The sequence below is a fragment of the Nicotiana tabacum genome, chromosome 10 (assembly GCF_000715075.1).
Source record: "Nicotiana tabacum cultivar K326 chromosome 10, ASM71507v2, whole genome shotgun sequence".
In the NCBI taxonomy this organism is placed as follows: Eukaryota; Viridiplantae; Streptophyta; class Magnoliopsida; order Solanales; family Solanaceae; genus Nicotiana; species Nicotiana tabacum.
This window is the reverse complement of record NC_134089.1, coordinates 119,516,495-119,588,583: the sequence shown is the minus strand read 5'-3', so window position 1 is coordinate 119,588,583 and position 72,089 is coordinate 119,516,495.

Below are 72,089 nucleotides of genomic sequence, written 5' to 3'. Positions count from 1 at the left end.
ATTTTCTACTTTATGTACATATCCATTCCCCCCGCTGTATATTATACTCCCCTATTGTACATATTCATTCGGTTTTTCTATTTTCGCTAAAATTTTTTGTTTTTAGCTTCATAGTAGGCTCGTAGCCTTTTTGTTTTGTTTTGGTATTTGCAATAAGCCCTTGGTTTTCTTAATGCCACGGTTCTTTCCAAGGGTAAAGTGTTGTGCGAACCGGGTGGCTATTCCCAATGATAGATGGCGTGACAACCTTCTTAAGGGTTTGAGTCCGTTTTTGATTTTTCTTTTTTTGATTTTCAAGTTTTGCAGTCAAGCGTACCTCAGACAAAGCTTCACTTAGGCCTAACACATTTGCCTTTGATCCCATGGTCAAAGACATAATGTTGTGCTCAGGATGGTGAAAGTCATGGCCTTAAGATTCTTGTGTTGACCAAACAGTCATCATGTGGTCGTATTGGACCATTGTGCACTTGAATCGTAACTAAGGTCGTTGTGGGCCCTCCACTCGATATCTTTAGCAATCCTTGAGTGTGTGTGGTGAGAATTCGATTTGCGAGTCCAAGTCACAAGCCGATGGTCTAGAACTTGCCCCGAATGTTTGTTGAGGCGAAATCCTAGGTGAAATTTGGCTTGAGAAATGATTGTAGGCTCTCCTTAATCCAAAATGCTAAGATTGAACAATTCCATGACCTACCAATAAAATGATCCCTAGTTAACCCTTTTGAGCCTTGAACCTTCTTCTTTTAAGAACCAAAGCTATAAGCCTATACCCATTCTTAATGATACCCTCTCTTGGCACCCAAATCTTCCCTTGAGTAGATGGCAAATGTTTAAGTTTGGGGGGGGGGAGACAAGAAAGGAAATAATGTGGTAAAAGGTACAAAAGCAAAAGAAAAGAAAGGTAATGAACAAGAAAGAAAAGATAAGGCAAAAAGAAAGACCGAATTGAATAAGGTCAGAAAGGGGATTCAAAGAAAACAAAAGTGAAAAATGGTGTGGAAAAAGTAGAAAAAGGAGAAATGTGTTGAAATGCTAAGAAAGGGTGACAACGTGTCTCTCTAACCCCTTGAAAAAGAAGTGAATACTCAAATGAGTCAAGAAAGTGTGCCAAAATGAATCAAAAGAAGTGCTTAAGGGAAGATTGAACCCACTTGAACAAAAATATGTCCTACCCTTACCCAAAAGCCTTCACAATGACTCCACAAAAGCCCTACATGATTTTGATTTGAAAGGGAACCTACATTAGTAGATACTTACATAAGGGGCAAGCATATGGTACTTAGAGCCGGACTTGTGGCCTCTTCCTTGAGAGAGATGAGTGAAAATCCATCAACCTCGGTTTGTGTGTCAATACTCTAAAAGGTGAGGTTCACTTAGGGAGAGTTGAGGATGTGTGAGTTTGGGTTCCACAATGACCAAAGTAATTGAGAAAAGTTCTTTGATGAAATGTGTCAACTCTTGATGCTCTTGTGTCATACTTGATCCACAAGTTTTCAAAGTTTAAATGTGTTAATGATGCATTCGCATTGAGGGCAATTGTTAGTCCAAATTGATGCTTGTTGAGGATACTTTAGGATAAGCTGAAATTGCTTGGATGTTGCCTTTGAGGGGTGAGTCTTATTTTATTTGCTTGAGGACAAGCAAAGGTTTAAGTTTGGGGGAGTTGATAAGTAGGATTTTAACATGTTTTATACCCCTACTTGCCTGCGCTTTGAGTGTAATTTGCTACAAAATAGTCCCAAAATGCTTACAGATTGCGCTTGATTGCAGGTTTGAGCTATAAAGTGACAAATCGTCAAAGATCGGCTCAAATCGGAGTGAAACCTGCTCAAGTGTCAAAGATCATTAAAGTAAGGACATTCAGAACTTGGTGCAGACCGCACCATCATGTCATGCGGCCGCACCATAAGAGTTCAGAGACTGTGAAACTACAAGTCAAACTCATGCGGCCGCATCCCACTTCATGCGGACCGCGTCTCACTCATGCGGCCACACAATCTTGCTATGTGGTCGTGTCTAAGAAGTTCAGAGAGTGTCATATTCCAGAAGCAAACCACGCGGCCGCATCCCACTTCATGCGGCCCACGTCCCTCTCCATGCGGCCGCACTCTATGGTCACGTGGTCCACGTCAGTGAAGTTCAGAGAAGCTGCCAAAACCATTCATGCGACCGCACAACGACTTTGTGCGGTCCGCGCCAGTCTTCATGCAGCCCATTCCAACTTTGTGCGGTCCGCACTAACCCCGTAGGGGCATTTTTGTCCAGTTTTTTCAGTCCACTATAAATAGAACATTTTACCATTTTTAGGTCAAGTTTGGTACATCTGATAGCTGCTGCACTCGTGAGACTTATGTTTTGGCTTATTTTGGGCATTTATAGCTTGGTTTCATCATAGATTATTATAGTTTGACATTCGTAATTAATTAATATGGTTGTTTCATCTTCTATTTCTTCAGTTTCTTCTTTAATTATGTCTAGCTAAACCCATTAGCTAGGGTTGTGGCTCAACCCTAGTATGGGTAATTAATGAGTGTTGCTTCTTAATGATAGATTGATATTGGGTGTTTGTTATTTGGGTTAATTTTATGGTTTAATTAAGGATTGATGGTTGCAAACATTGATTCTTGCTTAGTGGGTATTGACTCTTCTTGAGAAAAAGAGTCTATGACCCCAAAATTGACCCAACAAAGAATTGGGGTGGACCCATGAGAAATGGTAGTCCCAATTAACGGGTTAAACCTCGAGAGAGTAATCACCCTACTTGAACCCAAGTTGCTTGGTCTAATTTGCCTACCCAATTGGTCTCAAGAGAGTCAATTGAGCAAATTCGCTCTCCCTACCGAGAGGTGTGAGAGTGGGTACAATTATGCAACGGTTATAACATCGATCCCAAATATGTCAATCTATTATCAGTAGTCTCTACCCGTTAGTTAACCACCTAAGTGATGCCACGACCCTAGTGCCTTTCTCTATATTAATCACAACATAGAACATATCCCTTCAGCATAAATTAGCTTAAACTTGTAGTTGATAATAGTAGTTATTAAACAAAAACCCCAAAAAATGTTAGAAGTACATGCATTCCTAGTCTGAACAAATATACAACTCCATTCCAAGCTCCCTGTGGAAATTGACCCCGATACCACTATTCGGGTAAAAGTCTTAGCGCCCGCTCTTCCTACCGTTGTGTGAGGTTGAGATTGCTGCGACCACTGCGCCCTTCCGATATTATTACCCCTAAATTTGGCAAAGGCGTATTTACGGTAAAACCAGTCGATCAACAGTGTAGTCGACGGTTCCGTGCCTTTCCCTCTTGAGTTGTCCGCTCAAGGGTACCAGTCTAATACCCCATTGAAACCCTATTCTATTTAATTGTGCATGCATCACTGTCAAAACCTAGCCGAGTCAGTTATGTTGTCCACATAATGACTCTTTAAGATAGCCTTGTCCAACGTCCAATGGGTTTGCTTGGAACCTAAATAGACATTACCACGTTCTGTGCAATTATTTGGAGAACTAAATGCTGCTTATGCCAATTATTGGTATTTAATAGTCGAGTCTGGTGGGGGTAAGGGCCTAACCCTTTTGTCTTGTAGAAACATGAGGCACGAGGTCCCCAACTTCGGTATGGTTAGCACACCCTCACTCTTGTTGGATTGGTGGAGGAGTCTTCCATCAAATGACCAAATCAACAAGTGGAAAGAGAGGGCCGCCAAAGCTAGTGAAAAGTTGGAATATCTGGAGTACAGTCTGCTGGAATTGGAAGGGAAAGTGAGGAAGAGAGTCACCGACTACCAGAACGCTGAAAGAAACGAAGGAGAACACATGGCAAAGGTATTTCTACTGGTGAACCTACACGAGCTGGAGGATTTGATTAACGAGAGCATTCAACCTGAGGAAGGTCCTTCTGGGGCCAAATAGATAGGAGTTTTCTTTTACTTTATGAAATGTAATAAGGCCAATGGCCACTAGTGACATTTTATTCCTTGTTATTTAGTGTCATTTTAGGATTCGTCTTCTTTTTATCAATAAAATGAGGCATTTAGCATTCTAAGTTCTCCAAATCAATTTGTCGCTAGGCCTACCTCGGGCACAACGAGGCTCCCAAATTAGGACATGGTTTATTTTCTCGCACTATGTGTTTAAATATCGCAACATCTTTTCCTTAAAATCCGCACTAACTTGCTACCTTTTTGTTTTTACTTTTGTTTTATTCCCCTCCCCAAAGGTTAGTTCGTGCACTCTGGCATCATTATCATACTCCACAAGATCCAAGGGCCCTCCACCCACGCCTCCTCCTAGTCCCGTCAGAAACAGGAACAAGGGAAAAATGGAAGATTTGAGCAACATAAGAAAGGAAAACTCGGTTGAACGGGTAGAAATCACTTAGGGTACTCATGTCTCCAAAGAAGGTGCATCCGAACTCGAGCAGAAACTGCTAAAATATCAGGAGGAACTTGATCAAGTTCGGAATTTGGCAAGCTTGTCGTTTTCCCTCACCACCCCAGATGTCAACTTTCCTAGCACTCAAAACCCCACACCTCCACAAAACATCCCGAAACCACAAAACCATCCCGCTCCCCATCACCACTGTAACACTTGCCAAACTTTCATCAATACCCCGCTACTCATCCCAGAACCACTGAACTCCGCAAATGATCATCTCCACACTCACCATAACACCCCCATCTATGTGGAAACCATACCACACTCCATTCCACCCGTCTCAAGCACACCTGAGTCCGATGACAAAGACTCCTTTATCAGGAACCTAGCCGCATAACTCAAGAAGTTGACTAGCCGAGTTCAGGGTGTTGAAAGAAGCAAGGGAATCGAGGGATTGAACTACGAAGACCTCTGCATACAACCAGATGTCGAACTGACCGAGGGGTACAAACCTCCTAAGTTCGAAATGTTTGATGGTATAGGGGATCCCAGAGTCCATTTAAGTACATACTGCGACAAGCTGGTTGGAGTAGGGAAGGATGAAAAGATTCGCATGAAACTTTTTATGAGAAGTCTGAAAGGAGATGCTCTATCTTGGTACATTAGCCAAGACTCGAAGAAATGGTCGAATTGGGTAAGTATGGCGTCCGATTTCATGGACAGGTTCAGGTTCAACACAGAGAATGTGCCAGATGTGTTCTACATCCAGAACCTAAAGAAGAAACCTACGGAGACTTTCCGCGAGTATGCCACTCGTTGGAGATCAGAAGCTGCTAAGGTCAGACCGACTTTAGAAGAAGAACAAATGAACATGTTTTTCATTCGAGCTCAAGACCCACAGTACTATGAAAGGTTGATGCTGATTAAAAGCCAGAAATTTTCCGACATCATCAAGCTGGGGGAGAGGATCGAGGAAGGTATCAAAAGTGGCATGGTCACAAACCTTGAAGCTTTGCAGGCTACCAACAAGGCTCTACAGTCTGGTGGCACGTCCAAGAAGAGGGAAGTGAGTGCCGTGATGGTTGCACAAAGAACCAAATCCCCTATCAAATACCAAGCTTACCCGATGCCTCTACTCACACATCAACCTACCCCAAATTACCAAGCACTCTCGCCCTCTTACCATGCTCCACCACCTACTTACCAATCACCTCCACCACCCACATATCAACCTACTTCACCCAAATACTCCAAACTCGTACATGTCTACTAAGCCTACAACACCCAACAAGGCCACTATCAATTACCTCCCCCTCGCCAAAACTTTCCCAGACCCCGACAAAATTTTGACCGCAGACCTCCCAAACAGTATAGCGCCATTTCCGAACCAATTGACCAGCTGTATGAAAGGCTCAAAGCTGCTGGCTATCCACACCTATCCCTACCATAACCCCCGAAAACCCCTCCCAATGGGTCAACCCAAACAAAACTTGTGCATAGTATTCCGGCATGAAAGGGCATACCGTTGATGAATGTCGCTCTCTGAAGGATAAGATCCAAGCTTTGATTGACAACAAGATTATCGTGGCAAAAAATCCTGCTCTGAACGTCTGCAGCAACCCTCTACCAGACCACAAGGGTGGAGGCATTCACATGATTGAGATAGAGGATGATTGGGGCCCCAAAGGATCGATCGGATTAATCGAAGAAGGTGACGAGCCAAAGAAATCAATAGTCACCCTTAACTCGATTATGGTCCAGATTCAGCCTTCTGGGGACACTGAGGGTGAATATGTCTGTACCACTTGAGGTTGAAGCACCACCCCCTGCAAAGGCGCTAATACCAATTGAGGTCGAGTTTGGGTCCCCAAAGGCACCTGCGCCATTTGAGGTTGCTGTGTTACCTTCCAAAGCAAGGGTGCCCATTTTGGTAGCAATGACAGCCATAACACCATTCCACACAAAGGCCATACCATGGGATTACATAGCTGAGGTAAAAAGGAAAGGGAAAACCAAGTTCAGAGAAGCAGTTGCAGCACAGGGCATGACAAGGACCGGTAGGGTTTATACTTCAGAACACTTGGCTGAGTCGAGTAAGCAGGCATCTGGATGGCCAGCCATCACTGAAGCTGGGCCCGATGATCTCTGGAGGAAGATACAAGCCAAAAAGTATTCATTCATTGATCAGTTGAACAAAATGCCAACCCAGATCTCTATCTTAGCTCTGCTTCAAAGCTCTGACACACATAAGAATGCCTTATTGAAGGTGCTGAGTGAGGCGTATGTACCAAGAAACATCACAGAAGGAGAAATGGCAAATATGGTGGGACAAGTATTGGAGAGTCACAAAATCACTTTTCATGAGTTGCCACTAGAAGGGCTGAGCCGCAACAAGGCGTTGCACATAACTGTGCAATGCGAGGATTATTTTATCACCAGGGTCCTGATCGATGGAGGGTTCAGCCTCAACATTTGTCCGCTAGTAACACTCAAAACATTAGGGAAAGGGCTGCATGAGATCAAAGACGGGGCCATTAACGTCAAAGCCTTCGACGGTTCCCAAAGGTCCACTATTGGGGAAATCAACATGTGTTTACAGATAGGGCCTACTTGATTTGATGTCGACTTTCAAGTAATAGACGTGCGGACATCTTACAACTTGCTCTTGGAACAACTATGGATTCATGCCACTAGAGCTGTAGCATCAACCCTACATCAGGCAGTGAAATTTGAGTGGAATCACCAAGAGGTGATCCTCCACGTGACAGTAGCAATCCCATATACGACCCAGACCATCCTAGCGATCAGAGGAAGTAGGAAGATAGGCATAGAAACCTATCACCACATCGAGTGAGTCAACGCCGTTGATAAGCATAAAAGGTGGGACAACAAAATCGAAAGCATATTGAACTGGTGCATATTGGCAAGAACCACCAAGGAATCGCTAAGCCTGTCAAGCTGAAGAAACATGGTACCACCTTCGGTCTGGGATATGAGTATACCTGGAAAGAGTTCAATGAATTGTCGCCGCCATGGCGTGGGCCTTATTATCCACTAAAGAATCTGATACCTTGCTTGGAGTAGATTTTCCAGCCAACTGATGTTATATATGGGTCAAAATAAGAGGAATCACTGGAAGCGATGAGGGATTTGTTTTTGGAAGAGGATGACATGGATTGCTGTGTCATTTTCGAGGAGGAGGGGGAGGAAGGCCCTTCCATACAAACTGTGAGACGAGGAGAGCGCCTTAACAATTAGTCCATCAGAACCACCACAGCCCGGAAAGCCTCGGGGTAGCAAGGCTGAACACGCATCATGCACTATTTTCATTTTTTACTAGTTGACTTTCCTTTTGCCTTTTAATTTTGCAATAAGATCTTCAATGTTCAAAACAATTATGGAATTTTTCAAAGCATTTCAATTTTCTTATGAATCTTACTCTTATTACTTTCTCTCATTTACTTTATTTACAGTATTACTATTACTTATCTTGACGAACCAACGACTGTGACATGTAACGAGACAACGCGACAAACGAACTCAGTGGAAGATGATATACCAGAAGAGGTTGTTAAAGAGGTTGAGAATTTTGAGAACAGACCTAAGTCCAACCTGGACGAGATCGAGATTGTTAACCTGGGAGATGCAGAAAATGTCAAAGAAACTCGGATCAACGTTCATTTGTCACCGACAGAAAAGGAAGAATACATAGATTTTCTAAAGGAATATGAGGACATATTCGCCTGGTTGTTTGATGACATGACTGGTTTGAGTACATCTATTGTGGCGCACAAGCTGCCAACTGATCCGACATGCCCACCGGTAAAGCAGAAGCTCAGGAAGTTCAAGCCTGACATGAGTTTGAAAATCAAGGAAGAACTCACCAAGCAAGTCAAAGCTAAGATTCTCAGAGTAGTAGAGTATCCAACATGGTTAGCCAACATCGTGCCAGTACCAAAGAAGGACAGGAAGGTCAGAATCTGTGTCGACTACCGGGACCTCAACCGGGCCAGTCCCAAAGACGACTTCCCCTTGTCAAACATACACATTCTAATTGACAACTGCGCTAAGCATGAGCTGCAGTCGTTTGTTGATTGTTTTGCTGGGTATCATCAGATCTGGATGGATGAAGAAGATGCTGAGAAAATGGCCTTCATTATGCGGCGGGGAATGTATTGTTACAAGATGATGCCGTTTGGGTTAAAGAATGTTGGGGCCACCTACATGAGGGCCATGACTACCATTTTCCATGATATGATACACAAGGAGATCGAGGTATATGTAGATGACATCATTTTCAAGTCTAAGAAAGCCACTGATCACATGGAAGATTTGAGGAAATTCTTCAATAAACTGCGAAGGTACAACCTAAAACTGAATCCCGCAAAGCGTGCATTCGGGGTTCCTGCTGGAAAGCTACTTAGGTTTATTGTGAGTTGCCGAGGAATATAACTGGATCCATCAAAGGTCAAAGCTATTCAAGAATTGCCACCGCCAAAGAACAAGAAGGACGTGATGAGTTTCTTGGGGGGACTTAACTACATCAGCCAGTTCATAGCACAATCTACGGTCATCTATGAGCCGATCTTTAAGATTTTAAAAAGGACGCCTCTACCAAATGGACTGATGATTGCCAAAAAGATTTTGACAGAATCAAGGAATACCTATCAACACCACCAGTCCTAGTTCCACCTGAGCCAGGTAGACCTTTATTACTCTACCTCGCAGTATTGGATGGAGCATTCGGTTGTGTTCTGGGGAAGCATGATGAAACAGGGAGGAAGGAGCAAGTCATCTATTACCTCAGTAAGAAGTTCACCCCGTATGAGGCCCGATATTCACTATTGGAGCGCACCTGTTGTGCTTTGACTTGGGTAGATCAAAGGTTGAGGCACTATTTCTATGCCTATACCATGTATCTCAAATCCAGAATGGATCCGTTGAAGTACATCTTTCAAAAGCCCATGCCCACTGGCAAGCTGGCCAAGTGGAAGATTCTGCTAAGTGAATTTGACATTGTCTATGTGACTCAGAAAACAGACAAGGGACAGGCATTGGCGGATCATCTTGCTGAAAATCCCGTGACGGAGAATACGAACCACTGGAAACGTATTTTTCTGACGAGGAGGTATCCTTCATAGGAGAAGACATTGTAGAATCCTATGATGGTTGGAGAATGTTTTTCGACGGAGCAACAAATTTTAAAGGAGTTGGCATAGGAGCAGTTCTAGTGTCAAAAACCGGTCAACATTATCCAGTGTTCTCCAAACTCAGATTCCCATGCACCAACAACATGGCCGAGTATGAAGCCTGTACCTTAGGGCTCAAGATGTCCATTGACATGAACATTTAGGAATTGCTAGTGATCGGGGATTCAGACTTGCTTATACATCAGGTCCGAGAAGAATGGGCAACTAAGAACTCCAAGATACTCCCGTATTTGCATCATGTACAGTAGTTGAGGAAGAGGTTCACAAAGACAGAGTTCTGGCATGTTCCCAGAGTCCAGAATGAGTTTGCCGATGCATTGGCTACCCTATTATCTATGATTCAGCATCCAGATAAGAACTTCATAGATCCTATTCCGGTGAAGATTCATGATCAGCCAGCTTACTGTGCTCATGTTGAGGAAGAAGCGGACGGAAAACCTTGGTTTCATGATATCAAGGAATACTTGGCAAAAGGAGAATACCTAGAGCTCGCAAATCCCACTCAGAAGTGCACACTTTGGAGGTTATCTAACAATTTCTTTCATAGCGGAGGAATCCTGTATAGAAGGACTCCTGATTTGGGATTATTAAGTTATGTCGGCGCAAGGGAAGCATCCAGGCTACTAGGGGAAATCCATGCTGAGACCTGCGGTCCACATATGAACGGTTTTGCCTTAGCCAAGAAGATACTCCGGGCTGGTTATTTTTTGATGACTATGGAAATGGACTGCATCCAGTATGTCCAAAAGTACCATCGATGTCAGATACATGCAGACATGATAAAGGTGCCCCAAATGAGCTTAATGCAACAAGCTCACCGTGGTTGTTCGCCGCTTGGGGAATGGATGTCATCGTACCTATCGAGCTCACCACATCAAACGGGAACAAGTTCATTCTAGTGGGAATTGATTATTTCACCAAATGGGTTAAAGCAACATCATACAAAGCAGTAACTAAGAATGTTGTGGCGGACTTTGTCCACGACCACATCATGTGTCGGTTCGAAATCCCAGAGTCAATCATTACTGATAATGGCTCTAACCTCAATAGTGATTTGATGAAATCCACGTGTGAAACTTTCAAATCAAACACAAGAATTCTACAACTTACAGACCTCAGATGAACGGAGCCGTAGAAGATGCCAACAAAAATATCAAGAAGATACTAAGAAAAATTATAGAGAAGCATAAGCAGTGGCATGAGAAGCTCTCATTTGCTTTATTGGGATACCGCACCACAATCCGCTCATCAACTGGGGCAACTCCCTACATGTTGGTATATGGTATAGAAGTAGTCATACCCGCTGAGGTAGAAATTCCTTCCTTAAGGATCATACAGGAAGCAGAGCTCGACGACGCAGAGGTGAAGAGTCGTTACGAGCAACTAGCTCTTATAGACGGAAAGAGAATGAATGCAGTTTGCCACGGTCAGCTCTATCAGAACAGAATGTCCAAAGCCTTCAACAAAAGAGTCAAGCCGAGACAATTCACACCCGGGCAGCTGGTGTTAAATAAAATTTTTCCGCATCAAGAGGAAGCCAAAGGGAAATTCTCTCCCAACTGGCAGGGTCCGTACATGGTTCACCGGGTTCGGACATGAGGAGCCCTCATACTTGTAGAAATGGATGGAGAAGTTTGGCCAAAGCCTATCAATTCAGATGTAGTCAAGCGATACTATGTGTAACCTCTATGCTTTCTTTTATGATGTAATTTGAACTACGCTTGACCTGATTCCCGTTTAAGAGGGGATATGTAGGCAGCCCTATGGGTTCGGTCATAATTCAATAAAATTTCCATTTCCCCCCGCTATTGGCAACTGGGGCAGAATTTTGTGGGGGACCCTCAAAATTTCGAAGTCGATTCCAGCAATTTATCATTAACAACCGTTAGGAACAGCTGCCCAGTAAACTGGGGCAGAATTTTGAGGAGGACCCTCAAAATTCTGAAGCAAGCGAAGTTGCAATGTCTTGAACTACGTCGCAGTCGTCGGTTCATCTAAAAAGAATTATTCTTAATTATGCACTTATATTATGCTTTAACTAAATCATGCATGTTCTTTACTAAAATTGCCATGTTTAGCAACGCTACCCCAATGATATGTACAGTATCACCAGATCAAAGCCGAGCAGGTCAAGCAAAGCCAGCAAGGATACGAACTAACTTTTCCCCCTCCACAAACTCACGATTTTTCTTTGGATACAGGCACTTGAGTTGCAAAATCTTAAAATGTACTATACGCTCACTCACAAAGTTTAGGAATACAACTCTCCAAACCGTTGCACTTGCTCGCAACTGCTATCCGCAAAATAGTGTCCTCAGTAGGCACAATATCCCCAGCAATCACGATACCGCAATAACTCTATTGCCATTTGCCATTTTTACTTCCTGTATAAGACTACCATTCTGCCTTCTGAGGTTAAGCTCTACCTCCATCTACATTCTCTACATTGCATAAGGCTACCATTCTGCCTTCTGAGTTTAAGCTCTACCTTCATCTGCATTCTTTGCATTGTATAAGGCTACCATTCTGCCTTCCGAGATTAAGCTCTACCTCCATCTGCATTGCATAAGGCTACCATTCTGCCTTCTGAAGTTAAGCTCTACCTCCATTTGCATTTTGCTGCATAGCATAAGGCTACCATTCTGCCTTCCGAGACTAAGCTCTGTATCCATTTGCATTTCCTGCATTGCATAAGGCTACCATTCTGCCTTCCGAGACTAAACTCTGTCTCCATCTGCATTTCTTGCATTGCATAAGGATACCATCCTACCTTCTGGGACTAAGCTCGGTCTCCACCTGAATTTCTTGCATTGCATAAGGCTACCATTCTGCCTTCTGAGACTAAGCTCCGCCTCCATCTGCATTTCTTGCATTGCATAGGGCTACCATTCTGCCTTCCGGGACTAAGCTCTGTCTCCACCTGCATTTTTTGCATTGCATGAGGCTACCACTCTACCTTTCGAGACTAAGCACTGTCTCCACCTGCGTGACTGAAATATCGCCACTTTATATATGTCTCGCATGGCTGAAAGATCGCCACCTTCATCTACATCTTGCACGGCTGAAATATCGCCACTTTTATTTTTCTTGCATGGCTAAAATATTGCCACTTTCTATTTACATCTTGCACGGCTGAAATATCACCACTTTTATTTTTCTTGCATGGCTTAAATATCGCCACTTTCTATTTACATCTTGCATCGGTTGAAATACCGCCACCTCGTTTACATTTTTGCATGGCTGAAATATCGCCACTTTCTATTTATATCTTGCATCGGCTGAATCACCGTCACCTCATTTACATTTTTGCATTGGCTAAAAGATCGCCTCCTTATGCATATCATGGGCTGAAAGATCGCCAAATTGTCCGAAGGCATCATTGTTCGGAGTCACCATTTTCATAGCCCGAGAACGCCATGCCATGGCCTGAGGACCCCATTTTATCTTTTGCATATCATTATTCAAAGTCATCATAGCTCGGAGGCATCATCCTCATAGTTCGAGAGCATCATTTCATGGCCCGCGAATCCTTTATTATACGCTTCATGGCCCAGGATGTCATGGTCTGAGGACGTCATCTTAACCGTCCAAAGACAACATTCATGGTCCAACGGGAACTTGCATCACGTTTAAAATTATGCACAATATATTTTCGTATTGCTCATTTGCAGGTAAACTGGCTAGCAATGGCCATCTCAGCAGGAGCGATCCCGCTCCAGTTCCCACAGCCCTACTAGACTATAATCATCCACCCCAACCCGAATATCTCGTCAGTTCTTGAAAAAAATCTCCGTTAGCATATTCCGCCAATGGATCCTGAACTACAAATGACCTGATTCCTATAAGACCAGGGATGTGTAGGCAGCTCAGGAACCAAAGCACGATCAAATTCTTCAAGCCGTTTCGTTCGGTCAAAATTGGCCATCATATCTTTACCCGACAACTCTTTCATCCTTCCCGGGTAAAGAGGGGCAGCTATTGATACCCAATTTTTCTCTGTATATTTTTCATATATACAAAATACTTTCAAAATAACATATGTATGCATATATAAGCATGCCCAAGTGTTTTAGTATTTTTCCCAATTTTTAAAAGATTTTTAAAACCAATTTATTGTCCATTTTAGCAGCACAAAATCAATAATTACTCCCAAAATCATTAATTTTGGTGAATAATTTATTTTATTCCCATATTTATACCAAAATATAATTAAGGTAATTTTTATATATTTTTACAAATTTATTTGGTATTTTTAAAGCTAAATTGCATATAATTGCAATTGTAGCATACTTTAAGATTTAATAGCATTTTTATAATCATAAAATTGGTTCAAGTATTTTTAAATTAATATTTATATATTATTTACTAATTCAGTACTTTTAATTTGTTTTCAAAATCATTTTTTACTATTTTTGTAAAATAAAAAGGAAAAACTGGCTGTGTAAATTTGACCCTCATTTCGTTTCAATTGTAGCCCCATTACATTTCAATTTTAACCTCCAATTGACCCAATCTTAACCCCCAATTGGACCAGCCCAATTTCAATTTCAACCCAACCCCTTAACCCGTTTATCCAACCCGCCCTGTCTTCCTTTTAATTCATGCCGTTGATCGTTTTGATCAACGACCACGATCACCCCTTACCATTTTTAATCCACCGACCCTACCCTAATCCCCTCATTTCCATCTCTCAGCCGCCTTTGAATATTCTCCTCTCTCAAACTCTCTCTAAGGTTCCCTGGAACCCTAGCCTCTCTCATCCTCTCCGACAACAACCTCACTGGAATCCACGGCTTCTCAGGCCATGGATGGCATGTACTCACCTCCCTCCACTCTCAAACGTTTGGGGTTCAAAGTTTTGAGGTCTGACCTCAATGGTGTCCATTCAGTTACTCTCAGATCCATGATTTTGAGACCTTTCCGGCCGTGCTCCGGCATATCCAAAGCATTTCGAGCCTGGTTCTAACCTCTACGACTCAAGATTGGACTTTTCTTCCAAGCCTTTCTCATTTCTAGGGTTTCTTTGAACACTTCTCAATTTAGCACTCTACTCTCTTCTGAAATCTTCTGGCTGTGTGTTTGCAATTTGGCTTTACTACTGCTCTTCTCTTCTTATTTCCCTGAAACTGGTATGTTCTAATTTAACTTTCGGCTTCATCCCTATGTGTTTGCTTTACAGTTTCAACAATCTTGTCTACTTTGCTGTTTATGCTCTATATTGAATATGTTGTTCTCTTTACATCTGTTGCTGTGTGAATTCCCTATACCCTTATTCCCTTCAATGTTTTGAGTTAAGGTTCAGGCATGGCAGTATCCAAATTGCTGCTCATGTCTGGACCTGATTCTTTAATGGATCCTAACTCCTAAACAATATGGCTACAGGCTGGTTAGGGGTGTGCCAGCACTCCTAGTTGCTGGATATGACCACCCCTCTATGCACTTGCACTCTCTCTTAGATTCTAGGTTCTGCCCCCTTCCTATGAGCCTTGATTTGGGACCTTGAGCTCCCTCTGAACTTGGACATTAGAGGGCCGGCCCTTCCACACTGCACTATAATCCAATTCTTCAATATATTTGGGCGTAAGCACTGCCCGGAGTCCACTTGAGACTCTTAGGGAACTTTGACACATCCCAAATAGGAGAAATGTTTTGGAATTTGATCTTTGAAGTTGGGTTACTTCATGCTTCAGACAAAAGTCTGAATCAGGCTCTCCTTGGTTGGGATTTTAGCTTTCTGATGTAATTTTAACTTTCTTTTCTTCATTCTGAGCTGTAATAATTTGTAATAACTCATGGGGACTTATAGTGAAAAGCGGAGGGGTACTCATGTATGCATAAGGGTAGATATCATGCTCATTAGGTCTTTATTTCTGCAAATCATGGCAAGTTCTGCATTTTGGCATCTTTGAAATCTTGTTTTAGGTTCTGCACTTCCACATTTTCATATAGAAATCCTGTTTTAGGTTCTGCACTTCTACATTTTCATATAGAAATCCTTTCTATAAACTTCTGCACTTTTGCATCTTAGAAATCCTGCCTATAAATTCTGCATTTATATCATATCAATAGCTTTTGCATTTCTGCATCTCATATAGAGAACATGACTATAGGATTCTGCATTTTGCCTATCATATAGAAAGCATACCTATAGGGTTTCTGAATATTGCATACGTATCCATCACTAGGCAAACGATATATATGCTTAAATAATAAAATCAGCGTTTTAGACGCCATGCCTATAGGATTTCTGCATTTTCATAAAGGTTAAAATCAGTCACCCTTAGAAGGAATGCCTATATGAATAAGCAACTAATCTGAATCTCTCAACTTGCTTATAAGTTTAAAATCAGTAATAGCATTGCTTAAACGCTTGTAGAACTTATGTTCCAGTTGTTAATAAATCTGCTTCTGAAATCAGTATCTTTCTCTCGTATTTGGATATCATGCCTATAGGTTTCACCTAAGCAAGCTATAAGGTAAATTAGCTAATTGAATCAGGCTTTGTTAATTCTAACCAGAAGGCAGGTCTGATTCTGGTTTCTTATCTGAAATGTGTAATAGACCAGTCTGCCTCCTTAACGTTTAAGTTTAATTCAGACCATAACCAGTATCTGCAAGACATGCTAAACAATCTGTCTTTAAGTGAGGAGGCATGTCTAAGCCTTTTAAATTGTTATGTGTTTCCCATATCTGCCTTATGTGTTTTTGTTTGTCGCCTTAGAATTTTATCCTTTTAAACCATACAAAGATCAAATCTCCCTTCCTTTTAGGACTAGTAGTCCCAAATACCTCCGGGACTAATAGGATTGGGGCGGGTACTAGCATGCAATAAGTAAACGAAATCATTATGCGTTTAATACCTCAACGAGGTGGGAAAGGGTAGATATGGATATGATGACCGGTGCGCTAATACCACATGTAACTCCCTCTTCTGAGGAGTGATTACCGGGTATTGCATTGATGTGATCCATATTATTTATAAACCTAGGACCCCCTTCCCTTTACTTGTTTATTTTATTACTTTCAAAATTTCAAAACTCCTTTTTTTCTCAAATTTCAGCTTCCTTGTTTCTTCAAACTTTAACTTATTTGCAATCACAATGTGACAACCCCTCATATTTGAAACCCTTGTTTGCTTATTGTATGTACTTAAGTCATTGTAGTATGGCCGAGAACCACATTAGTGGATCTTGAGGGGTGCCTAACACCTTCCCCTCGAGATAATTTCTAGCCCTTACCCAAACTCTGGTTTTTCTAAACAAATTCTTCCTAGTGACCTAATGCACTTAATCATTAGGTGCTGACTCTTCAAATCAGAAAACCCAATTCCCAAAAGGGAACGAGTTGTCCTCCCAAATGTCATAAACCCGATTTCGCAAGAAAGAGGGGGCGCGACACCTGCGCTGACTAGATTTTATGTGAATCCGAAGTTGTTTCTCCCATTTCTCCAATATTGCCCTACGGATCCGATGATAATATAGAAATTTCCCCAAGTATTCCTCACACTCTGCTACAAAATCCCAGTCTTCAGTCACATAACGAACCCCAAAATCCTTGAACACTGCATCTTAAATTCTTGAACCCAGTAGGGCCGTTGTTGAGAGTCACCCAGTTTGTCCTGGTCCTGAATATAACCAAAATCCAACACTCTGCTAACATATGAACATCCTCTTAAAGAAGCAACAAACTGAATTTTTTGCCTTGTAAATAACATCCACAAAAAGCATAAACTCTGAGTCTTCCCAAAACCTACATATGAACCGATAAGGCAAAATATAGCATACTTTTAACAAGTTCTCCGCTCGAATTATCTCTGATTATTTCTTTTCTTAGTCATATGTAATCCAACAATGCACCGATAACCAAAAACCTCACAAGCAAACAACCACGCGATCCAATCATAGAGGGTGGGTTCCCCCACTTAGCTTTAATCTACCATCACATAAATGTAGAGCCCACAAAGATTCCTCCTTCTCAATTACCATTATCTCGCACCTTCAACCTACCAAATTTCTCGTAGTCTTTTGTTAAACATTTCATGAACATTCCGAATTATCAGCCACAATCCCGTACTCAACCTTCTGCCGGGTAGTAAGTAGAATTCTTCGTAGAAAATTCATCAAATCACGCAACCGCCAACATGCTCACAGGAGATAGCCCACCTGTGGGATTCCCTACCGACATCTCCTGATGATGCTTCACAAGGTACAACTACCACAAAATTAGTAAACCCCTCATGAGCCCATGCTCGTCCACCAGCTGTAAAAGTCTGTCCCTTCCCCATCGACATCAACTGAAAGTCCAACATTATATTCCAAACTCGAAGTCATGTTGCATACCAACGATAATCAAGTTTTTTCACACCCCCTTCCTTTTAAGCAAACTCCTTTCTGCCATATTTAATATTCCTCAGTATAGTATCCACCATCCCAAATACAATCCATAGACCTAGTCACTTTTCCACCATAATTCCCAAATAGTCTAAATTTTCTTCAAACAAGTACCACAAAATCCACATGCTACTCTTCCACTCCCACTTTGGTTAAACCACCTTCTTTAAGTAACTTCTCGACCTATGCTTTTCACGCTTGACCTGCTTGCAATTCAACCACGGCAAGACATCTCCCACCATGTCCCTTCCTCATCCTTCACTACCCAAATGCTGCCTCAAATCAAAATCCACCTATATAGCACATGAATTAATAAATTGCCAACAACTCCAAGCCTCTTCGAAGAACATCTTTCTTGAGCTATTAGCATTAGAAGCACCGATTCGACTCTAAAACCACCATACACTGATATCTCTGACAACCGCTTCTCAAGCACCATTTCACAATACCCTACCCTAAAGGCAAATCGAGAAAACCATAACTTCGACGAGCTTTAATGCGTTCAAGCAAGGACGACTATACTACTTCACAAATGAGAATTCTACCATGCTAAAAAATATCATGTCTCCTAGATCCATCAACCAAATCCTGAACATCAACAGTCCGATTGCCTTTCCTCCATTGGAATTAAATGTCGAACCTCTAAACCATGTATTGAGAAATCCTCCTTTCGAGTCATTCAATGCCTCAACATATAAACAATCACCCTACCATTACACCAACAATGTGCAATAAAAATGCATGAACATTATAAAAATCTGTGCATAGCCTCAAAACCATAGTAAATACGAATACTGAGCTGAAACGATAGAACGCCCTTCCATAAGGCGATGATAATAGCCTGCCTGAATACGTATGGAAAAATTTCTGCACCACGTCTGCAGTGCCACTACAACTCCTCGATGCCCAATTTATAACAAGCGCATCATGTTCCATAAGATTGAGTAGGATGGAAATAAAGGCATAATCCTTAAAGGAATTAAATCGTGATGAGAAATAAAGAAGGGAAGTGCTCTTAACAACCATGTAGCCTCTCGAAGATAAGTACAGACGTTTCCGTACCGATCCAAAAGACTCTACCAGACTTTCTCATGACTCGTGAGACCTAATTGAACCTAGTGCTCTAATACCAAGCTGTCACGACCCAAAGTCCAGTAAAGGCCGTGATGGTGCCTAACACCACCGTCAGGCATGCCAACGGTGAATGATTAACTTAATTACTCATTTTAGTATTTGAAATCATAATTTTCATTAAGTAAATACTATGAAATATAATTTACAGGGTAAATGATAATATTTACACGAACTACAATAATGAACAACCGGTTAGAACCCCCAAAACCCGATGTCACAAGTGCATGAGCATATATTAATGAGTACAACAATAATACACCTTCTTTCTGGAATACAAATTAGACAGGAAAATATAAATAACTCTGATGGAGACTCTGCAGGCTGCGGATCGTAACATGAAATGCAACTCACGATAAAGTCCCCGCAATAGCCGTGCCTCTGCGCCCAAAAGACCACCAGACATATATGTACCTGCACAATAAGTGCGGCAAGTGTAGCATGAGTATGTAAATCAACACGTACCCAGTAAGTATCTAGCCTAACCCCAGAGAAGTAGCGACGAGGGGTCGACATCGACACTTACTAGTGGTCCAATAAGACAGATACAGTAAGAAGTAAACAGTTATAGGGCAGAGTAATAAACGAAATAAACAAGTGTAAATGCGTGGTACAATCCTCCTCTCAACCATAACCTCAAACTCTTGATAAACAGTTACCTCGCCAACCGGAGAATATATATATATATATAATGGACCTCACTAGATAGATTGTCGTAATTCAAATCAGAAAAATTCCCAGATGGAGACTTTGTATGCTGCGGATCGTATCAAGGAAGTGTAGTTCACCGTAAGGTCCCCCAACAGCCACACCTCTAGACCCCGAGGACCACTATAAACATATATGTATACCTGCACGATAAGTGCAACAAGTGCAGTATGACTACGTAAATCAACGCGTACCTAGTAAGTATCTAGCCTAACCCCAGAGAAGTAGTGACGAGGGGTCGACATTGACACTTACTAGTGGTCTGATAAGATAGATACAGTAAGAAGTAAACATATATGGGGCAGAGTAACAAACAGAATAAACTCGTGTAAATACGTAGTACAATCCCCCTCTCAACCAAAAACTTAAACTCTATTAACAGTTACCTCTTCAACCGAAGAATATATATATAATGGACCTCACTAGATAGATTGTCATAATTCAAATCAGGAAAATTACCAAATGCACTGGCCTCTTGACAAATATTACGCACGATTCCATAGGAGTATGTTTATAGAAATGCTGAGGCGTGCGGCCCGATCCCATCATAATATGGTACATAACCATAGATACATCTATTATATTGTCGAGGCGAACGGCCCGCTCCCATGAGAGTGTGATACATAATCCTGCCGAGGCGAACAACCCGATCCCATAAGAGTGTGCTCACTACCGAGGGTCGAACGACACAAACCATAGATGTATCTATTACAATGCCAAGGCGAACAAACTGATCCTATTAGAATAAAAACTTTGATGGTTCCTTGACTCCACTCATGAATAAACATGTGAGTTATGAACTATAAGGATGTTTTTTTTATGAAGACGCACAACGGGGGAGAAATTCTTAAGGAGAGTACAATTATTCTGTGGATAATCATGAAGCCCGTCAAATCTCTACAATAGCAAGTCTATCACTCTACGCAAGTCTAGTCTCAAGTCGTAATGCGAAATAAAGGAATTAAACAAGCAAAGATAACTCAAATAGTACAACTATAGCATGGGGTGGACCTAAGTTTACCCGGACATAATCAGGAATTCTAGCATACGCACGGATACTCATCACCTCATATGTGCGTAGCTCTCACAACATGTAACACATAAGAATATAACACATACGGGGTAAATTTCCCCTCACAGGGTTAGATAGGAGACTTACCTTGCTCTGAAGTTCCATAACCGGCTCCAAAGCATCTCTAACACCTCAAACTGATGCTCGTCAATTCAAAACTAGTCAAACAATGCTCAAACCAATAAGAATATACTCTAATAACCATAATTAATCAATTTATAACAATTCCCAACTCCACTCGAAAAATCAATAAAGTTAACCCTCGAGCCACGTGCTTGGATTCTGAAAATTATCAAAAATAATTATTATCCATAACTTATATATAATATATTTCGAAAATCATCTAACTTCATCCATGAATTGACCCTCAAATCAAGAATTTACCATCTCATAATTTTGGGGCTCAAAACGTCAATTTTTACAATTCAAACAAAAAATAATAACTAACGAAAACAATCATTAAAAAACATCAAAATAAATGTTATATATTTACCCCCTTATTGATACGAGAAAAACTCCATAAATATCACCTCAAACGGAGCTCTTGAACTCAAGATATGCTCAAAATACTAAAATGCTCGGTCTGTCCATTTAAAACACTGTCCAGGAGATGTTTGTTCTTCGCGTTCGTGGGGCACCTTCGTATTCGCGATGAGCAAATTTTTGTATTGACTAGTCAACCAAAATTTCCTTCTTCGCGTTCGTGGGACCTTCCTTGTGTTCTCAAAGAACAAAGTTAGTACCATAAACCAACAATCTTTCTCATAACTCTCTCACACGACCTCGAAATTCAGTGATTTTTGTTGCTATGGTTCCATAATTACGATACAGATTTAATGGTATAATTCAATCACAAATCAAAGGTCATTTGCACAATATGGTACACTTTATGTCCAAAGAAACGACATTGAAACATCAAATAAGAGCGCGATACAACCCAAACACATCTGAAACACACTCGAGGACCTCAGGACCCTATACAATTGCACAAACCAGTCCCAAAACATAACATGAACCTACTCAAGACCTCAAATCACACCAAATAACATCAAAATCATGAATCGACAATCAAATCCTTCTTTTAACTTTCAAAAATTCAAACTTCGACGAACGCATCTGAATCACACTTAAACATTTTGGAATGACGCCAAACTTTACGCACAAGTCATAAATCACAATACTAACCTATTCCAAGGCATAAAATTCCAAACGGACATCGTTAACACCAAAGTCCAGTTCAAATAAAACTTAGAAATTTCTATAACCTTCAAAATGTTAACTTTCCACAATAAGCGCCGAAATACTTCCGGGTCATCCGATGCTCAACCCGAACGCACGCCCAAGTCCGAAATTATCATATGAACCTATTGGAACCTTCAAATTACAATTTCGAGGTTGCTTACTCAAATGTCAGTCCTTGGTCAACTCTTCTAACTTAAAGCTTCTGAATTGAGAATTTTTCTTCCGAAACAACTCTGAACTTCCTGAAACTCGATTCCAACCACACGTACAAGTCATGATACATGAAGTGAAGCTACTCAAGGCCTCAAACTGCTGAACGATGTCTGACACTCAAAACGACCGGTCGGGTCGTTACATTAAGAAAAAAAGAATGTTTTTTTTTTCTTTCAACATAAGAATGGTTCCAGTGAAAACTACATTTTAAGAAGCACCCTTGATCTTTGGAAACATTTACCAATTTAGTGAATGATATTCAAATCAATGAAGAAACTGTGACAATTTAGAGTTGTTGAAGTGCAGAAAGGAAGCCTTGTTAATTGAATCAATAGTTTGACTAAAATGTGTGTACTACACAATGCATATATACACCAATCACTAATTTGTAGCTATCAACTGATTGCTAGCTATTGACAACCATTACTAAAAAACTACCAAAATGCGTCCACAAAAACCAAGCGAAATTGGTGGGAATCCAACAAAAATTGACCGATTTCCGATCGTTTTCAATTGGTCGATAAAATAATGGTCGCAAACGGGGAGCAACCAAACTCGATCGCTATTTTCTGACCGAAGTCGATCGGTAACTATCAACGTAGTTTGACCAAAATGTCGGACACAAATTAATTTTACCGACCGAACTCGGTCAATATTTTCTAATTATTTTTAGATTAATGTTCGAATTCAGTCGGGAATTTAATTATTCAATTTTTTAAATTATTCAGTTCCGATCGAAATCGGTCGGTATTGTTAAAATATATAATTATACATTTTATTTAAAATTGTTAATTCCTACCAAATTGATCGGTATTATTTAAATAATTAAAATTTAAAATCATAAATTCCGACCGAAGTTGGTCGGTAAATTTAATTTTATGGGAATTAATATGAACATTTTCGACCGAAGTCGGTCAGTTTTTTGGGTAATTTTTTGCCACTGCACCACCTTCCAACAACCAATCACCTACAATGGCAGCATTACATTGGTGCCATTCAACTAATAACAACAACAATAATAATAATAACAATAGCAGTAATAACAATAACAACAATAAGAACAACAACAAGAACAACAATAATAACATCTATCAAAACTATACTAACAAAACATTATCACCACCTCCATCTTCATCTCCACTAAACTATATTAACAAAATATCATACAACAACAACAACAACAACAACAACAACAACAACAACGACCCAGTAAAATCCCACAAAGTCGGGTCGGGGGAGGCTAGTGTGTACGCAGACCTTACCCCTACCCCGATAGGGTAGAGAGGCTGTTTTCGATAGACTCTCGGCTCATGATAACAAAAAATCATACCCAACAAAAAAACGTTTCACAAGTTAAAAGTTCAAACATCATTAAATGAGCGTTTTGTACTACATTATCTTCATCTCCACTACTATAGTGTTGATCGTCGGCATGGTTTGAAGGATTACTATCTGGGGAAGGCTGACGAGACCGGGGAATTGGGTAATCACCACTAGCAAGAAGATTGGCTAGATGACCTTGAAGGATATTAATTTGTTGGTCCCTCTTTTCTAGCTGAACCTGAAGGGTATCTAATTGTTTATCTCTCTTTTGTTCTCTAGCCTTTGTCTCTTCAAGCTTTGTTGTCAGCTTTGCAATTTTCTTCTCTATAGATGAGAGAGTCGACCTATCTATTACCTCACCCTAGGAGAAAGTCCGTATACCTTGCAATCCATCCATGTAGCGCTGAAATGATCTCTCTGGAAGGCCGTATGCTATCCCCTTTTTAGGACCACCAATAACATCCAACCATATCTTCTATGCTTCTTCGTCTGAAATGGGTGGTCCCTCGCCTTGCTCATTCGGTGGCATATTCTTAGTGTACTTCTCCACATTATCCTTGTAGCTACCCTTTATTTAGAAGATAGAAATTATTAATTATACACTATTATAAACTTTAATTTCAAGTTATAGTAGTTGTGAAACTTATATATGCAGTATCCGACCGGTCCTCGACCCATCTAAATGGATCTGTCGGTTCCTTCTTCTTCAGGATGTGAGTCTCCATGAAGATCTCATCATGAGTCATCTTCCTCCCATATATTTTTTTTCCTACAAATATAATAAAATATGTTAACTAAATTAAAATATATAAATATAGTTCGATAAAAATAGATGTAAATATTTTAAGGAATTACCAGTAGTCTCCTTGTAATCCACATGCTCCTTGCACCCACCACCCTTCTCAGATGCTCGGGCCTTCTTTCCATGTTCACTCCTCTTCTCGAATTACTCGGTGGTCCATTGCGTCAGCAGATCCTCCCATATATGCGGTAAGACCTATGAAGGCTTCTTGCTATTCTTTCGAGCAGAGCAGAAGGAATCATATAGTCTCTTACGGTATTTGATCAAAAAATTTGCACGAATTTCACTATTATGCCGGTCCTCCCAGGTACACTTAGTTTGCAAATTAAAACCTATGCTATATTAATATATGCTATCATATTCATGCTATATTAACATATGCTACATTAATATATGCTATATTCATATGTTTTTGTTGCTAAAACTTAAGTATAAATATAGCACTACATCTTATAGAACTATACTTAAGTTGTAGCAACAACGATATATGTATACATATTAATGCTATATTTACATATGCTATATTAATATATGCTATATTCATATGTTGTTGTTGATAAAACTTAAGTATTAATATAGCACTACATCTTATAGAACTATACTTAAGTTGTAGCAACAACAATATATATATATATATATATATATATATATATATATATATATATATACAAACTAATGCTATATTAACATATTGTGACGACCCAGCCAATCCTCTCATGAGTTACCACTATGTTTCCCCCATTTCTACTTCTCATTGCTTTGTTTATTGGTTCTATATGTGATTGGGTTGGTTGACTCGGGTTCGGAAAGGTTTTGAGAAGGTTTGAGACACTTAGTATCTTTTGAGGAAGCTTAAGTTGAAAAAGTCAATTAGATATTGACTTATGTATTAGAGGGATCGGATGTGATTTTCGATGGTTTAGATATCTTCGGGAGGTCATTTGGGACTTTGGAGCATGATCGGAATGTATTTTGGAGGTCCGGAGTAGATTTAGGCTTGAATTGGTAAAATTGGAATTTTGGCGTTTTCTGGTTGCTAGGTGAGATTTTGACATAGGGGTTGAAATAGAATTCCGGGAGCTGTAGTAATTCTGTTGGCTTATTTGGGATGTGTGTGCAAAATTTCAAGTCATTCGGATGTGGTTTGGTATACTTTTTGATTAAAAGCGTAATTCGGAAGATTTTGGAAACTTAGGCTTGAATCCGATGTGTTTTGGTTGATTCGATATTGTTTGAGGTGTTTTGAAGATTGGTACAAGTTTGGATGGTGGTATGTGACTTGTTTGTACTTTTGGTTGAGGTCCCGGGGGCCTCAAGTTGATTTCGGATGGTTGATAGAGAGTTTGGGAATTTGGTGAAGCTGCAGATTTTTCTATTCTGTTGTTTCCGCACCTGCGGATAGGGGGCCGCAGGCGCGATGCCGCAGATGCGGGAAACCAGTCGCAGAAGCGGAAGAGCCTAGGAAGTGAAAACCGCATAAGCGGTTCAAGGACCACAAAAGCGGTACCACAGAAGCAGTAAAAGGGGTCGCAGATGCGAAATGCCTGGGCCAAAAGGTATAAATTATTTCCTTCACAATTTTTGATATATTCCACCATTTCTAAGTCGGTTTTTAGAGTTTTTTGGGCGATTTGAAGAAGGATTTCTAGGGGATTTCATTGAGGTAAGGATTTTGGACCTAAAACCCGTTCCTAAGGTATTATTTCACGGATTAGAGCTGTAATTAATGGAATTTAAGGATAAAAATTAGGGAAAACTAGGGCTTCGTATTGGAGGCCTAGACTTGAGGATTTGAGGGACGATTTGTGGTCAAATTTTGGTACTTTTTGTTATGTATGAACTCGTGGGGAGATAAGGAATCGATGCGAATTTTATCAAATTCCGAGACGTGGGCCCGGGGGTCGGGCTTTGGTAATTTCGGGATTTATGCTATAAATTGATTATATTCGCTTGGGCATCATTCCCTTAGCATATTTTGATGTCGTGATTCTGATTTTGGATAGATTCGATGCGAGTGGAGGCCGATTTGAGAGGCAAAGGCATCACAGGCTAGAGTTCGGACTGAATTGAGGTGAGTAATAATTTTAAATATTGTCCTGAGTGTATGAAACACTGGATTGCACATCGTTGTGCAATATTGAGGTGACGCAAGCACTAGATGACGAGCATGGGGTCGTGCACTATTGGGGATTGTGACTTAGTCCATCCCGAATGATTGTTTTACCGCGTATTTGACTGAAAACTATTTGCTATCATCTTGTTTTGGGCTTCATGCCACCTATTTGAACCCTTAGGGGATTTTTACTAATATTTCTTCACTGTTTTGTCTTTATACTTGTACTCAGTCATGCTATATTCTACTTTTTTCATAACTCAGTCATGTTTACTCTGTTTTTTAAATATTAAATGGTATTTTCAATGATAAATTGGGTTGAGCATCATGTTTTACTGTTTCCCGAGTGACTTGTGAGATTCTGACTGAGTAAGGCCGAGGGCCTATGTTGTGAGGAAATACGGATTTATGATTATGAGGCAAGGCCTGAGATTTGTACGCCGTGAGGTGGCTTGATGATATGAGGCCGAGAGCCTATGTGATTATGCTAGGAGATGGCTTGATATTGTGCTTGGGTAGTAAGGGGCCTCTCCAGGAGTCTACACACCCTCAGTGAGCGTGTGTACCCATTGTGATGTGCGATAACTATTGTTCCATGTGTTGCCCGTGGGGCTGATTCTGTTGGTATTTTGCCCGATGGGCATTTCTCTATGTGTCTACCTTTTCTAATTGCCTGCCTTTTACTTGCTTAACTGTTTAAAAAGGCATTTTACGAAGCTTAAACTGAACTAAAGTGACTTTGCATATTTCACTGTTTTGTTACTTTTACTGTCTTTTACTGCTTCCTTATAGCCTGTGATGTGCCTTACGTGATTTCTTATTACTCAGTATGCATTTATTATTATTACTCACTGAGTTGGAGTACTCACTTTACTCCCTGCACTCCGTGTGCAGATTCAGGCGCTTCAGGTCCTGCTGGCGAGGGTTGAGAGCTTCCAACATATTTCGGAGTTCACGAGGTAGGTGCTTGGCTTTCGCAGCCCCGTGATTCTCCCCCTATCTCATTTATTTTCTCTTGTTAGTGATTCTGTAATAGCTGTATAGACTCTTCATACTTGTAGTATATTGATAAATGCTCATGACTGGTGATACCCCGATATCGGACTGTGTTGGTTTTAATTCCTCAAATTGTATTATTCACTACTTATTTGGGATTCTATCATGGTAAAGACTTAATACTTATCATTTTTAATTGCTTAAAATTGAAGTGGGAATGTGTCGGCTGGCCATGTCATTACGAGAGGCGCCATCATGACTGGGTCCGGGTTTAGGGTCATGACAAGTTGGTATCAGAGCCTAGGTTACATAGGTCTCACGAGTCACGAGAAGGTTTAGTAGAGTCTCACAGATCGGTACAGAGACATCTGTATTTATCCTCGAGAGGCTGCAGAACCTTTAGGAAAAAACTTTATATTCTTGAAATTCTTGTCGTGCGAAGTTGTTGATCCAATTACTAAACTTTTGTTATTCTATTCTCTCAAAGATGGTGAGGATACGTGCTACAGGTCAGGATGGATGACCATCAATACCACCAGCTGTGGCCACTAGAGGCCGAGGACGTGGTTGTGGTCGCGGTAGGGGAAGGGGTGTGGCCCGCACAACATCTAGGGCAGCAATTGCAGATCCACCAGCCATCCCATTTCAAGATTAGATTCTAGTGGAGGACGCTCCAGCAACACTAGTTGTGCCCATTGTGATTCTAGGTCTTTAGGAGGCCTTGGCTCAAATTCTGTCAGTATGCACTGGCTTAGCTCAGGCGGTCTCAGTCACTACATCCGTAACTACTTTTCAAGTCGGGGGAGGCACTCAGACTCCCGCCGCTCGTACACCTGAGCAGGTCGTGCAGGGACTTCAAATATTGGGGGTGCATCCAGCCTAGCCGGTTGCAGCTGCTCAGGACTATGTAGTTCCTGCCATTCTGGAGGATGAACAGTGTAGGTTGGAGAGGTTTGGTAGACTTCAGCCTCCGACCTTCAATGGTGTAAAGGGCGAGAATGCCCAGAGTTTCTTGGATAAGTGTCAGAGGTTGCTTCGTACAACGGGTATTCTGGAGACCAGCGTGGTTGCTTTCACTACTTATCAGTTTTTTGGAGCTGCTTTCACTTGGTGGGAGGCTTTTGAGAGGTGTAGGCCTATTGGTGCAACACCCCTTACCTGGAAGCAGTTCTCTATTCTCTTTTTGGAGAAGTATGTGCCGCAGTCTCAGAGAGAGGAGCTGTGCAGCCAATTCGAGTGGTTTTGTCAAGGAGAGATGACTGTGATGCAGTATGAGATGAGCTTTTCCGAGTTAGCTCGTCATGCTATTTAGTTGGTTTTGACAGATAGAGAGAGAATTAGGAGGTTTATTGATGGCCTCACTTATCAGCTTCGTATTCTCATGATCAGGGTGAGGGTGACTGGTGATACTTTTGAGGAGGTGGTAGATATTACTCGTGAAATTGAGTTAGTTCATTGCTAGGAAAGAGAGGAGAGGGAGGCCAATAGGCCTCAAGGATCTGGTAGTTATAGTGGTACTCCGTCAAGAGGTCAGTTTCAGCACTATAGAGGTTGTCCATTCAGGCATGCTCAGCCAGCTCGCGTAGGTTATCGTAGGGCGTCATCGGGTCATGGTTCTCACAGTTCTCATCAGACCAGTCATCACTTAGTACCCTTCCAGCTCAGAGTTCATCCCGGGTTTTATCAGTTTATGGCTCTTCTATGCTAGGTCCATCTCCTAGTCATTCCGGTGCTAGGGGTTCCCTTCAGTCCCTATCTCCAGCACCCGGGAGTTGCTATGAGTGTGGAGAGATAGGTCATATATGGAGGCAGTGTCCTCGTCGTCTTATGGGTTCATCTCAGCAGAGGAGTCAGCCATCGACGTTAACACCAGTTACTTCACCACCACCCGCCCAGCCAGCTAGGGGTGGAGGTTAGTTAGCTAGCGGTCACCCTAGAGAGGGAGGTCGATCAGGTGGCGGTCAGGCCCGTTTTTATGCACTTCCAGCTAGACCCGATGCTATTGCTTCCAATGCTGTTATCACAAGTATTATTACAGTCTGCCATAGAGATGCCTCTGTATTATTTGATCTCGGTTCCACCTTTTCTTATGTGTCATCATACATTGTTCATTATTTGGGTACGCCCCGTGAGTCTCTTATTTCACTTGTTCATGTATCTACCCCGGTAGGCGATACAGTTGTTGTAGACCGTGTGTACCGGTCATGTCTGGTGACTATTAGGGGCCTGGAGACCTGAGTGGATCTTTTATTATTGTGTATGGTGGATTTCGATATTATTTTGGGCATGAATTGGCTATCTCTATGTCGTGCTATTCTGGACTGTCATGCTAAGATAATCACATTGGCTATACCGGGTGTGCCACAGATTGAGTGGCGAGGTGTGACTGATTATGTTCTCAGTAGGGTAATCTCATTCTTGAAGGCCTAGCGTATGGTTGGGATGGGTTGTCTTTCGTATCTAGCGTTTGTGAGGGATGTCAGTGCAAAGACTCCCAGTATTGGTTCTGTCCGAGTTGTGAGGGAGTTTCCCGATGTGTTTCCTGCAGACCTACCGGGCATGCCACCGGACAGGGATATTGATTTTGGTATTGACCTGGTATCGGTCACTCAGCCCATTTCTACTCTGTCATATTGTATGGCACCAGCGGAGTTGAAGGAGTTAAAGGAGCAGCTTCAGGAACTCCTTGATAATGGGTTCATTCGGCCTAGTGTATCACCTTGGGGTGCGCCGGTTCTATTTATGAAGAAGAAGGATGGCACTATGAGGATGTGCAATGATTATAGGCAGTTAAACAAAGTAGCAGTTAAGAACACGTATCCCTTGCCTTGCATTGATGATTTATTCGACCAGCTTTAGGTAGCGAGAGTGTTCTCCAAGATTAATCTCCATTCAGATTATCACCAGTTGAAGATCAGGGACTCAGATATTCTTAAGTCAACTTTTAAGATCTGATATGGTCATTATGAGTTCTTGGTGATGTCTTTTGGGCTGACCAATGCCCCAGCAGCGTTCATGCATTTGATGAACAGCGTGTTCCGGCCTTATCTCGACTCGTTTGTCATAGTCTTCATTGATGATATTCTGGTGTATTTGCGTAGTCAGGAGGAGCACACAGAGCATTTAAGAGTTATGTTGCAGAGATTGAGGGAGGAGAAGCGTTATGCAAAATTCTCCAAGTGTGAGCTTTGGCTCAGTTTAGTGGCTTTCTTGGGGCATGTGGTGTCCAACGAGGGTATTCAGGTTGATCCGAAGAAGATAGAGGCGGTTTAGAGTTAGCTCAGACTGTCCTCAGCCACCGAGATTCGCAGCTTTCTTGGTTTGGCAGGCTATTATCACCGATTTGTTCAGGGATTCTCATCTATCGCATCGCCCTTGACCAAGTTAACTGAGAAGGGTGCTTCATTTGTATGGTCGGATGAGTGTGAGGAGAGCTTTCAGAAGCTCAAGACAGCCTTAACCACGGCTCTAGTGTTAGCCTTACCATCAACTTCTGGTTCATATACCGTGTATTGTGACGCTTTGAGAGTTGGTATTGGGTGTGTATTGATGCAAGAGGGTAGAGTTATTGCTTATGCTTTTCGTCAATTGAAGCCCAATGAGAAGAATTACCCCGTTCATGATTTGGAATTGGCTGCCATTATTCACGCATTGAAGATTTGGAGGCATTACTTGTATGGTGTGTCCTGTGAGGTGTTTACGGATCATCGTAGCCTCAAACACTTGTTCAAATAGAAGGATCTCAATTTGAGGCAGCGGAGATGGTTGGAGTTGCTAAAGGATTATGATATCACTATATTGTACCATCTAGGGAAGGCCAATGTGGTGGCCGATGCTTTGAGCCAAAAGGCGATGAGTATGGGGAGTTTGGCATATATTCCAGTTGGGGAGAGACCTCTTGTAGTTGATGTTCAGGCCTTGGGCAATCAGTTTGTGAGTTTAGATATTTCGGAGCCAAGTCGGGTATTGGCTTTTGTGGTTTCTCGGTCTTCCTTATATGATCGCATCAAGGAGCACTAGTATAATGATCCTCATTTGCTTGTCCTTAAGGACAGAGTTCAGCATGATGATGCCAGAGATGTGACCATTGGTGATAATGGGGTTTTTGAGGATGCAGGGCCGGATATGTATGCCCAATGTAAATGGGCTTCTAGAGTTGATTCTGGAAGAAGCCCATAGCTCGCGGTATTCCAGTCATCCGGGTGCCGCGAAGATGTATCAGGATCTGAGACTGAATTATTAGTGGATAAGAATGAAGAAGGACCTTGTGGGATTTTTGGCTCGGTGTCTCAATTGTCAGCAGGTGAAATATGAGCATCCGAGATCGGGTGGCTTGCTTCAGCAGATGGATATTCCAGAGTGGAAGTGGGAGCGGATCACCATGGATTTTGTAGTTGGGCTCCCACGGACTTTGAAAAAGTTGGATGCTATTTGGGTGATTGTGGATCGGCTGACCAAGTCCGCACACTTCATTCCTATGTGTACTACCTATTCTCCAGAGCGGTTGGCAGAGACTTATATGCGGGAGATTTTCCGTTTTCATGGTGTCCTAGTTTCCATCGTTTTAGATAGGGGCACTCAGTTTACATTGCAGTTTTGGAGGTCTGTGTAGCGTGAGTTGGGTACTTAGGTTGAGTTGAGCACGTCCTTTCACCCTCAGATAGACGGACAGTCCGAGCACACTATTTAGATATTGAAGGACATATTGCGTGCTTGTGTCATTGATTTCGGAGGGTCATGGGATACAGTTTCTACTGCTTGCAGAATTTTCTTATAACAATAGCTACCAGTTGAGTATTCAGATGGCTCCATATGAGGCTTTGTATGGGAGGCGGTGTAGATCTCCAGTTGATTGGTTCGAGCCGGGTAAGGCTAGGCTATTGGGGACAGACTTGGTGCAGGATGCTTTAGAAAAGGTGAAGGTAATTCAGGAGAGGCTTAGTATAGCACAGTCGAGGAAAAAGAGTTATGTTGATAGGAAGGTTCAGGATGTGTCCTACATGGTTGGTGAGAAGGTGAGAATCTGCTACAATCTGTCCAAGATATAGCGAGACTAACATAGTCTAGAAATGTAATTATGAACAACTACAGGAAGATAGAAGGGAGAAGAGTAGGGTTGCGATCTCCAGTAACTACCTTGCTAACTCCGAGAAAATCTACAGCTGGAATAGTCAACAGCCGCTATCGGGTCCTCATATGCCTGGATCTGCACACAAGGTGCATTGAGTAACGTGAGTATGCCAAGTTAGTAAGTAACCAAAGTAAATAAAGACTGAGAAGCAGTGACGAGCATTAAATCATATAAAGTTCATATCATGAAATCTCAGTAAAAATACAACAGGCTTTTAAAAAGCAGAGTTTGAATCAAATCATTTCGTTTAAACTCAGTTTCAGTAAAATCATTTGAAGATATTTTTCAGCTGTTCTCAAATAGAGGCTCACTGCAACAGTGAGCAAAAATAACGAAAACATAACCAGCCCCTTGGGGAAACCTCTCAGTCACTTGTATACAGCCCCTCGGCCACACCTCATCATCACTCACAATCAGGGTACCCGCGCTCATTGGGGGTTTGCAGACTCCGGAGGGACTCCTTCAGCCCAAACGCTATATCAATCAGGACCTCAGCCTCACTCAATTATGAATCAGTAACAACATGTACGGCGTGCAACCCGATCCCATAAATATCCTTAAAAATTAGGCCCTCGGCCTCACTCAGTCATAAACCTCTCAAGCCACTCGGGCTATTAGTAAAAAACAGGGTACTCAGCCCAAAACAACATTTTTATATGCATCAATACAAAGTAATAAAGACTGAGTTATGAAATCAAAAAGTATAACATGACTGAGTATAGATTTTTAACCAAAAACAATGAGAGAATAATAAGAAAAAGGCCCCTAAGGATCCAAACAACTATGGCACAAGGCCCAAATATGGCATTCAGCCCAATTTACGAAAATTCTTTCTAAAACACATAAGTATCATATAGTTTCAATCAAATACGCAATTTATAGTTGCTACAGGACGGACCAATTCACAATACCCAATGATGCACGCCTACACGCCTGTCACCTAGCATGCGTGTCACCTCAAAATAGTAAAACGATACGAAATTCGGAATATCATACCCTCAGGACTGGATTTACATTCGTTACTTACCTCAAACTGGTCAAATCCCTACTCTGCGATGCTCTTGCCCCTCGACTCGACCTCCAATCACTCTGAATATATTCACAACCAGAACAATACCATCAATAAGAGCTAATGGGATGAATTCCACAAGAAAAACTATCAAATTACACACAAATCCCAAAATCCACTCAAACATGGCCCCTGGGCCCATGTCTCGGAATCCGACAAAAGTCACAAAACTATAAAGCCCTTTCACTCACGAGTCCATGCATCAAAGATTTATCAAAATCCGACTCCATTTGACCCCTCAAATCCTCAATCAAACTCTCCAAAAATCCCAAGCCCTAACCCCTCATTTTCACCCCTAATCTTCACTAATTACATGATAAAACAACGAGCATTTACCATAAACATGAGTATTAGGGCTCAAGTAACTTACCTCAATGAAAACCCCCTTGAATCCCTCTTCAATTCACTCCCAAAATCTCCAAAACCGCATAAAAATGGTGAAGAATGACCCAAAACTCGTGAAGTCCACATTTTATACCTTATATCCAGAACTTCCGCATATGCGGTCCATAAGTCGCTTCTGCGATGCCGCACCTGTGGAAAATACATCACAGGTGCGATTCCTACTTACTCCTAAGAAATAGTTTCTGCGTTCCAAACATCGCACCTACGGTCTCGCAGGTGCGCTCCACTCTTCGCACTGGTGTCTTCTGCCCCAGCTTTCCAAATTCTGCATCTGCAGTTCACCTTCCACATCTGTGACCGTCGCACCTGCGGTTCCCACTCCGTAGGTGCGGAAACATCAGAAGCAGCATCTTCAACTGCCTTATTCCACTTCTCAACTCTCCGTTAACCATCCGAATTCATCCCGAGTCCCTCGGGACCTCAACCAAAAAAACCAACAAGTTACATATCAACATAGGAACTTAGTTGAACCTTCAAAACACTCAAAACAACATCAAAACACCAAATTACCCTCAGATTCAAGCCTAAGAACTTCTAAACTTACAAATTATGCAAACGATGCCGAAACCTACCAAACCTCGTCCGAATAACTTGAAATTTTGCACACACGTCAAAAATGATACTACAAACCTATTCCAACTTCTGAAATTCTATTTCGACCCCTATAACAAAATTTCCACTACCGACCAAAAATTGGCAAATTTTCAATTTTGCCAATTCAAGCCTAATTCTACCACGGGCCTCCAAATTATATTCCGGACGCGCTCCCAAGTCCAAAATCACCTAACGGAGCTAACTGAACCATAAAAATTCAATTCTGAGATTATTTACTCATAAATCAACATCCGATTGACTTTTTCAACTTAAGCTTTTAAATAGGAGACTAAGTATCTCATTCCACACCAAAACCACCCCAGACTTAAACCAACCAACACGATATGATGAAATATAGCTGAGGAACAAATAGGGAAGCAGAAATAGGGAAAATGGAGTAATAACTCACGGAATGACCTGCCGGGTCGTTGCATATGTACTGTTGTACTTATCATTACTATCATTACAGAGGATGTATTTATCATACTGTTGTTTTGTTGAGAAAAAAGTATGTACGGTTGCCTGAGGTCTCACTTACTTTGTTTATTTCAAAGGAAAACTTTTGTTCTAAAGGTTAAAAAGAGGTAAGTAAATTTTAATTTCATTTGAGGGCTAGCGTAATGGTAGCGTTAGGTATCATCGCAACCTATTATGGGTTTTGGGTCGTGACAACTGCAATTGGCCTTGCCTATGAAAAAAAACATTAGGCAAAGCCATGTAAGCCTCCTCATTTTAATCTCTTTGAAGAAAAACATTATAAATATCCATTTGCTGAATCTCCCAGCACCTAAAAATAGCCATAGAAATAACTGCTATGATAGTTACCATTTTTACAACAGGAGAGAAGGTCTCATGATAATCCAAACCCTCATGTTTACTATACTCTTCAGCCACCAACTTTTCCTTGAAGCTTTCTACTTCTCATGTAGATATGTATTTAATCCTGTAAACCCATCGACACCCTATAGCCCTTTTACCTCACCAGAACTAACTCTCACGTATGATTGTCTTCTAGTGCTTTGATTTTTGCCTACATTACCTCTACCCATTTGAGGTCTTTGTCAGTTTGAGCATAAAACTTAGGCTCTATTTCAGCTGAGAATCTAGTCAAAAAGTTGTTGTACTTAGAGGATAATATATCATAAGCAAAACCATCTGATATAGGGTATAAATAAGATTGAGAAACATGCTTGGTATCAGGCATAACAAAGTCTTTGAGTCAAATAGGAGGTTTGGAAGTGCTCCTAAACTTCCTAAAGACAGGACCAAAAGATATTTCTTCTAAAGTAAATGAGGTGTAGCGGACACAGTAGAGGAAAAAAACTCTGTAACAGAAGGAACATGATAAAGTATTCTCTGCAATCAATGGAGAGGTAACAACTATATCTAACTCTGTAGAACCTGCTAGAATAGAATTTTGAGAATAGTAAACAGCATCGGCAAGACTAGGTAATGGAGCAATCGTGATATCAGAATCATCATGAGTGTATTGTCTTATGCCTAGAATAAGGATCTGAATCGTTAGCGAACCTTGAAAAGGAAAGACCAATATGTGGAATACCACATCCTATTAATAAACACGATTTTGTTGTTAAGATCCAACAACTTATATCTTTTTTATAAATGACATAGCCAAGCAAGACGAATAATAGCCCTAAGACAGAATCTGTCCTACCAAGGTAAAGCAGGGGAAAAACGCAGGCAACCAATCACCCTCATATGAGATAAATAAGGATTATTGTGATATAATATCTCAAAGGGAGACATGTTAGCAATACAATAGAGGTAACCCTATTAATAATATACACAACTGCCTCAATAGAGCAACCCCAAAATCTAGATGGTTGACATCCTGAAATTTAATAGCCCTTGCAGTTTCAAGGATATGTGGGTATTTGCTCTCCATCACTCTATTTTTCTGTGGGGTATAAGTACATGAACTTTGATTGGTGATGCTATGCAGTCTGAATAAATCTTCAGTAGGATAATTAAAAATTCTGACCTATTATCTAATCGAAACATCTTAATTGTGCATTCAAATTGGTTAAAAATCATAGCAATAAGGATTTAAGCAAATAAAAAAATAGGATTTAACTCTCATCAGCAATGTACAAGACCATTTAGGGTAATCATCTACAGTAGTACGAAATACCTCATCTCATTGTATGTAGTGACCTTATGAGGACCCAAACATCTAGATGAACTAATTGCAAAAGGTGATATCGTTTTACTACTACTACTAATGAGAAAAAAGATCTCTAATTTGCCTAGCTAGTGGACAGATATCACAATATTGTAAATGAAAATCAAAAGTTTATTTGAAAATAGAAAGATCGAAGATCTCCTTATGTAATGTCACACCCCAAACCTAAAGAGGCGTGGTCAACACCCGGTGCCATACTCGGCCCGAGCGTACCACTCTGTAACTGTGAACTTTAGAGGGTTAACCCTCAACCTAGGCCAATGAGGCCATATCCTGAATCATCTAAAAATATCGTCTCTCTCTTTGAGGGGTAAACATACCCAAAAGCTCATATATATTTAAATATATATATATATATATATATATATATATATATATATATATATATATATATATATACACACACACTCATATACCCTCTGCTCTCTTGACTGGAAGAAGACAATGCTTAACTGACTTATAAGAAAGGATATTGTAACTTGTGAGACTATGATAATATACATAAGTTTAAGAATACGAACATCTCCTTATGTCTCATTATCAAACACATGTAGTTACGAGATCATGCCAAAATGAAGAAAAGGTTTAGCCTTAACATACCTTATCACAATCTATCCAATAACCACGTTAAACTCGTCTCATTGAACATTAATCTATAACAATGATAACAATACTATTATCAAGTTATGGAAGGTACAACTATCCCACAATGAGCGACAAGCTTATTTTATAATAAAACGGGCAACATCTCAACTATAGTTTTTACTTCCTCCCAATTCGACATAACACCACCAACAACAAGAACACAACAATAACAACATATATACATTATTTTTCAATCTTATATCCATCACAAAATACCCCAAAACAACGCAATACCCCGATCACTTCATACACAAAACGACAACCATAATAGTGTCAAACAATCCGAAAATGTTATGACTAACGATCAGCAAACCACCCTGCCATTATTTGGTGTTTCTCCACACCTTTTATCCTTCCAAACTCTATAAAAATAGTAGAAAAAGAGACAACCCAACAGAAACATGAAACAATCCACAAACAGTCCCACAAGTTCAACAACTCAAAATTGATTTTTCAGTTTACTAAAACACATTTCACTTTGTCTTTTCTTTCAAATTAAGCAACACAACCAACATTACATAATTAAGACTCTTATCCAATAAACCAGTCATGGATTCAACTTAAAAATAAGTTTACAACCAGCCAACAGTGACACAACAATAAACAACATACCACTCTTTCAAAACTCGCTAGGTCTAGTCTTTATGATCGAGTTATAACTCGTACAAGCATAGATAATGAAAGGAGAAGCACATATTTACCTTGGGCTGAGTAGAACCCACGAAACCTAGCCCTTCTTCATCCAAAATCAGCACCCAAACGTAGCTACAAGAAGGAGAAAGGTAAACTAGCAAGCTGTCCGGGCTTTTCGGCACTAGAATCACATCGTAATACCCGAAATATCCTAAGGTTTGTGTGGTATTTTTGGGGAGGAGTTGCAGGGGTTCAATATTGTTTTCTTATGCTGAAATAAATGAGTTGCCTTAAAAGTCCCCTCTTGTCCAACATTGGAGCTTTTAATTGAGGCCTCTCTTTTTGGCAAGTAGGTGATGCACCTACTTGTCACCTATCAGTCTGCGTAGTCTCGCGAAAACGTGAATATCTCTCTGCTCCAATGTTATATCAATGAACGGTTTACTTCTTTTGAAACTAGACTCATAGATCTTCAATTTTTTAGGTAGATCATCCCGTAATTCTATGTACATTAGGAGGAATACTCATCTACATTTGACCTAATCTTTAGCATATTTATGAATGTAACTTGTGATGACCTTTTCCTACTTTTGTTCCACAACTCGCTTGAATTTCAAATATAATACACAACTACCATACGACTCAACTAACTCATAAAATAAACTCATTATCATGTTAAGCACCGTAATATCACCCCAAAAGTACATGTTATAACATTCCCAACATGTTGACACTCAACGAAAATTATTTTCTTCAATTTATTTAGCTTTTAAGCCTTTTAACCATCTTGGTACTTGCTATCCATGATCTTAAATATATGTAACCTCCATGGTAACATGATTGAATTACTTTATGTGCTTTCAAAGATGATCTCATTTTTGAGCTTGCATCAATTGACTTACGATGTACTCTCACGTACGAAAACATGGGGTGTAACATGTAGATAGTATATGTGCGAGACATTCACCTTGTCAAAATATTTGAGCAAATTATGACAATTGCATGTGCACTCCACCAAAATAGAATTCTACTTAATAGATCACAGCTTGCATTGTACATAACCCATGATTTGAAATTGCGTTGCAAAAATCTTGCGGATTCATAAATTTATCTCTGTAGATATCCCTTTCAATTGAACCATCAACAAAGCCAAATTTATTTCTGTAAGTAGTGTCACCTAGATAGCCTGACTCCATATACTATAATTTTCCATTCCAATCAACTAGAAACCAAGAGATAATGCACTAGGTGTGTCTAATGGATACAAATATAATAGATTATTGCGATCAATTATTCTTGAGTTTATCGAACTCCGATACTCGATGTCAAGAAGCTGATTGCTCTAAATTTTCTTTAATGACCATGAAGTTTAGAGTTTAGACGAAGAAAGAGATGACGATGAATCCCTCGATTTTTAATAGTACCGTAAGAAAAATCCCCCGATTCAGTCAATTATTGTTCTGATACTATGACAACATTCACCAATCTAGCGAGTGAGATGTAAATCGAAGAAGAAACTATGACAATTTAGAGATGTTGAAGGTCTGAAAGGAAGTTCGATTAATTGAATCAATAGCTCGACTAAAATGTATGTTCTACGGAATATACATCAACAACTAATTTGTAGCTATTAACTAATTGCAGTTGTTGACACCTGCCAAAACAGAAAAGGTAAGTTAAATTACTTCATTAATCAACTAGTTAACAATAATTAAGCCAAGGAATTGTAGTACAATTAGTCAAGTCATTTACAGTCTTTTTTTCCCTTACTCTGTGAGATATATACCTTCGGTTGTTTGGGAAGAATCCCATTCCTTTGCTATTGACCAAATGTAAGAATATAGAAAGAATTTTAGCCTTCACTACTATGTAAGTGTAACGACCCGGCCGGTTATTTTGAGAGTTAGAGCCTCGATCCCTTATTAACCTCTTTCTCCGTATCTATTTCTGCTATTGTGACTTGCTGGAAGGTTTCATTTTGGGTTCTGGACTATTTTGGGACACTTAGTCCCTAAACGGAGGCTTAAGTCTTAGAATTTGGACCGTAGTCGGAACTCTATGAAGAAAACTCCAGAATGGAGTTCCGTCGATTTCTTTAGCTCTGTTTGGTAATTTTGGGCTTAGGGGCGTGTCCGAATATTGTTTTGGATATCCATACCTTATTTAGGCTTGAAATGGCGAAAGTCAAATTTTTGGAAATTCAGACCGGCAGTGGAATTTTTTATATCAGGGTCAGAATCTGATTACGAAAGTTGGAGTAGGTCCGTAGTGTAGATTATGACTAGTGTGAAAAATTTGAGGTCAATCGGACATGGTTTGGTTGGTTTCGGCATCAGTTGTCGAATTTGGAAATCTCAAGTTCTTTAAGGTTTAATTGGAGGATGATTGGTGTTTTTAGTGTTATTTGATGTGATTTAAGTGCTCGATTAAGTTAGTATGGTGTTTTAGGATAGGTTGGTATGTTTGGTTGAGGTCCCGGGTTCCCCAGGTGTGTTTCTGGTGTTTTCGCACTTGCGGTGGGATGCCCACAGGTGCGGCCCCGTAGAAGCGAGGAAGGAGTCGCAGGTGCAGGTTTGGGCATAAAGTCCAGGGGTCACAGATGCAACAAGGGAGTCGCGGGAGCGGAGCCGCATCTGCAGAAGGTTCGTCGTAGATGCGGAGGTGTAAAGGACCCATTGGTCCGCAGAAGTGGACGATTAGCCGCAGAAGCGCATCCGCAGATGCGAACGAAGGAGCATAGGTGTAAAATCTTGAGTTTAATGAAAAATCGTAGATGCAGAGTCCCTATCGTAGAAGCGAGACCGCATATGATGTCCTCGGAACACAAAAGCAGAAATCGCTGGGTAGAAAAGGGGATTTTCGAGGGTTTGAAGTTCATATTTCAAAAAGTCAATTTGGAGCTTGGTGGAAGGAGAATTCATGATAGATTTTTAAGGATAGCTATTGGGTTACTATTCCTAACTCAATTTTGATCATATTACATTAATCTATTGTTGTATTCTTCATCTAATTAGGGGATTTGAGTGAGGAAGTTGGCAAAATGGGAGAAAAGTTCCCCAACCAAGAATCTGAGTTTTGAGTAGGATTTAGGTGTTTGTTTTGGATGATTTTTGTATGAGTGAACTCGTGAGTGAATGGGTATTCTTATTTGGTGACTTTTACCCAATTCCAAGATATGGGCCCGGGGAGGCTTTTGAGCGATTTTTCCAATTTATTGCTTTAAATTTTTTTCCATTCATTAGATTAGCTTCTTGTAGTTGTATTTATGTTATGTAATTGGTTTTGGATGGATTTGGGCTGTTCGGAGCCGGATATCCATGGAAAGAGCATTGTTTCGGATTGATTGAGCTTGGTTCGAGGTAAGTTACTTGCCTAACCTTTTGTGGGGGAACTCCCCTTAGGATTTTGGTATTGGATGATATATGAGCGTCGTGTACGTGAGGTGACGAGTTCGTACACGGGCTATTTGTTGTAAAACTCCGTTTTTTCACTAAGTCTTAACCTGTTTTTCCTTGTTGAAACTACATTAGTATATGTAATTACCTTGTTTAGATTCAAAAAACATGCCTACGTGTTTTAAATGCATATTTGAACTTTGTGCAGCATGTTTAGTGAAATTGCCTATTTTCTTTGATGTGAACTTAGTCTAAACTGTAAGTCTCCTTGTTGTAACTGTTGTTTATATTGATTGAGCTGCATATTTACTTTGGGACTACGGAATGGTATTCCGGGAGATCCCCCTGCCCTGCATATTTACTTTGGGACTACGAAACGGTATTATGGGAGATCCCCCTACCTTGCATATTTACTTTGGGACTACGAAACGATATTCCATGAGATCCCCTAGCACTGCCTATTTACTTTTGGATTACGGAAAGGTATTCCGGAAAATCCCCCTACACATTTACGTTTAGGACTACATGATGGTATCCCGGGAGATCCCCTGTTGCTATAACTGTGTTTTGAGCTGTTGACTTCATTGAATTCTAATCCTGCTAGATTTTCGTACTTATTTTATTGTAATGTTTCTTTCTGTCTTATATCATTATATTTATACTATTAGGGCCCTGACCTGATCTCGTTACTACTCGACCGAGGTTAGACTTGGCACTTACTGGGTACCGTTGTGGTGTACTCAAATCCTTTCTTTCACTTGTTTTCCGTGTGCAGATCGAGGTACTAGCTATCAACCTCGAGTCTAGTTGCGTGGTTGCTATTTCAGGAGACTTTAAGGTACATCTGCCGTGTCCGCAGATCTCGGAGTCCCCTTCTATCCCCTTGTGTTGAATTTTTCCCTTGTTTTCTTCGAACATAAATGTATAGAGGAGTTAGAAACTCTTAGAAGCTTGTGACATTGCGATATTCTAGGTGTTGGGAAAAGTGATTATTGTATGTGCCGAGCAAAATCGTTTCTGCTTGTTAACTATATTCGTTAGCTATTATCTTTGTTTTTCTATTATCTAGTCGTAGAGACTAGGTGTCGTAACGACAGTTTACGAAGGGAGAACTTGGGTCGTAACAAGTTGGTATGTGAGCTCTAGGTTTATAGGAGTCATGAGTCACAAGCCGGTTTATTAGAGTCTCATAGATCGGTACATAGACTTCTATACTTATCTTCAGGAGGCTATGGAACTGTTAGGAAAATTCTACTTTATTTGATTCCTTGTCGTGCGAGATTATTGACTTCAAAATTCTAAACTTTTTTATTCTATTCTCTCATAGATGGTGAGGACACGTGCTACCGAAGATGACCAGGCACCCGCACCCCCTGCTAGAGCCGCCCGAGGCCATGGCCGGGGTAGAGGCCGAGGACGTGCAAGTTGTGTAGCGAGAGCACCCCACGAGCTACTACAGAGGAGCTACCAGTAGCTCCAGTCAGAGCACAAGCCCCTGATACGCCTACTACTATTAATCTAGCTCTCCAGGAGACTCTTACAAAGTTCATGAGCATGTACAACACTCTAGCTCAAGTAGGGTTGATTCCCCTTGGTGCAACCACATCTCAGTCCAGGGGAGGAGCACAGACTAGCACCTCCTGCACCCCAGAGCAGTGGGTTCAGGTTGATTAGATCCCATAGGTTATACCAATACCGCTTGTAGCCCCAGCTCAGCTCGAGGGTAGGGCAGCACTTTCAGAGGAAGAGCAGCGGAGGCTTGGGAAGTACAAAAAATACGACCCTCCTAAATTCAGTGATCGAGCATCAGAGTATGCATAGGGTTTTCTGAAGGAGTGCCATCGTATCCTCCACACTATGGGCATAACGGAGTCGGGTGGGGTTTCTTTCACTGCCTTAGAGCTTCAAGGGGCAGCCTATCAGTGGTGGTGTACTTTTGAGTTGGATAGTTCGGCTGAGGCATCTTCCCTTACATGGACTCAGTTCTCGGATTTGTCTTTGAGGGACAATGTCACTCAGAGCCTCAGGAACGCATGGCGCGTAGAGTTTGAGCAGTTGCGCCAAGGTACTATGACAGTTTCAGAGTATATAGTCTGTTTCAGTGACTTGGCTAAACATGCACCAGCCATGGTTTCTACAGTATAAGAGAGGGCTCGCTGGATTATTAGGGGCTCATTCCAAGCATCTGGACTAGCATGGCCCGAGAGTTAGAGATGGATATCGTGTATCAATAGGTGGTGAGTATTTCTAGGAGAGTAGAGGGCATGCTTGCTCGGGATAGGAAGGAGAGAGAGGCTAAGAGGTCTCGAGAGTTGGGCCATTATTCTTTTGCCAATGCCTCAACTACAATTCGTCATGGTAGGAGTTATGTGAGTTACCCCCATTCATTCAGCTTTTCCAGCTGCCAGTGGTATTCCAGATCCTCCTAAACCTTAGGAGCCTTATTATGCACCTCCAGTATCTAGTGTGCCTCCTACACGGGTTACTTTCAGTGGTCAATCCAGCAGACCTGGCCTGAGCCAGTCATACCCACCACGTCCTCCCTGAGCTTGTTTTAACTGTGGAAACACTTGTCATATAGTGAGGGATTGCCCAAGACTTAGGAGGAGTGCACCTCCACAAACTTCTTTGCCACAACATGTTCTACTAGGTCCTCAAGCTATGATTACAGTACTAGCTGCCACCCCTCCTACTCAGCCAGCTCGAGATGCAGGACGGGGAGGTAGAGGTCGCCCTAGAGGGGGAGGCCAGGCTAGATACTATGCCCATCCTGCTCGTACAGAGGCTGTTGCTTCATATTCTATCATTAAAGGTATTGTTCCGGTCCGTTATAAAGATGCATTGGTTCTATTCGATCCAGGCTCCACTTATTCCTATGTGTCCTCTTATTTTGCCTCGCATTTGGGCGTATCTCGGGATTCTTTTCCCATATTTATGTGTCTACTCCAGTGGGAGATTCTCTTGTTGTGGACTATATTTATCGGTTGTGTTTGATTTCCCTTAGTGGTTTTCAGACCAGAGCTGATTTATTATTGCTTTGCATGGTAGATTTTGATGTTATCTTAGGCATGGACAGGTCGTCGCCCCATTATGCTATTCTTGATTGTCATGCCATGACCATAAGGGGTACCTTAGATTACACTCCCAGTAGAGTTATTTCATTTCTTAAAGCTTAGCGAATGGTTAAGAAGGGGTGTGACGCGTATCTAGCTTATGTGAAAGATGTCAGTATTGATACCCCTACAGTTGATTCAGTCCCAGTAGTGAGGGATTTCCCTGATGTGTTCCCAATTGATCTTTTGGGCATGCCGCCCAATAAAGATATTGATTTTGGCATTGATTTGTTGCCTGACACTCATCCCATCTCTATTCCTCCTTATCGTATGGCCTCTCCTGAGTTGAAGGAACAATTACAAGAATTACTTGATAAGGGTTTCATTCGGCCCAGTGTGTCACCTTAGGGTGGTCACGTCTTGTTTGTGAAGAAAAATGATGGTTCTATGCGTATGTGTATTGATTATCGCTAGTTGAACAAAGTTACAATGAAGAACCTGTATCCTTTGCCTTGTATTGATGACCTATTTGATCAGTAACAAGGTGCTCAAGTGTTTCCAAGATTGATTTGTGTTCAGGTTATCATCAGTTTAAGATTCGGGAGCCAGATATACCAAAGACTCTTTCAGGGCCCGGAATGGTCATTACGAATTCCTTGTGATGTCATTAAGGTTGACCAATGCCCTAGCAGCATTTATGCATTTGATGCACCGTGTATTTCGATGTTATCTTGATACATTCATCATTTTCTCTATTGATGACATTCTAGTGTACTCTCGAAGTTGGGAAGATCATGAGAAGCTCTGAAGACGGTGCTTCAGGCCTTGAGAGAGAAGAAAGTATATGCAAAGTTCTCAAAATGTGAGTTCTGGTTGGATTCCGTGGCATTCTTGGGTCATGTGGTATCGAGTGAAGGGATCAAGGTGGATCCGAAGAAACTGGAAGAGGTGCATAGTTGGCCCAGACCATCCTCAGCTACAGATTTCCAGAGTTTCCTTGGTTTGGCGGGGTATAACCATCAATTTGTTGAGGGATTTTCATCTATTGCAGCACCTATAACCAGGATGACCCAGAAGGATGCTTCATTCAGGTGGACGGAAGAGTGTGAGGAGAGCTTTTAGAAGCTCAAGACAGCTTTGACTACAACCCTAGTATTGATATTGCCTTTAGGTTCGGGGTCTTATACAGTCTATTGTGATGCGTCACGAGTTGGCCTCAACGCGGTGTTGATGCAAGGCCATAGGGTGATTGCCTACGCATACTGAAGGTGCGTGAAAGGAACTATTATGTGCACAAGCTTGAGCTTGCAGCTATTGTTTATGCCTTGAAGATTTGGAGGTGTTATTTTTACGGTGTCCCTTGTGAGATCTATACTGATCACCGGAGTTTGCAGCATCTGTTCAAGTAGAAGGATCTTAATTTTCTTTAGAGGAGGTGGTTAGAGCTGCTTAAGGATTATGATATCACTATTTTATAACACCTGGGGAAGGCCAATGTGGTGGCCGATAATTTTAGTCATCGGGTAGAGAGTTTGGGAAGTTTGGCTTATCTACGAATAGTAGAGAGGCCCATGGCGCTGTATGTTCAGGACTTAGCCAGCCAGTTTCTGAGATTGGATATTTTTGAACCTAGTCGAGTAATGGCTTGTGTGGTCTCCCAGTCTTCTGTTTATGATCGTATCAGGGAGGTCAGTACGATGACCCACATCTACTTATCCTTAAGGACGCATTTCAGCACAGTAATGCAAAGGATGTTACTATTGGGGACGATGGTGCATTGAGGATGTAAGGCAGGATATGTGTGCCTAATATGGATGGTTTGCATAAGTTGATTCTTCAAGAGCCTCATACCTCGCGCTACTCTTTTAATCCGGGTGCTGCGAAGATGTATCAGGACTTAAGGTAGAATTAATGGTGGCGTGGAATGAAGAAGGACATAGTGGAATATGTTACTCGGTGCCTAAATTGCCAGCAGGCAATGTATGACGATCAGTGGCCGGGTGGATTGCTTCAGAAGTTAGAGATTCCAGAGTGGAAATGGGAGCGAGTCACTATGGATTTCATTGTTGGACTCTCATGGACTCAGCGGAAGTTCGATGCAGTTTGGGTGATTATGGATAGGCTGACCAGGTTAGCTCATTTCCTTCTTGTAGTGACTACCTATTCTTCCGAGCAGCTGGCTCGAGTTTATATCCGTGAGATTGTCAGACTTCATGGTGTGCCAGTATCCATCATCTCTGACTAGGGTACGTAGTTTACATAATGGTTTTGGAGAGCCGTACAACAGGAGTTGGGTACTCAGGTGGAGTTGAGCACAATATTTCACCCTTAGACGGACGGGCAGTCCGAGCACACTATTCAGATTCTTGAGGATATGCTCTATGTATGTGATGGATTTTGGAAGTTCTTGGGATCAGGTCTTGCCACTTGTGGAGTTTGCCTACAACAACAGTTATCAGTCCAGCATCTAGATGGCACCATATGAGGTTCTTAATGGTAGGATGTATTAGTCCCTAGTGGGTTGGTTCTAGACGGGCGAGGCTGGATTATTGGGTACAGACTTGGTTCAGGACGCCTTGGAGATGGTTAAGGTGGTTCTGGATACACTTCGTATAGCCTAGTCCAGACACAAAAGTTATGCGGATCGAAAGGTTTGCGATGTTTCATTTATGGTTGGAGAGCGGGTCTTGCTTTGGGTTTCGCCTATGAAGGGCGTTAAGAGATTCGTAAAGAGGGGCAAGTTGATCCCAAGGTTTATTGTCTCCTATTAGGTGTTGCGGCGTGTTGGGGAGTTTGCTTATGAGCTTTCCTTACCTCCCATCTTGGCAGGAGTTCATCTAGTATTTCATGTTTCTATGCTTTAGAGGTATCACGGTGATCGGTCTCGCGTATTGGATTTCAGCTCAGTCCAGTTGGACAAGGATCTATCTATGTTGAAGAGCCAATAACAATATTGGACAGGCAGGTTTGAAAGGTGAGGTCAAAGAACATTGCGTTAGTAAAGGTTCAGTGGCGGGGTCAGTCGGCCAAGGAGGCGACTTGGGAGATTGAGCAGGATATGTGCAGCCTTTATTCTCATCTTTTCACAACTTCAGGTATGTCCTTATGCATGTTTAAGGACGAACGAATATTTTAAGAGGGGGAGGATGTAACGACTCGGCCGACCATTTTGAGAGTTAGAGCCCTGATCCCCTATTAACAGCTTCCCCTGTATTTATTTCTGCTAATGTGACTTACTGAGAGGTTTCATTTTGGGTTCTATAGTGTTTTGGGACACTTAGTCCCCAAATGGAGGCATAAGTCTTAGAATTTGGACCTTAGTCGAAACTGTATGAAGATGACTCCGGAATGGAGTTCCGTCAATTTCGTTAGCTCCGTTGGGTGATTTTAGGCTTAGGGGCATGTCTGGATTTTTTTGGAGGTCTTTAGATTATTTAGGCTTGAAATGGCAAAACTCAAATTTTTGGAGATTCAGACCGACAGTGGAATTTTTTATATCGGGGTAAGAATCCGATTCCGGAAGTTGGAGTGGATTATTACTTGTGTACATAATTTGAGATTATTCGGATGGGGTTTGGTTGGTTTCGTCATCTGTTGTCTAATTTGGAAGTTTCAAGTTCTTTAAGGTTGAATCAGAGGATGATTGGTGTATTTAGCATTGTTTGATGTGATTGGAGTGCTCGACTAAGTTCGTATGGTGTTTTACGATTGGTTGGTATATTTGGATGAGATCTCGGATGCCTCGGGTGTGTTTTAGGTGCTCAACGGGTTGAAATTTGGACTTGTGCATATTCTAAAGTTGGCTAGATCTGGTGTTTTTCACCTGCGATGGGAATCCCGCAGGTGTAGCCCCGTAGAAGCGAGGAAGGAGTTGCATGTGCGGTTTGGGCATAAAGGCTAGCGGTCTGAGATGCGACGAGGGAGTTGGATGAGCGGAGCCGCATCTGCGAAAGGGTAGTCGCAGATGCGGAGGTGTGAAGGACCCATGGCTCCGTAGAAGAAGATGATTAGCCGCAGAAGTGCATCCGCAGATGCGGATATAGGAGCTCGGTGGAAGACGATTAGCCGCAGGTGCATACTCTGGAATTTAATGAAATCTCGTAGATGCAGAGTCCCTGTCACAAAAGTGGGACCGCAGAAGCGGAAATCACTGGGCAGAGAAGGGGATTTATGAGGGTTTGGCGTTCATATCACAAAAACTCAATTTGGAGCTCGGTGGAAGGCAAATTATCTAGATATGTTAAAGGAGAGATATTGGGTAACTATTCCTAACTCGATTGTGATCATATTACATTATTTTGTTGTTGTATTCTTTATCTAATTAGGGGATTTGAGTGAGGAAGTTGGGAAAATGGGGGAATGGTTCCCCAACCAAGAATCTCAGTTTTGAGTGGGATTTAGCTGTTCGTTTTGGATGATTTGACGCCCCGCAATATTACTTCGATATTACGTCCCGCAGTATTAAATTACGACGATGTTGCACCCTGTAGTATTGTACATTGAATTTGTCATAAGGTAATTGACATTAGTCTAAGAAAAAAGATTATTTGGAGATTACAAAGATTATACTATTCAAAACTAATGATGAGTAAATTCGTGATGGTGAGAGGGGAAGCAAGTCAAAGAAAATGAATTTTTCGTCCAAGTTTGGTATATTGAAATAAAATACGGGCCGAGGGTTAATACCTGATATTTATGGAAAAGTGTCATACAAGGTACTACATGACCACGATAGTAAGGTGTACAAGGTATGTCAAAAGCGAGTAGTATTTTAAGTAAGTTGAGATAATTCTTAATTAAACAGGTAGTTGGTTAATTACCGGATAACGAGACATTACCTAACTAATTGGGGATATATATTGGATAAGCATTAAATAGTATGATGTTGCCGTCCCATATTCAAAGTAAATGTTTAATAATATTGGCTGGAAAGGTGTCACACCTTAAAGTGACACTAAGCTTACAATGTGGCCCACCTAAGGTTAAGAATAACATCTCAAAAATCAAAGATCATTTCCTACATCTCTTAAGGAAAGAGTTTAACAAGCTTTCATTACTTTTAAAATCAAAGATCATTTCCTACATCTCTTAAGGAAAGAGTTTAGCAAGTTTTCATTACTTTTAAAATCATAAATCATTCCCTACATATCTTAAGAAAGAGTTCATCAAGCTCTCCTTACAAAAAAAACTAACTAACGTTAAATCATTTCTCCAATATGCATCTGCATATTATATATCATATAAGCAATGCCCAAGAACTTCAACAATTCAAATTAATGTGAGATTTTGCAATATTAAGGGAGTACAGTGTAATCTTTCTCAAGAGACTCGACTCAGGTATGATAAGGCTATCCCTTCTTTCTTTTGGCATGATCTATACGGCATAAACGAAACGAAAAAATGCACAACTTCCATCAATGACTCTATTCATAGAAGTATTAGAGGTGCGTATGTTCAGAAAAATACATAAGTTGAAAAAAGTTTACTTCATGATATTACTCAAAGGCATAATAGTCTTATGACATTCCACAACATTTTATTGATGTACTTTTCATACATTGCATTCATTTATACATGTACATTGACCCATTACCAGATGATGTTTTATACGCGTATATATGTATATATATGGATATGGGGTATGGGAAGAGGTTACAACATTATATATGCACCACCACCTGATCAGCTGGTATACGTTGATGATTTTGCCCACAGTTGATGAGATGATATGATGGGATGCCCTCAGAGGCTTTATAACATTATGAACATGTGTAATTATGCAGGACATGATATTCATACGCATATGCATGCTACTATAAGTATTTCATGATTTACAGAGTTGTCCAGACTTACAGGTTGAGTCATGTACTCTATATTTCTTCCATGTCTCTTATGTACTTATTTATGTGCCTTGCATACTCGATACATTATTCGTACTGACGTCCCTTTTGCCTGGGGACCCTGCATTTCATGCCCGCAGGTCCCGAAAGACAGGCCGAGAGCCCTCCAAGTAGGATATCAGCTCAGCATAAGATTTTGGTGCGCTCCATTTGCTTCGAATTTCCTTGTTTGGTTAGTATGATTTAGACGTGTATTGTTTGGCCTATGTTTAGTGTACGGGTGGCTATTTTGCTCTTCTGGGCCCGTATATCATGTGTATTAGTTGGTATCACATATTGTGTTCTACTTATTTCATGCCAGCCTTCTGGCTCAGTTATATATGATAATATGACATGAAAAGATACATTATGTTGGTACTCGGTTGAGTAAGGTACCGGTGCCCGTCATGGTCCATCGGTTTGGGTCTTGACAAAAGTGGTATCAGAGCAGTTCTATCCTAGGGAGTCTACAAGCCGTGTCTAGTAGATTCTTATTTATGGGTGTGTCGTGTACCACACTTATAAAGGGGAGGCTACATGGCATTTTGGACTGTCACCCTTTCTTCTTCTCTAGATCGTGTGGTAGAGGCTACAGGGCATTTTGGACTGTCACCCTTTCTTCTTCTCTAGATCGTGTGGTAGATCTCGGTTGTAAGAATTCAAATGCCTAAATTATATTTTATTCGTAATAAGACGATACCTACATCCAGAAAGAAGGTTGGTAAAAGACATGGCTATGGAAGAGTTGAGTCAGAGGGACTCGACCTTGCATCATGCTTATGATAAGTAAATGTGAGGTCTTCAGCAGATCATGTGCGTACTGAAAAGTGTAAGCCTCTTGATAAGGAGTCTTGAGGCAAGAATACCTATCCACCTTAATGGTGAAAGACAATGAGTGATTTAGAAGATAAACACATGTTTCAGCAAGTAAAAGAAGCAAGGTGAAAAAGGGTACGGGGTACCTAGTTCATAAAGATTATTAGTATTTTCAACTCAAGCAGAGAGATATAAACATTTTGAGTTGCCTTCAATAGTAACAGATGTATGTACAATTGGTCACACCCATTCCAGATATACCCTATTGGGGTCAACAGAAGTAGTATAAGAGGAGGACGGGATATCAGGATCTGGTTGGGGTTAGAGTAACCCAAAATAATGGATGGATTATTTGCGTCAGTTGACATTTCTAAAGGGTGTTGCAATTGTGCTAATAGATCTCTTTATGAGACACCCAGATGGTGCACTCTAAAATAGTACAACTAGATATGAGTACTACAAAGATAGGCACTAGAAGCCTTAAAAGGATAAATATTACCTTAGTATGACTCAAGTCTCTAGTAGAGCGAGAATTCTTGGAAACCTGCAGAGCCAATGGATGAAGCAAAGGAAGCTAAAAGCAAAAGAATGTCTTGTTGAAGTTTTCAAAAGAAAGTGATAGGCAAAAATATTAGTAGGGAAATAACAAGAGAGATAAGGAAGTATTATGAATAAGGTGTGATACATGAATGACAACGGTAGAGTGTTACAGAATCTATAGTCAAATGAAGAAAGAGACGTAATGTGATGGGCATTAAGACAACAAAAGAGTATAGGCCATACAATCACATCCTCATTTCGAGAAATAAGTTCGCAACTCTAACATGATTAACAGAAGAAAAAGTTAGGCCCCAGAGTAATAGAAATCAGTATGGACTGGTGAACAAGATAAACTAAACATGAATTAGGGACTAAGTGATTGGATAATAGTCGGCATCATGAGAGTTTCAGATTTTGTTCTAGCAATAATAGAATGGACAACAGAAAAAAAAAGATTCATGAGAAATTCAGAGAATGGTCATTCAGGAAGACGCTTCCCTAAAGCAAGTAATGTGAGCAAAATTCAACTTAAGGGACTGTATGTGCCAGTTATACTAAGTGTCACCCTTGTGAGTAAGGAATTTCCTTATCCTTAGTACAAAAAGATTTCTGCAAGGCGAGTAAGGGTCATCGATAGTGTGAGAAGACGCCAGTAATGAAGAGGTAAAACATCGATAGGTAGATCGGCATAGTGATAAATATTAATACTTCCCTAAAAGTGGGGATATGGAGTGATGCAGAATTAAGTGGATCTAGTAACTATGGAATGTTAAAGGAAGAATGCCATAAAAACGAGAAAGGGATGAGATTGCTCTTATTCAAAGCCTACATATATGCTATGATACCAGAACATTATGTAAACACAACGTCAAGGAGAGAAAGTACGAGTTCCTATCTGAGATGTTATTGATTAATAAGGAGCCAGTGCGAGAGGTAAATTAAGACAAATGAAATAACCCAAGAAAGATTACGCGGAATATTGATATGGGAATGGGCCAACAAGTGGTTAGTAGTTGATTCAGGAAGAGCCTAGCTATGGCTAGACAAGAGGATATAGTCAAATCAACAGATCGTGCACGATAAACATAGGGAACCCTAAAATGGGGAAATTCAGCCTCGTAGTTATGACATCTTGATCCTTGAGAAATATTCGGATAGGAGTTAGGGTAGATAAAGATACCGTATGAGTTTTACGGACATAAAAAAGAGTACCACTGGGAAAACAATCAAAATATCAGTTCAGAAGCAACCCTACAAGCACAAGGGCATGGAAGTAAGAAACTACGGATAATTATAGGCAAGGATGGACATCAAAAGGGTCAGTAATAAGCTCACAACTTTACAAGAGTCAAGGGTTCCCCCTAAATACCACAATGAAAGACTAGTTGAGGAACTAAGGAAAAAGGCTTCAACTAAAGCACTGACCTAAAGAGGAAAGGGTTGTGTAACAAAAGTTTAACTACAAAATTGTATGAATTACAAAAGAAAGTTGCACCTACTATGGCTAATGACCGGGGAATAAAACCAAAAGTAATATTCAAGACAATATGAGTTGCACAAAAACTTTGGCATGCATGAGAACTTAGATAAACTAAGTATGTACGCAAAAGGGGGCAAAAAGACCAGGAAAAGTAATTGCTTACTTTTGTAGAAAGTTGAGATGGAACGAGAGGAATTATTCCATTAATGATCTGTCGTAGGAGACTCCGGTATAAGCTAAAAGAAGGAATTGGGTCCAGGTCATAGACAAAGGGTTGAATCATTAGAAGACTATATCATGGTTTTCCATAGCGTCCATAAAAGGCTAAAGTAATAACTAAATGCCATGAGCCATAGATCGGAAGATAGCTTGAGCCTACATGAAGACTAATCAGAAGAAAGAGGAAACTAAAGAATTACATCAACTAAGTAAATTAGGAGCCTGCTTATTGGACCTAGAAATTTACAAACATCATGATTGAGAACATTTAAAACCACTCTTAATATCAGAGGTACAAGAGAAATAGTACAGTAGCCATATTCTATAACGGCTCTACGATAGAGCCAGTTAGAAGAGTACCGGTATGGAGCTACCACCAGATTGTGTATGCACCAGAGGTGCAAGTATTATCAGAGAGCTTCAAGTTGTGGATACTATTATACCTATGTGAAAGGGAGGTCATGACAAAAGATAAAGGATATGATGTGAGACTTTAAGATAAGTAAGGTAAAGGTGGGCAACGTACGAGATACTCAAATACAGAAGGTTATGAATAGTCCTTACTTTGAATAGAAGCCTAGAAATATGGGGATTTAATATCTAGGAATAATAGCGGCATCGTCGGTAGCATATCCTCCAGCCTATGGTCTAGGTATCAAGAAGCCTGATTAAGAGAATAAAGAAGAGTTAGAGATGATGTGATGTCTCGCTTGATATTCTAGAAAGACATAAGGAAATCTATGATGCAACCAAGTTGAGAGGCTTTAAGTAATATTAATATATATGTGTAGGTCACAAGCTATTGTATGGTGAAGCAACAAGGTTCTAGAAGACATGAGTAAGGATAAGAAAGGGCGAGTGAGAACGTAACAAAAATGGATAAGTCCTTAGGATTAAATCCATGAAGAAAAGAAGAGCAAACGGTTTCTCTAAGTTATACAAAGCTCACTATAGCCTGAATGAACTCAAAGAAGCCTAAGACTAATAGCATTTAGAAGAGATAGAATGCTATAGAATGGGGGTGTGATTATGATAGATAAAGGACGATGTTTGGGACTTCGATTGAGTAATGTCTGACGAAAAAAGGGATTTCATGAATTGGACAGGATTAAAATAGCCACGTAAGGCGAGTCACATTGGGATGCTATAAAATACGCCTATGGAAGTATAATATCGTATCACCCAAGTGGATCAGAAAAATCACTTCAAATATTCCACGATACAAGTAATATAAGCCCTAGTGGCAATATATTACGTAAAAAAATTTCAAGTTATCAATGGATGATTGTAGATCAACATTGAGGTGAATCAACAATGGATGGGTAAAAGTTGCAAAGTACGAGATGAGATTGGACCATCAGTCTTAAGATGAACAGTAATGAAGAAGCGTTAAAGGATTTAGCTTTATGCATATAGGATAAGCCACGAGAGTAACCTGGAGTTCGGTAGCAGACCTCGGTAACGATAAATCGAGGTAATAATTTTGGTATAATATGGCCTATTTATATGTAGTAAAGCTAATGACACCTAAAGGTACAACTTGGCATAATTTTGTATATGTTCACAAAGTGAAGCCTAGAGATTGGCTAAAAGCTGAAAGAGAAGAGAAGAGTCAGGCGCACATACAAAGTTAGAGTCGTAAAGGCCGCATGATAGAAGGTAGCAACAGTTACAAGATTAGAAGGATTCCAACTACAAGTCATGGTGTGAGAAAGAGGCTTAAAGGGGGGTAGCGCTGGCCTTTGAGATTCATTCACAGAACAGTCGCCTAGATGGCAAGATGAGTACTAAAGTGTTCGCAAGACCTATGGGTTTTGAGAATGATAAGAGATTCAGTCAACATTCGAGGACGAATGTTCAAAAGGGGGGAATTATTAGACCCCCTGCATTTTACTTCGATATTACGTCCCACCGTATTATATTACGATAATGCTATGCTTCGTAGTATTAAATTACGATGATGTTGCACCTGTAGTATTGTACGTTGAATTTGTCATAAGGTAATTGACATTAGTCTAAGGAAAAAGATTATTTGGAGATTATAAAGATTATACTATTTTAAACAAATTATGAGTAAATTCGTGATGGTGAGAGGGGAAGCAAGTCAAAGAAAATGAATTTTTCGTCCAAGTTTGGAATATTGGGATAAAATATGGGTCAAGCGTTAATACTCGATATATATGAACTAGTGTCATACAAGGTACTACATGACCATGCTAGTAAGGTGTACAAGGTATGTAAAAAGCGAGTAGTATTTTAAGTAAGTTGAGATAATTCTTAATTATACGGGTAGTTAGTTAATTACCGGGTAACGTAACATTACCTAATTAATTGGGGATATATATTGGATAAGCATTAAATAGTATAATGTGGCAGCCCCATATTCAAAGTAAATGACTCATAATATTGGTTTGAAAGGTGTCACACTTTAAAGTGACACTAAGCTTGCAATGTGGCCCACCTAAGGTTAAGAATAACATCTCAAAAACCAAAGATCATTTCCTACATCTCTTAAGGAAAGAGTTTAGCAAGCTTTCATTACTTTTAAAATCAAAGATCATTTTCTACATCTCTTAAGGAAAGAGTTCAACAAGCTTCATTACTTTTAAAATCAAAAATCATTCCCTACGTATCTTAAAAAAGAGTTCAGCAAGCTCTCCATACAAAAAAAACTAACTAACGTTAAATCATTTCTCCAATATGCATCTGCATATTATATATCATATAAGCAACGCCCAAGACCTTTAACAATTCAAATGAACGTGAGATTTTGCAATATTAAGGGAGTACGGTATAATTTTTCTCAAGAGACTCGACTCAGGTATGTTAAGGCTATCCCTTCTTTCTTTTGGCATGAACTATACGATACAAACGAAACGAGAAAATGCACAACTTCCATAAATGACTCTATTCATAGAAGTATTAGAGGTGCCTATGTTCTTCAATTTTCATGTGTCCTATTATTTTATCATCTGTTCATGGGTCTAAGAAAAATACATAAGTTGAAAAAAGTTTACTTCATGATATTACTCAAAGGCATAATGGTCTTATGACATTCCAAAAGATTTTATTGACGTACTTTTTATGCATTGCATTCATTTATACATGTACATTGACCCATGACCAGATGATGTTATATACATGTATATATATATGTGTGTGTATATATATAGATATATATGGGGTATGGGAAGAGGTTACAGCGTTATATACGCACCACTACCTGATCAACTGGTATATGTTGATGATTTTACCCATAATGGTTGAGATGACATGATGTGATGCCCTCAGAGGCTTGATGACATTATGAACACATGTGCTTAAGTGCGATATGATACTATAAGCATATGCATGCCATTATAAGTATTTCACGATTTGCTGAGTTGTCCAGACTTACAGGTTGAGTCATGTACTCTACATTTCTTCTATGTTTCTAATGTACTTATTTATGTGCCTTACATACTCGGTACATTATTTGTACTAACGTCCCTTTTGCCTGGGGACGCTGTGTTTCATGCCTGCAGGTCCCAATAGATGGGTATAGAGCCCTCCAAGTAGCCTATCAACTCAGCGGAAGATGTTGGTGCTCTCCATTTTCTTCAGAGTCGCTTGTTTGGTTAGTATGATTTAGACGTGTATTGTTTGGTATGGCGGGACTCTATCCCAACCTTTATGAAAAATTATGTATTCGTAGAGGCTTGTAGACAGATTCCATGTATTTAAAAGATTGTATGGCCTTGTTGGCCTATGTTCAATGTATGAGTGGCTAGTTTTCTCCTCTGGGCCCGTATGTCTTGTGTATTAGTTGGTATCACATGTTGTGTTCTACTTATCTCACGGCAACCTTCTAGTATCAGTTATCTATGATAGTATGACATGAAAAGATATGTTATGTTGGTACTCGGTTGAGTAAGGTACCGGGTGCCCGTCGTGGCCCATCAGTTTGGGTCATGATAGATTTTTGTATGAGTGAACTCATGAGTGAATGAGTGTTCATATTTGGTAACTTTTACCCGATTTCGAGACGTGGGCTCGGGGAGGCTTTTGAGTAATTTTTCCAATTTCTTACTTTAACTTTGTTTCCGTTCATTAGATTATCTTCTTATAGTTGTATTTATGTTATGTAATTGGTTTTGGCTAGATTTGGGCCGTTCGGAGCCGAATATCCGTGGAAAGAGCATTGTTTATGGCTTTCCTAACCTTGTATGGAGGAACTGCCCTTAGGATTTTGGTACTGTTTGATATATGAGCACCATGTACGTGAGGTGACGAGTACATACATGGGCTATTTATTTAAAACTCCATTTCCACTAAGTCTTTACATGTTATTCCTTTTTGAAACTACATCAGCATATGTAGTTACCTTGTTTAGATTCGAAAAGCATGCCTATGTGTTTTAAATGCTTATTTGAACTCTGTGCAGCATGTTTAGTGAAATTACCTATTTTCTTTGATGTGAACATAGTCTAAACTGTAGGTCTCCTTGTTGTAACTGTAGTTTATATTGATTAAGTTGAATATTTACTTTGGGACTAGAGAACGGTATTCCGGTAGATCCCCGTGTACTGCATTTTTACTTTGGGAATATGGAACGGTATTCGGGAGATCCCCCAGCACTACCTATTTACTTTGGGAATCGAAACAGTATTCCGGGAGATCCCTCTGCACATATACGTTTGTGACTACGGGATGGTATCTCAGGAGATCCCCTGCTACTATAACTATGTCCTGAGCTGTTGGCTTCATTGATTTTTAATCCTGTTATATTTCTGTACTTATTTTACAGTAATATTTCTTTCTCTCTTAATTCATTATATTTATACCAGTAGAGCCCGGTCTTGATCTCATCACTACTCGACCAAGGTTAGACTTGGTACTTATTGGGCACGTTATGGTGTACTCATGCCCTTTCCTGCACTTGTTTTCAGTGTGCAGATCCAGGTACTATCTATCAACCTCGAGTCTAGTTGCGTGGTTGCTATTTCAGGAAACTTCAAGGTACATCTGTCGCGTCCACAGATCTCGGAGTCCCCTTCTATCCCCATGTGTTGATTTTTCTCTTTTTTTTCGGACATAAATGTATATAGTAGTTAGAAACTCTTAAAAGCTTATGACATTGCGACATTTTGGGTTTCGGGAAATGTGATTATTATGCCGAGCGGCATCGTTTCTGCTTGTTAACTATATTCGTTAGCTATTATCTTTGTGTTTCTATTTCATTTCCATAATTTTAGGCTTACCTAGTCGTAGAGACTAGGTGTCGTCATGACAGTTCACAGAGGGAGAACTTGGGTCGTGACAGTAAGCACTCAGTAAAACAAAATATTGTGAGCACGTGATTTTTCCCAATAGGAATTACTCCCAGAAAATATAAGAAAACATTTTTTTCCATTTTTTTGCAATTTTATAGGATTTTGTGGAAATTTGTGCCAATTGTTTGCATTTCTGTGCATGTTTAAGTTTTATTTAAATCATGAAAAATGTCCAAAAACAATACAGTGCATCGCATTGAGGTTTTGTTTTCATATTTTTAAGATTAATTGGTAAATTAGTTATTTTATTTAAAAATGAAAAATCATAAAATTGGCTTACTTTTGCATTTTTAGCTTTTCAATTTTTAAATTAGTAATTTCCTCTTTGATCTAGAAGTAATTAATTTTTGTAAATATTACAGTAGATAATTAGCTTAATTTTACGATTTGAATTTTATTTAGGAACTTAATTTAGGTTTTAATTAATTAGACAAAATAAAAAAAAGAGAGAAAATAATTGAAAGGGTTTAATTTGGTCCCAAAATTGGGCCAAAATCGTCTGAGCCCAAATCCCACCGCAAGTCAGCCCCAGACCCAACCCAAAACCAGCTTAACCAGTCCAGGTCCCACCCCACTTAGCCAAACGACACCGTTTCAGGACCATCAAATCCCATCCGTTGATCTCTTTTGATCGAACGGATGAGAACTGACTCATAACCCCGTATATATATGTCTGAATCCCGTCTAACCCTAGAGACGACCTTCATTCCCATCATCTTCTCCACCCTTAACCCTAGCCGCCCCCAAATTCCCATACCCCACCGGCCGGCGATGACACCCCAAATCGCCCTAAAATTCTTACCACACATTCACCCTTTCCCCCTTTGTTCAAAGCCATAAACAGTTTCCTTTTAATCACCGACCAAACTCGCCAAATCCATATCTAGGGCCAAGCCTTAATTTACCCAACCTCCTCCAAACCCACTAAAATTGACACTATGCAACCACTATCTTCCCCTCTCATTATCTATCTCGTGACCATGTCTTTTGATTGACCCAGAAGTCACATATTTTAGATCTAAAAATGGTCAGAAATGTCGGATCTTTTATCTGATATCCCCGTCGATTTGATCATGTTTTGAGTTTGAAACTGACATTAGCAAATGGATTTTGTTAAGCGCCATTGGTTAATGTAAGTTTAAATTCATTTCGGAGTCGCCAGGATTTGGTTGATTCGACTGTGACTGGACGGAATGCATGCGGTTTCGGATTTGGCCCGTTTTTGTAGAACTGGTATTTTCTTTTTTCCTTCTTGATTTATTGATTTTTTGTAGGTTTAATTTCACTTATTAGATAAACTAGGTTAGTTGATAAAACCTTCCAAGTACGGATTTTGGCCTTTATGTTTTTTTTCTTCTTTGTTTCTTTCTAGTTAATTTTTAGTCTCCATGTTTGTTTTCTTTGCTCAGTTTTGCATGCCTTAGTTAGTTTTCTCGTCTTAGTAGTCTGTTAATAGGGTTTTAATAATTTTCCTTTGGAAACTAGTTTTTGGTATGAGGTTTAAATATTTCTATTTTGGCTCATTTCTGATTCGGTTCATGTTAGATGAATTTAGGCTTAGTTTAAAGGTTTAATTGAATTAGGATTTGTTCCTTTAATCTTTATTTTTTTTGATTCTGGTTTTGTGTTGTTTGCTTTAATTTGTAAATATTCAGGACTTTTGGAGGTTCTAATTGAACAATGAAAACTTAAGGGGGTCATAAAAGTTTAAATAATTTTGAAATCAGATATTTCATACTAGAATATTCTAGAATAGAGGGGCAGTTGTCACTATTTGGTTAGCACAAATGTGCTGAGCCAATAAGGGACAACCAGCTGTCCAGTTGGTTAAAAAATGACTTTTGCAGGCTGGAGAATATTTCCAATTCTGTTTTTGTGCACATGGCCGTAGAGGCCTATAAGTAGTGCCCTTTTCTTTAACTCACACAGACTAAATTGACCATTTCTCTACTCCTAAAAATTTCTGAAAACACATTGAAAAAAAGATAGGGTTCTCAGAACTGGAAAGCACACAAAAAGGAGTTTAAATACTTTTTCATTAGCTGATATTCTGGGTTTTAAAAGAGTTCCCATATTTTGTTGGGTTTTGGATGCTAAGCATGGATTAGATTGGGTTGTCCTACTGCTGACCACTGTTACTTAAGCACTGCTAGTTTTCTTTATTGGTTCATTCTAGCTGATATCAGGAATTTCTTTTCCTTATTGCTATATCCAAGTACTCCTTGTGAGCTTTTTGAAATGCAAAACTGAAGAACAACATGCTTGATTTGAAGTGAAAATTTCAGAATGTATTTAGTTTTATATGTGCTTGGTCTCTTTCTTTTGTATGAAGATTTGTTGCTATTTGTTAAGCTTGCTTAAGAGCTATGTTAGTTTATAGTCTAATCATTTTGTTAAGATTGAAAGTAGCCCCCTTCATACAAATCAGAATGGTATGATATACCCAGGACTGTAATTATTTAGGACTTTATTCAAGTTTGTAGGTTATATGTTCCTATGATTGTTAGGTGTGACTTTAGTTTATGAACAAACTTCAAAATGATGCCCTATTAACCTATAGCTACTGCATGCTTACTCAAATTTCTGGACATGTAACATTGCCTTTGAGGATTATTTTACAATGGCAGACGTATCTCTTTAATACTGATAGTTAAAATTATGAATCAAGGTTGTGTGATAAAGGTCATATGAATGTATGATTTTTCCAGAATTACATATATCATGTTGTGTGTGGATCAATGGTGAGTTGGTTCTCCTTAGGTGTTACACCCCAAGTTTTCATACGTGAGAGTACGTCGTAAATCATTGATGTAAGCTCGGAAATGAGATTATATTTGGAAGAAAATAAAGTAAGTTAATCATGTTACCTTTGAGGTTACAAATATTTAAGATCATGAATAACGAGTACCAATAAGGTTGGGAATCTTAGAAGCTAAACCAATTGAAGAAAATAAGTTTCGTCAAAAGTCGATAAGTTTGAAATGTTATAACATATACTTTGGGGTGAGACTAGGGTTCTTAACATGATAAGGAGGTTATTCTATGAGTTATTTTAGTCGTATGATATTCACTTTCTACATTTTGAAGGCAAGTAAATTGTGGAACAAGAGTTGGCAAAGGTCATCACAAGTTACATTCATAAATTTGCTGAAATTTAGGTCAAATGTATATGCGCATTTCTCCAAATATACTTGGAATCATGGGGTGTTCTACCTACCAAATTGAATATCAACGAGTATTGTTTCTAACGCATTAAACCGTTCATCCATACGACATCGTAGTAGAGATATATCCGTGTTTTCGCGAGACCGCGCAAGCAACTCTCAATGGGACCCACTTAGGCGGTGGTTGACCTACTTCAATTTATAAACGATTTAGACGCCTATTTTTGCTCATTTTTGAACTAAAATTCGTCTTCAAACTTCTCCTAACCTTCCTAAACATATACCACAAGGGTTTGAAGTGATTCCAAAGTGATTACACCATATTTCAACATCAAAACTTAGTTTTAGTGAAGAACAACACCTCTTTGAGGTTATGTTGTCATTTAGCCTTTGCTCAGCACTGATTTTGAATCTCCTTATACTATGATAGATTTAGTTGACTTGTTTGAAGAGTTGCTTGGAAGTGATTAAGGACTCAACGGGTTTAAGGTATGTTAAGGCACTTTCTTCTTTCTTTTGGCATGATCTAAAGTGAAATGAATACGCTACTTCACAACGGATCTACTCCTAGCAACTAAGGTTGTCCATGTTGTTCTTTCCTTATAAAATTATTCTAAGCAAGTGTGTATGATCCTTGAATCCTACTAAGGTTCATATTGAGGGTATGGATGTCCATAGTGCTCTAAAGTCACTCCAAAAGGTTTAGAAGGTGATTCCATGAGTCTAGCATGCATTATATATAGTATCTATTTTACTCTACCGAGCCGCTCTATAGTCGGCCGGGTACGACACCTATTGTGCAACCACTGATCAGTTGGGTTTACCGAGCTCCACGTGGCCGGGTACGATTCTACCGAACCTTATGATGGTCGGGTACGCTTTTACCGAGTCCTCTTTGAGGCCGGGTACGATATGATGATGATGATGCCCACAGAGGCGAATGTTTTAAAAAGTTTATGTATATATATGTATTATGCATTTCATATCAGTAACCCCCAGAGGCACTCTGATGTTACAGGTTGTATCTCCTCTATCTCTCTCTTTACATTACTATTCTTATGTATGCTTTCCTGCCTAACATACTCGGTACTTTATTCGTACTGACGTCCCTTTTGCCTGGGGACGCTGCATTTCATGCCCGCAGGTCCCGATTGATAGGTTGATAGTCCTCCTAGTAGGCTATCAGCAAAGCAAAGTTGTTGGTGCACTCCACTTGCTCCAGAGTTGCCTATTTGGTCAGTATGCTTTGGATATGTATTAATTGGTATGGTGGGACCCTATCTCGACCTTTATGATTTGATGTACTCTTAAAGGATAGATGTCAGGTGTATGGATAATTGTAAGTTCTTGTCGGCCTATGTTTCGAGTTTACTAATGGTCATGTCGGCCTTATAGGCCCGTATGTCACATATATTAGTTTGTATATCATGTTGGGTCTTCATATGTTGAGTATTCCCTTATGTTTTATTCTTGTTATCTCATGACTGGTTTTCTGGCTCATTTACTCATGATAACATCATAAGAAAGATATGTTACATTGGTACTCGGTTGAGTAAGGCATCGGGTGCCCGTCGCGGCCCTTCGGTTTGGGTCATGACATAAGTGGTATCAGAGTAGTTTTGTCCTAGGGAGTCTACAAGCCGTGTCTAGTAGAGTCTTGTTTATGGGTGTGTTATGCACCACACTTATAAGCAGGAGGCTACAGGGCATTTAGGTCTGTCACTCTTTCTTCTTACTCTAGATCGTGCAGTAGAGCTCAGTTGTAAGAATTCAAACTCCTAAATTCGACTTTAGTCGTAATACAATGATACCTACATCCATAATGACAGTTGGTAAGAGATTGCATGTGGATGTGGAAGAGTTGAGTCAGAGGAACTCGATTTCACATAATGCTTATGATGAGTAAATGTGAGGCCTTCAACAGATCATGTGTGTACTAAGATGTGTATGCTTCTTAATAAGGAGCCTTAAGGCAAGGATATCTATTAACGAATATGGTGAAAATCTTTGAGGGATTCAGAAGCTAGATAGAAGTTTCAACAAGTAAAAGAAGTAAGGTGAAGAGGGGTACAAGGCACCCAGATAATGAAGATTATCAATATTTTCAAATCAGGCAGAGAAATATAAGCATTTTGGTACCTTCATCAATGACAGATGTAAGTACAATTGGCCACACCTATCTCAGTTATGTTCTATGGGAGCTAACAGATATTATTTAAGAGAAAGATGGGATATCAGGATCCAGTTGGAGTTATAGTAACCCAAATATTGTGGATAGGTTGTTATCATTAACTAACGTTTCCAAAAGATGGTGCAAATGTGGTAATATATCTCCTTCTAAGACACCCAGATGGTGAACTCTAGAGTAGTACAATCAGATACGAATACTAGAATATTTAGAAATTTAAGAAGATAGGCAGTGGGATCCTAGAAGGGACAAATATTTACCTTAGTATGACTCTAGCCCTGAGTAAAAAAAAGAATGTCAGGCATTCCCAAGAGCCAGTGAGATGAAGCTAGGGGAGCTTATAGGGAAAGAACTTTTTGTTGAAGTTTTCAGAATAAAGTGATAGACAAAAAAAATATTATCCGGAGAATAAGAAGAAAATATATGAAGCATCATGAGTAAGATGTGATATATGGGTTATAGCAGTAAATCAAAATATGACACGATGACAGAGTTTATAGTCAAGTGAAGGAAAATACAAGAGGTGACAAGCCTTAAGGCAATAAAAGAGTATAAGCCATAAAGTCATATCCTTATTTCGAGAAATGAGTTGGTGACTTCAACGTGATTAGAAGGAAGAAAGGTTAGACCCCAGAGTAATAAAAATCAGTATGGGCTGGTGAACAAGATAAAATCGAACATGAATTAGGGACCGGAGGATTTGATAATGGTCGACATCGTGAGAATTTCAAAGATCGTGCTCCAACAATAATAGAATAGACAACAGATGAATAACCTTTAAAGGCCATTTAGGAAGTCGCTTACCTAAAGCAAACACTCTGAGCAGAGTTAATCTTAAGGGACTAAGTGTGCCAGTTACCGTAGGTGTCACCTTCGTGCGTAAGAAATTTAGTTATCCCTGGTACAGAAGGTTACCATAAGGTGATTAAGGTTCATTGATAATGTGAAAAGATGCCGAATATGAAAAGGTAAAAAAAACTATAGGTAGATCGTCGTAGTAGTAAATCTTAGTACTCCCCTAAAGGGGGGAATATGGTGTGATATGATATTAAGTCGGAGTTAAGCGGTTCAGTTAACTATGGAATGGTAAATAAAGAATGTGGTAAAAAGGAGAAAGGGATGATGTTGCATTTATTCAGTTCCTGCAAATATGTTGCGACTCCAGAACCTTATACAAGCACGACACCGGAGAGAGGCAGTAAAAGTTTCCGGCCAGGATGTTATTGATAAATAAGTGTGAATGGACACTTGATACATCAGGAGCTAGTGCGAGAGATAAGTTAAGACAAAGGATATATCCCAAGAGGGATTATGTAGAATATATATATATATGATATATATATATATGTGTGTGAATGGACCAACGAGTAATTAGTAGTTGATTTAGGAAGAGCCCAGTTATGGCTAGACAAGAGGTCACAGATAAATCAATAGATCATGCAAGATAAATTTAGTGAATCGCAGCATAGTGAATTCAATCTCGCAGATACGAGATCACAATCATTTGAAAAAATTTCAGATAGGAGTTGAGGCAGTTAAAGGTACAATTTTTAAGGTCTATAAAAATAAGAGAGAGTGCCACTAAGGAGACAATAAAAATTTGAGCTTAGAAGTAACCCTACGAGCACAAAGGCATAAATTTATGTAACTAAGGATTATTATAGGCGAGTAAGAATAACAAAAATTAGCTTCGGGTGTACGATATATCAAACTCGCAAATTTACAAGAGCCAGAAGGTCTCCCTAAGTACTACAATGAAAGACTAGCTGAGGAAATAAGGAAGAAGGTTTCCACCTAAGCATAGTGAGCTAAAGAGTAAATGATCCTATAACAACAGTCTCATTACAATATTGTATACACTCCATAAGAAAGTGGCACCTATCATGACTAATGAATGGTAAAAAAAAGCCATCAAAGGTGATGTTTGAGATCATATGAGGTACAGGAAATTATAGTATTCGTGGGCAAAATGACAAGCCAAGTATTCATGCAACAAGTGATAGAACGACCAACAAAAAGTAATTGCTTACATTTAAGGACAACTGAGAAGGCACAAAAGGAAATTTATGGTGCTAGCAAGTTAAAGGAAGGTTGCGAGTAGTATAAATAGATCGATGTAGGTCCTAAGGTAAAGTATTGTAGAGCAACAAGGTTTTAGGTTGATAGGAGTAAGGATAGGAAAAGGTGAGTGAGAAGTTGACGAGAATATGTGTGCCCTCGGGATTAAACCCATCAAAACAAGGGAGCTGATGATTTCCATATGTAATAAAAAGCTCGGTATAGCCTGAATGAACACAGAGGAGTCTGAGACTAGGTGCATTTAGAAGAGATGGAATGCTGCCCTGGCAGTAGAATAAGGGTCTAATTGTGATAGATAAGGGGATGATACTTAGGCCTTTGATTGAGTAACGATTTAACGAGAAAGGGATTTCATTAATTGCACGGGATTAGAATACCCCCATAAGATGAATCGCGTTGGGATGCAATGAAATACAGTTATTGAAGTATAGTATTATCCCTAGGTGGATCAGGAAAATCACTTCATATGTTCCCCGATAAGATGTGAGCCCTAGTGACAGTGTATTACGTAAGAGGTTGCAAGTTATCAGTGATAGATTATAGATCAACATTAAGGTGAATAAACAATAGATGGGTACAAGTTCCAAAGTACGAGATGAGATTTGTTTGTTATTCTTAGATGAATAATAATGAGGAAGCACTAAAGGACTTAGATTTATACATATAGGATAAGCAGCGAGAGAGTAACTTGGAGTTGGATAGCAAACCTCGGTAATAATAAACCGAAGTAAGTTTTATGGTATAGTATAACCAACCTAGATGTAGTAAATCCATAAGGATTGATATACAAGGCTATGAAACAAGAGATAGAAATAGTCTTAAGTTCGATAAAGTACCAAGCAAAAGACATCAGTACACCTATAGATGCCTAGAGGGACAGCTTGTCATAATTCTGTATATGTTCATAAAGTGAGGCTTATAGATTGGCTAAAAGATGGAAGAAAAAGAGAAGACGAGTCACTAGGCGCTCATACAAGGACACAGTCGTACATACTGCATGACATAAGGTATCACATGTTACGATGTTGGAAGAATTCCAACCACATGTCATGGTGTGACAAAGAGGCCTAAAAGGAGGGAATGCCCAAGCTTTTGGATTTATTCACAAAACAGTTGCTTAGATGGAAAGATAAGCATTAAAGTATTTGTAAGAGCCATAGTTTATGAAAATGATAAGCGCATCAGTCAACATTCGAGGACGAATGTTCCAAAGGGGGGAATGATGTTACACCCCGAGTTTTCATACGTGAGAGTACGTCGTAAGTCATTGATGTAAGCTCGAAAATGAGATTATATTTGGAAGAAAATAAAGTAAGTTAATCATGTTACCTTGGAGGTTACAAATATGTAAGATCATGAATAACGAGTACCAAGAGGGTTGGAAATCTTAGAAGATAAACCAATTGAAGAAAATAAGTTTCGTTAAAAGTAGATAAGTTTGGAATGTTATAACATGTACTTTGGGGTGAGACTAGGGTTCTTAACATGATAAGGAGGTTATTCTATGAGTTATTTTAGTCGTATGATATTCACTTTATTCATTTTGAAGGCAAGCAAGTTGTGGAACAAGAGTTGGCAAAGGTCATCACAAGTTACATTCATAAATTTGCTGAAATATAGGTCAAATGTATATGAGAATTTCTCCAAATATACTTGGAATCATGGGGTGTTCTACCTACGAAATTGAAGTTCTACAAGTCTAGTTTCGAACACATTAAACCGTTCGTTAATACGACATCGGAGTAGAGAGATATTCGCGTTTTCGCAAGACCGCGCAAGCAGCTCCCAATGGGACCCACTTAGGCGGTGGTTGACCTACTTCAATTTATAAACGATTTGGACGCCTATTTTTGCTCATTTTTCAACTAAAATTCGTCTCCAAACTTCTCCTAACCTTCCTAAACATATACCACAAGGGTTTGAAGTGATTCCAAAGTGGTTTCAACATCAAAATTTAGTTCTAGTGAAGAACAACACCTCTTTGAGGTTGTGTTGTCATTGAGGATTGTTGTGGGCTGTATTTGGATGAAATTCCAAGTTGTTGCTGCTGTATAAGATTGAGTTGACTTGTTTGAAGAGTTACTTGGAAGTGATTAAGGACTCAACGGGTTTAAGGTATGATAAGGCACTTTCTTCTTTCTTTTGGCATGATCTAAAGTGAAATGAATACGCTACTTCACAACGGATCTACTCCTAGAAACTAAGGTTGTCCATGTTGTTCTTTCCTTATAAAATTATTCTAAGAAAGTGTGTATGATCCTTGAATCCTACTAAGGTTCATATTGAGGGTATGGATGTCCATAGTGCTCTTAAGTCACTCCAAAAGGTTTAGAATGTGATTTCATGAGTCTAGCATGCATTATATATAGTATCTATTTTACTCTACCGAGCCGCTCAATAGTCGGCGGGGTACGACATCTATTGTGAAACCACTAATCAGTTGGGTTTACCGAGCTCCACATGGCCGGGTACGATTCTACCGAACCTTATGATGGTCAGGTACGCTTTTACCGAGTCTTTTTTGAGGCCGGGTACGATATGATGATGATGATGCCCACAAAGGTGAATGTTTTAAAAAGTTTATGTATATATATGTATTATGCATTTCATATCATAGCCCCTAGAGGCACTCAGATGTTACAGTTGTATCTCCTCTATCTCTCTCTTTGCCTGGGGACACTGCATTTCATGCCCGCAGGTCCCGATTGATAGGTTGACAGTCGTCCTAGTAGGCTATTAGCTCAGCGAAGGTGTTGGTGCACTCCACTTGCTCCGGACTTTCCTATTTGGTCAGTATGCTTTGGATATGTATTGACTGGTATGGCGGGACCCTGTCCCGACCTTTATGATTTAATGTACTCTTAGAGGCTTTAGACAGATGTCAGGTGTATGGATAATTGTATGGCCTTGTCGGCCTATGTTTCGAGTTTACTAATGGTCATGTCGGCCTTATAGGCCCGTATGTCACATATATTAGTTTGTATATCATGTTGGGTCTTCATATGTTAAGTATTCCCTTATGTTTTATTCTTGTTATCTCATGACGGGTTTTCTGGCTCATTTACTCATGATAACATGATAAGAAAGATATGTTACGTTGGTACTCGGTTCAGTAAGGCACCAGGTGCCCATCGCGGCCCTTCGGTTTGGGTCGTGACATTAGGGTCCAATGTTTTGAAGTGTCCTGGGATGTAGGTGACTAAAAGAGACTCGTGTCTCAATGGGGCCTAGAATTGGTCCATCAGAGACAGCCCAAATCGGAGCTCCATCCTTGGACCCTGTTGTCGATTTAGTTGCTTGTTTTAAGTTTAATTCAAAGTTTAAATTGATTTTTGTTGGTGGATTTCTTTAAGCATGTTGTTAATATGTATAGTATGAGTTGATGTGTTGGGAAATTTTAAATATGGGATCAATGTGGCCCAATCGAGATAGCTGAGTCTATTGGGTTGTTCTTTCCATCTGCCCGTCCTTTTGGATTTAATTTCAGCCCAAGTCCCCAATATGGACTCTTAGCTTTCTTGATAACAATTTAGCATTTTGTATCTTGAAAGTATTAATGTTGTCCTACTTAAGTGCCATTTTTAAAACTGGTAAGAGGTGCGCTATATTAACTAAATCGCTTATGGCGCTCACTAATTTGATAACTTAGATATTAAAAAATAAACTTCGTAGATTGCTTTACGCGCGTTAATTATATAATTATCACGACTATTACTAAAATCCAGATGTACATTTCATGTGACCCGATTCTAATTTCCAATAAGGTTAAATAGAACGTGTCGTGACTCCGAATTTTAATATAAATAAATCTTGTCTCGATTGTCACTTTAATTGGAAAAACTCCCTTATATCCCTTCCAGAGGTAGTAAAAAGGAGGTGTGACATTTTTGGCGACTCTGCTGGGGATCGAACCCACAACCACATGGTTCAGGGTTCAAGAATTCGAGCTTAGAATAATTATTATATTTGGCTTTATTTATTATCCGGTTTTATTTACATGTTTGGACCTAATGTGCTAAATACTACTTTTTACCATTTTGATATTGTTGAACTGTATATAAATTGTTGCGAAACCCTCCTCTCTCTGAGTCTTCAAAATCATCTGAGAAGGGTGCACTTCATGTAGCTTCTCTTCTGTTAGAGTCATATCCCAATTTTAGAACGAGGTTCGGACAAGTTGCAAAGCCGGTGAAGCTTCTGTATTCCCGGTACGCTGCCCCCCCTCGGCTCGAGCTATCCGCTCGGGTAAGCCAGGTCTAGAACAAATAAACCCAGGTTTTTAAACCTAGAATAACATAGCCTCATGTCGGATCCCTAGTAGGAACGCTTGTTTGCATCACGTGCATTTGACTTTGGGGACTCAACACAGGGGTTAGGTCCGTCTAGGACAGGTGTACCCAAAATAACAGACCATCTTGATGCATCCTATGTGCTACATGTTGTATTTCTTCAAGGGTAAAAGGGTCATTTGGCGGACCAATTAGGGGAGAAAAATTAAGAAAACCAAATTGAGGTGAGAGAGAGGAAATTACCAGCCTGTGAAAAACCTGGTGTCCAGAGTATCCCGAAACTCTGCCGAAATTTTTGAAGAAAGAGAAAATAAAAGCTATTTCAAAAAGTTTAAGTTTCTTTTTTGTTGTTGCGTCAAAATTGACCAAACTACGCAAGTTTGATTCCCACCGGATATGGGATACGTAGGCAACCCTCATCGAGTCCAACTCCATTTTTGCAAAAATAACCCAAAAATATGAAGTGTCGCTATATTGTCATAAATAAATTAGGTAATGTCGTTGTTGCCCAAAATACCCAAAATGCCCCAAAAGGGAAATGGAAGGCTGCTTTTGCAAGAATAGCCACCTAAGGTCCTCTTTCAAATTTTGGTTGATTAGCTAACACAACCTTAAAATCTTCTTTTCTGAGGTGCTGAAGGGCTGTATTCGCAAAAGTGTTTTGTTTCAAATTGCAATTTTTGAAAATTGGTAATTTTCTCTTAAGTCAAAGTAAATCATGGTCTTTTAACCGATCACTTTAAGTAAATGTGCAGGATGAGCACTATTGAAAATGAACCTTTCATAGTCCTCGAGGAAATTCCGTTAGAACTCCATATGTGGTGGAATGATTTAGGGGAAGTCAGCAGAGATACTGTGATAAAAGCTTTGGGCGGTCTTGTTGGTCTTCTGAAGATTTAGCCGAGGACGGATTTAATTGAGGTTTTGATACCCTTTTGGGACCCAACGCATAATGTGTTCCATTTTGCTGATTTTAAGCTAACCCCTACGCTTGAGGAAATAGCGGGCTACACCGGTTTTAGTGAGAATCTCATAAATCAATACCGAGTGGTACCTAGAACAGTAACTCATAAGTTTCTGGACCTTCTAAGCATCAGTCGGGAAGTTAAAAATGGAAATTTGGCTAAGGGATTCTGAACATTCTACTTCTTGTACCAACGTTATGGGAATCCCCATGGTTTTGAGACTCCAGATACCGGTCTAACTCATTCAGGGAACAAAGATAAATGGGAAGCTCGGTGGTGACTGGCTTTTATAGTGGCATTCCTGGGCGTCTTAATTTGCCCAGGAAAGGATGGAAACATAGAGTTAGGGCTTGTGGGAATAACCGATTTCATGACTAAAAAGGCTAATGGCACCATTGTACCGATGATCCTAGCGGAGAATTATCGAGCTCTGACTGTTTGCCGAGA